A 72,089-nucleotide genomic window follows, 5' to 3' on the forward strand; every position below is an offset into this window, starting at 1 on the left:
GATATATTCCCAAAAAATGCAACACATTTTAGATTATATCCCCAATGTATTGTATTAATATATATATTGTAATTTTTAAAGGAATCAGAACTATCCAGGATCATCACGGGTTTTAAAGGGATAATGAAGTGTTTTATTAAATAAGTAAAATAGGTAATGTAAGTAAAAGTATATTTAATACACAATATCACGTATATATATATATAATGAATTCAATCCTTCAGGTTATGTAATTTACAAACGAAAATTTAATATTATATTCAATTTAAATTCAATTTACAATTACATTTATATTACAGATAACTAAAAAAATAGGGTTTTAAGTTAAGGAATGAAAATACGGTATTATCACGTATGCAATCTTTTCTGCCCTGCATAACGTGAGGTTAAACACACTTTATTGAATTTCATCCCTCTCTTTCTTTGTTCAACATTAACTTTACTTTTATAAATTCATACATTTAAAATTTAATTCTTTCAACTATATAAACTATTACTATATATAAAATATTACTCATCTAAAATTTTAACTTATAAATATCAAAAATATTAACCCGCAACTTCTTAACTTTCAATCATTCTTTGTATATGCTTAATCTCAACCTTATATTTATGCTTCATGTCTGAAAATAATTTCATTTTAACATTTTATTTTTACATCTTAATCAATATAAACTCCTTTCATTTTCCATCATTTTTAAATTCATATAATTTCCAATTCCTAAAAATAAATCAATTAATTTATAAATTTCTAATTTTTAATTCATCTAATTTAATTCTATTAATAGTTATTTAAATTAATACATTATTTCTCTTTTCAAAACATATTGCATTTAATTTCTCTTTTTTCCTCTCTTCTTTTTTTTCCCCTACCATCTATTCCAATTTTTTTCTACTTTTTTATTTTTAATTTTATACGTTACATATATAAATTTTTTTGAAACCTTTGTATTTAAATATTCTCTTTTTTTTTAATTTTCCATGATCGTAGATTTCTATATTTATATTACGCCAAATTCTTCCCAATTGTCTCATCCGTGGTTAAAACGGCACCAATATTATATATGTATATTGTTTAAAAACTCCAAACCAATATTTCATGTCTATAATTTTATTTCCGTATAATTCACAATAATATATATGATCTCACGTAATAACAAATCTTAAAACAAAGATGTCCATATCTGTCAATTACAAATCGAGAGATACAACAAATATAAAGCATATATTTATGAAATAAACATGTAAGATTAAAAAAATAAATAATAATTACTATAATTTTATGTATAAAATTTATTCGTGTAAATATGTATCCTTTATTTATATAAATAATATAAAATTTTATTTTTAAAAACATATAGATAACATATATTATAATTTAAAGATCGTAATATAATATCTGAATATTTTTCGCATAGAAATAGGTATAAGATCATTATAGTGACAATATAGAATTTGATCTTTGCCGATAATATTAAAAATGTTAGACACTAATTTAACAAAAATAACTTATCTCCATGCGACATGAACCTAATTAACGGAGTTTGAATTTTAAAAAAATCATAAAAAGTTATAATTATGTTTTTACAATACAACCCAATGGTGATAATAAAAACATTGATTGTTTGATTTACTAGTAATTCAAAATATTTAATTATTATTAGAGAAATACTCTAGAAAAATTTTAAGTTGAGACTAGAATATATTACGTCGGCCAAATAGATATTTCAATAGTTGATTATAACACCCCTCTCCCCTAATTTCAAGTTAGGGGAACCAAGTTATGTATATGTATAAGTTCTGCCACTCCCAAGGGAAGTAAAGAAATAATGCTACTAAAATTATTGGATAAATTAATGGCCCGTGCAGCCAAACATGTGAGCGGAGGGACCTTCCCAGTCTCCATAGTCTCAAACGGTATAATATTGCATATGCGAGTGATTTGACCAGTCTTTGCGCCATTCAATATTTGAGTATCCGATTTCGGTGATTGAGAGACACATTATGTGGTAATCGCCAATTAAGGCTAATAGGAGTGTCTAGGTGAACACCGAAGTTTACGATCATCATCTTTAATAAAGAGATAGTATATGGCGATTTACAGTAATCTATGGAATCTATTGAAAAATTTACAAATATAGGAGATAGTAAGCGATGAATAAAGGTAGCCCCCTTGTAGTCAGTCGTATGGAGATGGGCCGCAAGCGGGCGCCAAGCGGTTAATAGCCAGTCTACGAAAGAATGGAGGTGGTCTCGCCTAAAGGAGCTTGGTTCCGGTTCCGATCGAAGGGGAGTTAAAAAGTCCGCCAAATGGTGAACCAAGGTAGAGGAGTCGGGCGGCAGAAAAACGGGTAAACCACCTTGGAGAATAAAGGAGAGTGAGGAGCGGAATTCAGGTTCAACGCGAAGAAATGTTAGGTAGAGTAAGAAGAGGGATGAGGAAAGTATGGAATTAAAATTGATCCGGTGGCTAGGGCATACTGGCCCTTGAAAGGTAGGGATGTAGGATGTGTAAGGGGTGCGAGATGAAGATGCCATTAATGTACATAGGTATGAGTCAGTTCCTGTGAATGCTGACACCATGGATGAAATCACGAATCTAAATAGAATAGAAATTAAAGTCAGCAAAGTTTGAACTAATTCTAGAAGCTCGATATGTTGTGTGAGTAAGAGGGGAAAGGGGAGAATTGAGATAAAAATATCCCACTCTGTACTTGTTCTCATATTCTGACACCGCCTTGACCAAGGTAGTAATCAGCCAGCAAGTGTGGTCGTCAAAGAGAGAATGTGTGCCAATTATAGGTGAGTAATCTCTTAACAAACCCGTATTATTACTTGTGATATCCTTACTATAAGAATAATAATCATAACAGGTGGCTAAACAAGACTGTAAGGCATAAATACAGAGCGTTATGCATGGAGCAGGGTACTTTCCCAAGGCCAATAGTTTGAAAGCGCATCTGATCAGCCGATTTCGAGTGACTTCATGCCAGGGTCCGAGAATTCTTTCGGTCAAAAGCGCGGTTTGAAGGTGGGGTAAGATCATACTAACTCCATTTCCACATAACAAGCATATATTAAGACAGAATTAAAAACAAAAAAAATACTGATATAATAATTTTAACAAACTAATAAATGATAATAATTTTAAACAAAATAAAAAATAATAAAAATAATTTTACCTTTTTTTATGTCTTTTATATTACAGTGAAACGATACACATGTTTAAATATACTATAAAAGGGGGTAAACAAAATAAGATTTTATTTTTAATAGAATAAAGATTGAAATTAAATATGGACAAGCATTAAGAAGATTAATATAGTTGTAATCATTATAAAAAAAATGTGTTAAAATTTAATTCAAAATAAAAAATTAAAATACTTACATATTAGTAATTATTTTTAATTTTTCTTAAATAATAAAAAAAAATGTTTAATATAGAATCTTTATTATCCAATAGTAATACTAATTTTTCTAATTTAAATGAAAACTCCCAATTATTCGGCAAATTTATTGTGCAAAGATCTTAAATATCCCAAGAGAAAATTTATATTTCTTAGATGAGACTGGAATAAACTTGCATGTTGTACCAATCTACGCCTGGGCGCCATACAATGTCCGTCCAATAATAAATATCCTATCCTCTAAGGGTAAAAATGTAAGTATCCTTTGTACAATCGGAATTGGAGGGGTAATTCATTATAAAATAATAGACGGAGCTTATAATGGGCTATTATTCCGTGATTCTATGACGGAGCTTATTAGTATCCTACCACCAGATGCAATCATTGTAATGGATAATGCATCTATCCATAGAAGCCATCTTATCGATTCTTATAAAGGTAGGATTGAATACCTACCACCTTATTCACCTCAGTTAAATCCCATTGAAAATTTTTTTGGAGTTTTGAAAAATAAATTTAGAGCAATCAATCCCCGCCCTAATTCAAGAGATGAAATTGTTAGGAATATTATTCAACTCTTACACGGATTTATTCCTTATGATTTCACTAACTTCTACAATCACATGCAAAGCTATTTGGAGTTGGGTTATCGCGGGCAACTGATTAATTAGGTAATCTTTATAATCGATTTGTAATAGTAATTATAATATTAACTCTTTTAATTTAAAAAAAGGTACCAACTTCAAATTCGTGGAACAATGGAATATTTTGATAAATTATAATTATATTTTTTATGTATTAATTATTTTATCGAAATTATTATAAAAGTTTATAGTGTTATCATATTTTTATCGAAATAAATGGATATACAAAATAGATTACATTTAAGAAATTCTAAAATATTTTCAAATATTAAAAAGACTTTTTACAAAAAATGATTTAGAATTTTAAATGAAATTTAATCAAATATCTTACTTGAGCATTCTCAAAGAAAATAAAAAAAAAATTCCATTTTCATCACAAATTATATATATTTTTATAATGATTAATCAACTATTAATCTTCTTAATTAATTGCTTGTCCATATTTAATTTCAATCTTTATTCTATTAAAAATAAAATCTTATTTTGTTTACCCCCTTTTATAGTATATTTAAACATGTGTATCGTTTCACTGTATCTTCCACATTTTGAAAAGTAAATATATATTTATTAATAATCTCCTCAAAAATATAAAATATATATTTTTAATAATGATGAGTTGACCAAAAATATTACAATAATTACGCAAAACTAAATGTAATATGACAATGAATATGCAAAGTTCAAAAAATATTTAACAATAGTTTATGAGGAAATAAGAAATAATATTTGTTGAAATATTGAATCAGTATATTATGTAGAGAACATAGTTTATTAATATAAATAAATTTAAAAAAATATATTGGAGAAAAAGTGGATAAAGTCCATAAAATAATAATTGAGTAAAATTTTATAAAAATAGTTTTAGATTTTTAATTTTTTTGTGGAATTAACTATAATATTTATTTTAAAAGTTATTAACTTTTACCAATTGTTCTTTCAAATTTTTGTTTATAATTATTTGAAATATACTTTTGAAAGGTGGGGTACGGGGTTTATACTAGTTTAACTTCAAAGTGATATTTACGAGAACAGTTTTCTAAGGCCCCTTGCCACACCTATAGAGCAGGGTTCATAACGTTAAATATGCTTCGAGTAGAAAATCCGATATATTCATTATTTATTTATAAAAATACTAATATTTTAAATTTTTGTAGGTCCCCAAATTCTAAAATCTTGCTAGAATTTTTCCTACTAGAATTACTGACCTATTTTCTCGAGATATTAGTTAAATCTTTTAGTTTTATCTTAAGCCTAACACTAAATATTTGAACCCATCCAAAATCATCTGTTTTTAAAATTTAACCTGAAAAATTCGTCATGGTTCAATATAATGATCAATGTAAAATAGGGAAAATGGCTACACTTATATCTTGTTTTATTGTTGCTTTTATGTCATTAAAATTATTATGGGATTATTTCTTAATATATATGTATGCCAAGTACATATACAATAATGATATCGATAAACAAAGAAAAAATTTAAAATTCTGCAAAGGTAGTTGGGCTTTGATAACAGGTTCAACAGATGGAATTGGTAAAGCCTATTCTTTATGCCTTGCCCGATTAGGATTTAATATTATTTTAATTGGGAGATCTCAAGAAAAATTAATGGATACAAAAGAGATGTTGCAAAATGATGAAAGAGTAAAAAAAATAAGAGAAATTGACAATTTGAATACATGGGATAACAAAGAGTGGGTACAAACTGGCCTTTTAGATTTTAGTGTTGATGATTACAAAGTTGTTGATAAAGTTATTGGAAGCCTTATTCAAAATCATGTTACTGGTATTGTTGAAAAGAATTTAAAAGTTGTTGTCAATAATGCAGGAGTGTCATATGATTATCCTATATTTTTTATGGACTTACCTGGTAATTTTTTATACGACTATATTAATTTACTTACTACATTTTTTAAGGAGTACATTATTATTTTATAAACTAACCTATATCAGTATAAAAAAATGATGTGATTGCCATTAAATTAATCCAATGCCATATATTTTGTAGAAATTAACTATTTTTGTTTATTTGAAATATAGAAAATATTATATGTCAATAAATGTTTCTAAGCAATTTTAATTCTTCAATTATCAAATTTTTTATCAAAATATGGTTTAAATTTATAAAATGGTAATACACATTTAACACTTTTTTAGCTATTTTTTCAATATTTTATTTTTAATATTTTTCTAATGGCATTAGTTAAAAGGGTCATTACCTTAAATGAGGGGGGGGGGGTTCTAACTAAGGTGTTCACAAAAAGAATTAGAACTTTTTAAACATTTATATTTAAACTTCATGATCTTACTATAGATATACTAATTTTTTTTACACTAAAAATATGATGATAAATATTAGAGGTGCACAGGTCTACTTTTTTAAAATTCATACCTCTATCCACCCACTAACTCTCAAACTGACAAAAAAATCATGCTTATTCATGCCTGATGCTAATTTTTTTAACTGGACCTGCTAACTCATTAAAGACAAAAACATATAGAACCCTGCTTGAGCTTATCTGAATCCAAGGGGGGTTGGTTTTTGAAAAAATTTTTTTTTGTATTTTATTTAGACACCTTTTATAAATATATATAGAATGTGAAAACCTTGGTGACAATATCAGTGGTCCTGAATATAGTTTTTTTTACAAAATTTGAATTTTTTATTTGCATAAAACTACTGATTATAGATAAAAATTTGTTGCTAATTTACCAATAAAAGGATATTTTCACTTTTTATACAAAAATATTTTGAATTCTATTAAATGTACAAATTAAACTGAGGGGCTGTGTGGGAAAATGCTCTTAGATATATTAATAATCTATCAAATTTCCAATAATAAATATCTATCCTATATAATTTAATTTATTACTCATTTTTATTAATGAAATAGAAATATAGATATATTCAAATTCAGTCCATGATTTAAAATATATTTGAACAAAATATAGTTAGAGATATAAATAATTATAATTTAAACAAATAGATTAAAAGGAAGAGTAGTTTTAATTGTCTAATCTATATATAAAGTATATGTTGGCCTCGTAGCAGTTGAAGGACTGATCACACCTAAAATGAGTGCTTTATGCATCCACAATTTGTCAATTGAGGTGAGATATGCATAAGAATTTCCTAGAGGATGCAAATTAACAGACCCACCATTGATTTTCATATATACATGTTATATCCATTTGTTTTTTCATATATTAAATTTGCATTAATATTTGAGTATAGTTAATATTTGCAATTCTATAGAATTTAAAAAAAATCTAGCATCAATTTTATCCTGAGAAATTTTTTTTTTCAAAATTTTTATTTTATTTAATGCTTTTAAGATATATACACTAAATAATTAAAAATATATATATTAAAAAAAACAAATAAGCATATATTAAAAATGAATTTAAAAATTATATATGTATAAAAAAAACCGAGAAATAAATTATTTAAAAAAAGTAAATCACCCTAGAGAAGAGTGAATGCTTAAAAAATTGGACCTGCAGATGGAAATCTGCTGACAAAGGTAAAATCATTGGGTCCCCTGAAATCTGTCTCATTTTTTTCCTATCATTGGGTCCCCTGAAATCTGTCTCATTTTTTTCCTATGATTTTAATGAAATTGAGGGCATCACTTGTAAACATGCCTAGGGTATTGGTAGCGATTGGTATGAACACGGTGTTGGTAAGGCCAGCAATTTGTTTTTCTTTAGGATTTCAGCCTTTTCAATGGTAGAAAATGATTGGACTTTGCTGCAAAATCGACACAGGTATAGTCCCAAGCGAGCGGGAGACCATTAGTCCAGGTAATGAGGGATATACGGCGTTTTTGTTTGAGAGGCTCACTGGTTCGAAGGTGGATGGAATATTAACCGTTTTGAGGGCAGCTAAGAGAAAGTTGTTGATAGCTTTATGGCGCGGTTGTCGTCCATGGAAGAATTTGCAGTGCAAGGGATAGTAAGCTTTCGATTCAATGGGATGGCCACAGTCGATACAAATTGAGGGAACTACGGCATTACAGCCAAGGCGGAGGGCTATGGAAATGCGTAGCTATTCACCAGTAAAGAGGAGGCCAAGGTTGGAACTGGGGTTGGCTTCCAACCATTCGTTACCTGAGTTTTTTGCATATAATACTAAATTATTGGGGTTGTCGTCAAAGTGCCTGTTCGAAATTAGATAATCAACGGAATGGGCGATCAGTGGAGCATCCCAGTCTTTTTGAATGTTGGAGGCAGGACGACAAAGGGTGGATGGGCAGCTGTCCCAAAAAGTGAAGGCCTGAGAAAGATCAAAATCTAAAGGAGCGGATCTATTATCGATATTAGATTGAGCAGCCAGACGGGAAGAGATAAAGGCTGAGAGGGATAGTTGTATCGGAGATCGGATACCAATACCACCAGATTTGCTGGGAAGGGTGGCCTGAAGCCAGGATGAATTGGAAGATTTTAAGTTTAATATATTATCGAGAAGGCCCTTGATTTGGGTTTCATGGGAACGAGAAAGTCGCTACATTTGAAGATCGGAGAAGATCTCAGGGCATAGAGGATTTTAGGTATAATGAAAAATTTTTATTAAAAAAAATGATTGATGGGCGGAGAGGTAATTAAATAATGTGTTTAATTTAGATAAATTGCTAAGGGATTTGTTTAGAAAAGTTTCGATGGCCTTTTTACCCCATATAAGGTGATCCAAGATGTGTCATCACATCTCTATGACGTGGTATGTCAAGTCTGAAGGAATGGATGTAGGATTTAGGGAAAAAATCTCACATTTGAGGGAATTGAGTGATAGCCCTGTGATATGTGAGAGATTCTAGATTATGAGAGGAATGGACAGTGGAAAGGTTGCTCGAGATAATGCCAATCTAAATACCAGGAATTTAAGGTAAGGAAAGATTTATATTGAATTTCCTGGATTATCCTGTGGATCTCAATGCAAAAAAGGGCTGGGCCTAAAGCGTCTCCCTGTTGAATTTCCTCTTGAAATTTGATTATGTTGTTATTATATTAAAAGTGGGGCTTGAATAACTGTAGAGGATGTAAGAAGAGTATTCGAGATATTTATTGCAAAACAGGGGAACAAAGTGTTGACGTTTTATAGTGTTAAATGCATTGTTGAAATCGAGTTTTAGGACCACATCATCGGGGATACTGTTAGCTATAGCTATATGAGTTAGATGAGTCGAAATTTCAGCGCCTCAGGGAACACCGAGCCCTAATTAAAGTGGCGACAGGAATGAGGAAAGATATTCCTTGATTCGTGAAGCAATGATCTTAGAGATGGTTCTTCGAAAAGGCCCAACAGCGATTGGGCTCCTTTTTTGAGGGCTATTAGGCGAGCCCCAAAGAGAATAGGAATGATAGGTGATGGAAGGGGCCTGTTGAGAATTATATTTAATAACCTGGTAAGGTTCTGTAGTGGGGCTTTTATGGAATGTTGGGTTTTAAAATGTCTTGGATAAAGATAGCACGAATGCCATCAAAGCCTGCAGATGATTCTTTTTTAAAAGATCTAACTGCTTTAATTGTCTCATCGATGTTGATATCGGGAGGTAAACAAATTCTGAACCATATGTAGGGTGTTTTAGAAACAGAGCTTCTAGAGTGGACTCATTGTTGGGAGCTAGAGAGTCTTCGAAAGTCAAGGCGCGAAGGGCTGAATTTATGTTGAGACTATATTTTATTAGAAACTATTTTGGCCTTACGGGCCATGGCAGATTGATTGGGTTGGTAAGTATGGGGTGTAGAGGTTGGTATAGAATCGGGATTGAAGAGGGAGATTGATGTTTTAATATGTTTGGATAGGGAATTTTAAGGGTGAAATTAGTGAAACTTAGTAAGTTTTTCCAATTTGATAGATTTCCAGGATTGTTTACTGTTAATAGGATTAACTTGTTGAAGGATTCTGCGAAGGAATTACGAGCACCCCGTAGTATACGGGATATGGTGGAAAAGTTGGGTAGTGATAAAAAATCATTGGCCCATGATTGTATGTTGGGAGAAGTGTTGTTAAAAGTCACTTTGAAATATAATTAGTTTCAGTTATATTTCAAAAGTAACTAGTTACATAATAAGTTACTTTATACATCATTCATAAACGCATTATTTATTTACTGAACGTATATATTTAATATAAAAAAAATTAGGATATAATAATTATAATCAATTATTTGAATTAGATATCTGCAGGCCCAGCCCTAAGCTCGGCCCAGATACACAGGCCGGGACGTATTTTAATTTTTTTAAAATATACTTAGGCCGGGCCTGAAATTTTTTTTAAAAAAATATGGCCAGGCCATATATTTTAAAACCAAATATTTGAAATCGCCATTATTAGCTATAAAAAAATAAATATAATATATTTTTAAAAAATCCTAGCCATAGGTTTATTATTTGAATTTGGTTATAAAATTATGAAACCCAGCAATGTAACAATTTAAGAAAAGAAAATCTATTTGAACGGGAAATTATATTATTGTTACATATCCTTTGTGAACAAAATCAGACATTTAAACAAAATTTTAAATTAACAAATTTTTTAAAAAAATTTATTTTAAAATTAATCTATCACACCCTTGAATCGGACCCACCTGAAAATTTTATTATAATGGATAAAACTAGATTTATCCACCTAGGTTCACCCATTGGAGATGAAAGTGCTATTTTCATTTTAGAGATGAATTTCTTATCTTCAATAAAATGAAAAATATTTTAAAACATTTACCTGCTCAGCATCATTCCTAAAATTTTACATGCCTTTCGTTATCAACAATTTTCATGTCACTTGAAATATTATTAGACCTTGAGGTTCATTATAAAAATACTATCGAATCTATTTTAAATATCAAATTCTCTTCACCCTTCAGCAGGGATGTGAACCCTTCGACAAAAAAAAGGGTCCGGGTTCGGGTCCGGTAATAAATTTAAAAAGGACCCAGGTCCAGGGTTCGGGTCCGGGTTCAGAGGAAACATAAAAATAATGACTCAAAATAAGACTTTTTTTCATTCATTTTTTATTATACTTCAATATATACACATTTATAATTCGAAATGAGATAATTTATATTTTAAATATTTTATTCAATCGCACAATCATGATATCTTCTAAAATATCATCCTTCAGATTTCCACGTAAATTAGTCAACGATGAAAATCCACGTTCTACGCTTACCTAAAATAGATAGTCATTTTTATAATACATAAATTATTGTACTTGTGTTGCCGGTACAGCCATGACGATTCTAGAAAAGGTATATAATTCTGGATATATTGAAGAATTTTCCTCCCAGAATTTTAAAATGTTTGCATCTCTATTTGTTCTCATAACTTCCGAGAACTTTTCTATTAAAGATACAATTGATATTTTTTGCTCCTTTCTTTCAGATGATAATTTAATTTTTTTTCTCTATCTAATAGTAAAATTTCCAGATCATCACGTTATCATTATCATTGTTATCGATACAACCAGTAGATATTGTTGTAACCACCAATGTATTGTAAATAATAGAGTTTTGGGTATGCCATAAATCTTCAAGATGGTCTATAGCCATTTGTTTTTGCTCACTACTTAATAAAACCTGATATCGCGGGTCTAAATATATAGAAGCATATACAAAACTATTTTGTAAATATTGTTGTTCTCTTATTTTCGTATTTTCTAATACTTCATTTGAAAAAGAACTTGTTAATCTCCCCAACTCTAATCGACATCTTAACCATATGCCATAAAAATCTGATAAACATAATTGTTCTGCTTGCACTCTTAATGTTGTTATTTTTAAAGGAACCAGCACACTAGTAAGCTCTTTTATTTGATTCCAATCATCTTCTGACAAAATGATTTCACATGCTCCTATGATAAAATCATTACAGAAATCTTTCAAACTTAATAATCGCTCTAGCATCATACATATAGAGGACCAACGTGTTGTGCAATCTAAAATTGCCATTTACCTTTTCATGGATTTTAATATTCTAACAATTGTGGGGGTTCTTAAATATTTTACAACATCCCTTGCTTTATCAATTATAGTTTTAAAGTGACTATTTTTTAGGGAGATTCCACGAAAAAAATTAATAAAATTATAAAAATTTTATATTAAAATTAATAAAATTATAAATATTTGTATTATTTTTTAAAAATTATATTTTTACATTATTTAAAAAAAAAAAATTTTAAGTTAAAAATTTTTAGCACCCTGAACCCTTGGACCCTCCACTTTTTAAAAGGGTCCGGGTCCGGGTTCAGCCAAAATACGAGGGTCCAGGAGGGTTCAGGGTCCGGGTCCGGGTTCACATTCCTGCTCTTCAGTATGCAAGCTGCCCTTCCACCAAAGCTAGGTGGTATAGGTATCCATTCCATATCCTTAAACATTTCAGCCTTTTTATTAGGGCTGTGCCGATCTACATATTTTTCACCGATCTGATCCAATATTTTTCGATATGCTTCAAAACCGATCCGAAATAATTTTTTTATTTCTACAATTAATATAATAAAAATATATATATTTAATAATATATCCATTTTATGTTGGTATGAATTATATAATTGTAATATTTAATATATTAGATTTTTTTAATAAATATGAGAGCCTCCAGATTTTCTGGGAATAAGCTTCTACGAGACTCAGATGATTCCGCAAATAACGCATTTTGCAAAATTATCTATAGATGATTCCGCAAATAACGCATTTTGCAAAATTATCTATGTCTTTTGTAAAATATTTCCATAATTCAGATACCAAAATTAAAAAAATTCTTTTATTTAAAGTATAAATAAAAAAATTGGCGTTATTTAAAAAGATTCAAAATAAATAAATCCTTTCTATTTTTATAAAAAAAAACTTTTAAAATACTATAAACCTATTTTAAAAAAGAAATAAAATTTAAAAAAATTATTTAGAAAATATTATAATGTAAAATAAATATACAAAACATAAAATAAAATAACAAAAAAAAGAAAAGTAAAAAGATCGGATCAGTTTTTACAGGTATCAGCCCGATCCGATATTTTCGGAAAACGCTAAATATCGGTACCGATCCGATCCGATATTTAATATCGGCACAGCCCTACTTTTTATCCTCAGTTACTAAATTTCCATATACACTTGGAGACTTGGATACTATCGAATCCACATCATATGGCACTATAAACCTTTGGAGCAAAGATTCTCCAAGCCGCTCATATACAAATTTAAGACAAAGAGACTGGAATGTACCATTGATACAACATTGCCCTGAATACTTACACTTCTAAGCTGTTTAAAGAAAATCCCGAGTATTCAGAATGACAACAATACGACTCCTTTGCTGGATCAAATAATTCCAGCCTCAGCCTACGAATGGTTAGAAACTATACCTAGGCTTGTATACTAACCAACGAAGAACTTAGAATAGCTATAGGTCTTCGTTTTGTGAAATCGTAACGCCGACATCATGTGCCCATTGTGAAGCTCATATCGAGCCCCCCCCCCCCCCATACTGTTGTTTTTCAAAAGGCAAATTATCCAGGCACTATGCCATAAATTCGATCATCAATAGAATCTTGATATCCGTAAATTCCTTCTATATTGGAACCCTCTGGCGTCAGCCCTGATGGAATGACGTTAGTCCCTTGGAACCAAGGTATACCTCTCGCTTGTGATTATAAATGTGTAGATCGTTTTGCCAGATCTTTTTATTTCAACTCTATCACGAAAGCTGAATACAAAAACAAATAAATATAGCCACTTTAATAATCTTTTGTTAGTTCCGGTAGTCTCAGACACCTGTGGATCATTTGGATCCCAAACCCTAAAATTATTCAAAACAATAGGGCAAAGGTTAGTTTAATCACAGGTGATCCAAAAAAGTCTTCGATCTACGACAAAGAATATTAATCAAAATTTGCCGATCCAAATGTATATCTATACATAGGTCATTAAGCCCCGCCGACCAAACCTAAATACATTATTTTAATTTATTTCTCAAATTTTAATTATATATTTTTACATAGAAAATAGGTATAGTATTATAATTTTAAAAAATAGTTATATTATTTAAAAAAGCATATTAAAAATAAAATTAATTACTGGAATATATTATTTAGATTTATACATATATATTTTTAAAAGTAACTAGTTACTTTTGGCAGTTACATTTCAAAAAATAGAACTAGTTACAGTTACAAGTTACAATTTTTAAAATATAACTAGTTACAGGTAGTTACTTTAACAACACTAGTTGGGAGTTTGTTGGCTGGGAGGCGAGTCAGCAGCAACAATAGGAGAGGGAGAGCTTGCTAAATTTAATAGACTGAATGGAGGAGGATCTGTAGGCGTTATACATGGTAACCCTGAACCTCGGCATCTAAAGGATGGGGGACCGTGAATTTGAAACTTCCTAGCTTTGGTTATGTTTGTAGATTTATTGCATAAGGCATTTGGATTTTTATTTGCCAATCCTCTTATCAAAACGTAGGAAGATTTTTGAGTCATTAAAATGGGAAATAAAATTTGACATATTTAAAATTTGGAATGATAACTTATGCGGAGAGGTATATAAATTAGGAATTGAATAAAAAGTATAAAATGTTTTTTCCTTGTATTGTATTGTATGCGCTTTATTGAATCTCTCTTCTGAAATTATTTTCTCTTTCTCAGATTTGTCTTCCATAATGGAGGAGAAATCTATTCCTTAATAAAAAAAAATATTTTTTTAATCACATCATTTTATATTATTTATAATAATGCATGTATAAAAAAACATATTAAAATAAAATTAAAAAGTTATATTAAAAAATCATGGATTTAGTAATTGTGTTCCCAAAAAGTATACTCTTAATATTTTCCTTAAAATAGGCAAAATCTCTTTAGAACAAGTTATTTCTGAAACAGGTCTTTATAAATTAGCCCTAGCCACTAAACGTTTCTTTATCTCCGACTCCGTCACAAACCGATTTGTCGGAAATGTGGCCCGAAAATGTTACTCAGTTTTTATTCCAAAATCATCTTTATGATGGTGAAGATTAATTAAAATGGCGATTCTTACATTGTGATGCTGCTCCATCTGAAAAGTAGAAGAATTTATTTGGTAGGCTTTGTTTTTCTAGGGTGATTCCACGTCAAATCGACCAAAAAAACGAGATTTTCAGCCGACCATCTCAAAAATGAATGAAACTTTGCATGTTAGTTATTTATGTTGTAAATGTTAATAAAATCAAAATTTTAGAGTGCTAGCTCAACCAGATCCAAAGATATACGCCTTCAAAGTCGAAAATCGCGAAGTGCGTGATTTTGCGTGATTTCTTTGAATCGTGTTTTTTAAATAAATACTTAAGATAGAGTTACAATTTATATATAGTTCTATAGCCCTTAAAATTTTACGTTGGAAAATATTAAAAAAAAATTAAAAAATTTCAAGTGTTTCCTTATTTCCGGTAAAAATAAAAAATTAACATTGTTAGGAAGGGATTTTTTTATGGTGATAATATTCACTAGTTTATTACCTTTATATTAAACGATTTAATAAAAAATCTCGATAGCCATTTTTGTTTTTTTAATTTTATTTGAATTTTTATTATTTTTATAAATAAAAAAATGTAATATAGATGGCGTTATAGTAATATATTTTTATTATATATAATTTTTAATAAAAATATGAATAGTATTGTGATTAAAATTTAAAAATCAATTGAGTATAACCTAATGTCCTGGGGCGATATGTAAGCAGGCAGCTTATACAGATATTATTTTATTTGGACGCTATATTGTAAAATAAAAATATTTTAAAATTTTATACACAAACAATTATAAAAAAAAATACCTCTTGTTTTAATCTTATCCCATTTTGTTCTTATTAATAGAATTTCTTGAGATGATAATTTGTAGGTACGTCCTGTCACTGTAATAGGATCTACTATCGTTATTATTTGATTAATGGGTAACCATATCTTTTCCTCAATTGTGGGGTAAAAGAAGGATGGTGATGGTCCATGGGGATGTAAAAAAGATATATATATCTCCTCAGTAATTTCATTCTTTTTTAGCTGTGGCTAACCACCAAAAATCGTCATAAACACATGTTACGAATCCTTTAATATCGGCAAAAAACAAATTATCGGCAAAAGGCTAATTATCAGCATTTGAGATACTGTTAATTTGAAAATCCTCTGCACATGAATAATTTTTGATTTAAGCTTACTTAAACTCAAAGGAAATACAGCATGTATTTCCCGAGTTCCTGGAATGAGACGTGCTAAAGTGAATCTTTCTCGAAGTTTAATCTCTTGCAAATTGTATTGTTCTTTTGTTATATACGTAAAATTTGCTGATGGCATGTTTTGTTTTGCAAATTGATATAAATCAATTGGCGTTAAAATAGGGCCAGAACTGATGCGCTGAAGGCTTGAACGTGCTGCTAATCTTTTTAATGTACGGCAAGGCCATCACATGGACCTTTTCCATGGGATGTAGCTGAAAAATGCCATTCAGCTGCCACCAAAATCTGATTCATGCTAACACAGATTTATAAAAAAATTTCTGTTTTTATATTGCGCAGCTGATCCGTTGGAGCAGTAATATATTTTGCTTGGCTTTTTGTTGAATTATTGGTCAAAAACTTTATCATTTTAGTCTGGTATAAATGTACTGCAATAAAGTCATGTTGAAGTGAATCTAAATAAACTTACATTATGTAGATTTTTGAAATAGATTTGTGGCCCTCTCTAAAAAAAAGGATTGGTACAAAGCAACTTCATTATTACAATTTTTAATGCTAAATTAAAAAAAAAAATTTAAAGTTAAAAAAAATTATTATTTTAAACCTTATGTTTTTTTTCAATCATTGATTGATAATTAAATTTTCTATTTATCGATTAAAAAATGTAATAGAAAGAAAAGAATAAAAAAAATAAAATAAACTGATAAAATCTTTAATTTCAAATAATAACGATAGTAGATCCACAAAAATGAAAGGATATATCTAAATTATGGCTTTATGAATTTCTATTGATAAGCGCAAATATATAATAGTTTGAATATAAAATTTTAAAATATATTTATTTTACAATATAGCGTCAATAAAATAATATCTGTATGGACTGCCTGCTTACATATCGCCCCAGGACATCATTCTTGGTTATACTCGATTGATTTTTTTAATTTTAATCACAATACTATTCATATTTTCATTAAAAATTATATATTATAAAAATATTTGAATATAACGCCATCTATATTACATTTTTTTATTTATAAAAATAATAAAAATTTAAATAAAATTAAAAAAACAAAATGGCTATCGAGATTTTTTATTAAATCTTTTAATATAAATGTAATAAACATTCTTAGTGAATATTAACACCCAAAAAAAATCCCTTCCTAGCAATGTTAATTTTTTATTTTTACCGGAAATAAGAAAACACTTGAAATTTTGAATTTTTTTTTTTATATTTTACAACGTAAAATCTTAAGGGCTATAGAATGATATATAATTTGTAACTATCTTAAGTATTTTTTAAAAAAACACGATTTAAAGAAATCACGCACTTCGCGATTTTCGACTTTGAAGGCGTATATCTTTGGATCTGGTTGAGCTAGCACTCTAAAATTTTGATTTTCTTAACATTTACAACATAAATAACTAACATGCAAAGTTTCATTCATTTTTGAGATGGTCGGCCGAATCATTGGTCGATTTGTCATGGAATTAAGTAGTGGACTAATTATTTTTGAAATAAATCAACTGCAATTGTATTATATTAGGAATGAGATTACGTAACTTAAATGATTTAAGTTGTTAAGTGTTTTATAATAATTCACAAAAGGATGAATGGTAAATTGCAATTTATTCAATGAAATCCTTGTACTTCATCTTGAACCAAAAAGGCATAATTTTCAACAAAATCTGAACGATAATTCTCATTTATTTTAATAGAATTAGAAGGCCTTAAAAAGTTTTTGAGATATAAAATTTAAAAATTTTACAGGTGGAAAAATCACCATTTTTTACACATTTAAGGCTGTGTAATTCGGGAACCCGGCATGCCAGCGAACTTAAATAAACGATTTCCCTATTTTTTTTAAAATGAACCTTTTTTAATCGATTTGATATGGAATGACCCCGAAATTCGAAATATTTTGGTATAAAAAGTGAAAATATCATGCTATTGGTTAGTTAGTAACAAAATTTTAACCATAATCCGTAGTATCATATAGCGCTATCTATTTTATGCAAGTAAAACGTTCAATTTTTAATAAAATATTTACATTTCTGAAGAGCCGATAGCGTCGTCAAGGGTTTCACATTGTATATATATATTTATAAAAGGTGTCTTAATAAAAGACAAATATATTTTTTTGAAAACCAACTCTCTTTATTGTTTAAAAACACTAGTAAAGTCATAAATTTAAACCGAAAGTTAAAGACTCAAACGTTCGTTCGAAATTTTATAAATAAATTTTTTTTAAAAATACCATATATTTTTTAACACAATATATAAGCCATGTTTATAATTAATAGTTAAAGTGAATAAAAAAATCTTCTTTATATATTAAAAAAAATTCTTACTAATTATAAATTTAACTATATATACTTTATATATCATATAAAATTTAATCATTTATAAAATATATAAATTTATTATACTTCAAATTGTATTCAACTATTAAAATATAAAACCCTTAAAATAATATCGAAATTTCAAATGGTCTAAATTTTATATATAGTCAAGGCAGGCATGCAAGGCATGCAGCAATTAATTTAGCTATTAGCCGTTCTCTTACCAGGGCCCGAATACCAAACATCCTTGAGCATACAAATTTATCAGGCTTAACTTCCGTGCTTAGGTCTTTAGGGAAATCCTTAATTTGGGACTTCACATGCGTATTTTCTTTTCCAAAAAATTTAAATTCTAATCCGGTTGATATAGCCGAGAAAAAAAAAACAATGAAATATTCCAAATCCACAAATTATATTTTTATTTATCTCTTCCCTTGGACATATGCCAAGCGGAACTTTAAAATTCTTAAAAAATATAGGCGATAAGATAATAACCCTTACATCAGAACCAAAAGAATACTATTTTTTAAAACAAAATCTACAAATAACTATTTTAAAATAGTTCCCAAAAAACATCTTACCTTAGTTTTTATAAAATAATGTTTTATTTTATTTTTTTGATATGTTAATTTTAATATAATTTTATTTGATAGTAGTAATAAAAAAAAATAATTATTACATTAAAAATAATTTTAAAAGATATTAACTATTTTATATTTATGCATATAATATTAAATGATTTTTACTTTATATCTATTATAATATAATAATTTAATAGGCCTATGAAATACAACAATCCTGGGTGATTTGTCAAGGAATTACCCATTTCGGAAATTTAAAAAAATAAGTCAGAATTGTGGAATCTGATTTGAGTATACAGTAAATTTCGACTTTAAAAAAAACGTGGTGGTCTACTAGCTAATGTGGTAGACCTGACAATGGTCACGATCTAAGAATAAATTTTAAAAAAATTTTGCGCGAACAATATTTTTTTTCAAAGATCTGAGTCTGATCCAAAATTTTATTTTAGGGATAGGTCCTTTTTTCTAATGGACTGTTGATAAAGTACAATATTTCAGCGAAATTTAAAATTTTAAGCGTTGAAGAAAAAATTTTAGTTTAAAATCAAGATCTATCATTGAGTGCTTTGGAATATCTGTCCGATGACTTGCATCGGTCCTTGCAGGGCTCTATTATAAATCGAAATGAGGAACTCAGTGGCCCCTACACTCCCTGAGCCAAGGAAGTAGAATATTTCCATAAAATATACGACTATCTAAGGTTGTTAAACGGCTCGATTTCCCCCTTTTAAATTAAGACGTAAGCCAAAATGATATTAAGTTTTGAGATTTTGTTAATAAATAGATGTCCAAATCTTTCTGCCATTTATGAACAAAATCTCCAAGTTTGCGTAATATTTTTTGGCTAAAATATCGGATTAGACTTTTTTAAAATCGAGCCGTTTAACAACACTACCCCCCCCCCCCCCACCATCGAAAAATAGCAGTTAACTTTTTTTTGGCTCATCCTGAATTATATATTAAAAAAATAATAAGTAAAATAATTTTTATTGCATCAATCTTTAATATACAATAACTATGAAAATGCAAAACAATATAAACTTTAAAAAATATTTATATTGGAAGTTATGAAATTAAAAAATCAATTAATAATTTAGACAAATTAGGAGAAGATAAAGCGAAAGAAATTATACTTTCGCCGATTAATTCTATAAACAAATTTTGATCCATTGATAAAATGGTTATAAATTTTAGGAGATGGATCTTTCAGAGTATTCCGAAATTTTGTGTTAATTAGTTTTATTTTGCTCATGACTTTTTCGGCAGTGCATGAGGTTGTAGGAATAGTTAATGAATATTTATATAAAATTGATAGGGAAAGCAGAAAAATTGAAAGTAAACGATAAGGTAAGATAAAAGAATAGTTTTTCCATTATGAATCATAAGAAGTCTTTAGAATCATCATCAGAAGTATTAATATAAATATTTTAATAAAATAAATTTACAACCGGACCTTATTTTAAAAATATGTGCGGACCAGGTCGGGACTAAAAATTTTATTTTTAAATGCTCGGACTGGGCCGTATATTTTAAATCGCCATTATTATCTATAAAGTTTGAAAATAAATAAATAAAATAGAATATATTTAAAAGTTGTGTATCATGGAACAATATATCATATTCTTCACTTATCCAATTTCCTATTTACATTTTGGCGATCCTTAGAAAAAGATTTTAGTAAAATATTATTCAAATTAATTATTGACTAATCATTATTTATTCAATCAAATTAAAATTAACAAAGATACACTCAATATTTAAAATATAATACACTTTTTAAGGAAATATTTATATTAGGCCATTTCCAGACTGAACGTTTTTTCAAAGCGGTTTTTGTGTAATGTTACCAGCAATTTTTTTTATTTCCTAACAAAGGTTACTAACTTGTTCTATTAATATTTTTAATATAATATAATATTTAAAAATAACAATCCTGGAGCCACATTTCAAAGTTAATTTAATCGTTATTAAAATCAAACCAGTTTGTTTTCTATTTACGATTAAAAAAATAGGGATTGGATTGTTTTTTAAAAAAATATATTATATAAAAAAATTAATTCGACAATCTAGTTTTTTTTATAAAGCTGGTAACATTACCCTAAAACCGCTTTGAAAAAACGTTCTGTCTGAAAATGGCCTTAGATAAGTATCTATTAATTTATCTTTTTCTGTCCTAAATTCAGGCAATTACGTAGGGTGCCTGGGAGAAATAACTGATACTCATATGGAAGACTATAAATTACATGAAGAATAGGAAATAATGAAATTACCATTGACCATTCAAAACGAAAGTGGGATGATTCAAACTATATTCTTTACGACAAATGGGGAGATAAGATGATTTGAAAAGTTATTATATGATTTCATATTCGTTGAATGATCCGTAAAATGCCGAATTGGTATATTTTAATTGTTTTTAAAGACCAAGGCCGTTAAAAAACCTTACAAACCAGGATCGATTTTTTTTATAGAACTACAACCTACAGACATAAGAATTGGGACTGTAGAAGTTCGCTGCATCGAAATAATTCTTATCCATCTTGTAACTACCGAGTCCACCCTATTCATTTCCTTAATCAATGGCATTGGAAACGAGTTTCTGGAGGCCATTCCTTTAGTCAATCTGTAATTACAACTCTAAACAATGAACTTAGGCATGCCATACCCATCCCCACACATGTTCAGGTTGTAACTCACCCTTATACACAAAGGGAAGATATAGCCTACACTATCAATCATGCAATGGCCAATTCATCAGGCATAACCAATGTAACTATCATTCAACGAACCCTAAAATCAGCTCAAATACCTACAATACTAGAACTGGTCTTTTCTTCAGACAATAAACGCCCCGATGGGATTACTTAGATACGAAGAGGGGCCAATTATTTGTATGGGGCTATTCTTGTTCATTTGCTGGCTCCCTCCAACCAAGCCTCAAAATTCTGAACTAAATTAAACAAAAATAACTAAATATTCAGAAATTTCTGATGATCATAATTTCATATGAATCAACCACTCTTACCACTTTTGGTAAACTCGCCCTTCATTCTCAAAAATCTATAAATAGTTTTTTTTTAAAATCACACATAACAATGTCTTTAATAATATTTTTATTAATATATTTTGATTTATTATTAAATGAAAAAAAATTATCAAATGCTAAATATATTTTTGAAATTAAGTAGATGATATAATGAGGTCTAAATATACAACTAATGGCCAATAATTTTAAAAGTTTTATTATTATTTGTATTCAACCTACCATCTTTATGCCATTAGAACTAAAAATGCTTAATGAATAATGACAAACATTAAATTTTATTTATAAATTATTTTCAGAATTGGAGTTCGCGGTTAGTATAAAGTGCGTTATTTAAAAAATATTATTTGACAGCAACGTCATTGGGGAGAGGGCGAAGGATGCCCTATAAATTTTTTTTTTTGGCGCCTGAGCCCCAATTTTGTTCCCTAGCTTGGTCCGAAAATTTTAATTCATATATAAATTAAACGCATTTTTATGGAGATAAATAAAAACTGTGCTTTATTCTTATCACAGATAGATATTAATTATCATTTTCAGAGTTGTTAAGATACTTTTTAAATAGATCTAATCTAGATACAGATATAATTTTGAAAATGTATCTAGAGAATATACAATTTTTAATATACTCTTATATAAGATTTGCATAAACCTAAATTAGGATTCTATTCTGAAAATTCATGAAATAAGCTAAAAAATGTATTGACTCGATATCACATTTATCAAAATATAACGAAAATAATGATTTTTTGATTTTAATATAATAAATAATATAAGAAAATTATGATTAAATGATTTGATTATAAATATAATTATTAGATTTCAGTAATAAAATATTTTCAAAATTTTGGTCATTAAATCCTCGATTATCTATAAAGACATTTTTTAGCTACACTAAAAAGTTTCTACGGGTTGCTTGAAGGGATTGTGGTGTTATATTTTATGAATAATAAAATCCGACAATAATTTTGAAAAAATTATTTAAAATTTGTTGAGTATCAAATAAATCATTATTAACAATCGGATATTTAATTTTTTTTTTCACGCAATATAAGTTGAAGACCTTGATAATTCATCAACTAATCTTTGTATTAATTGTTTTTTTCATTAACAACGTTTGATGTTTTCTCTTAAAATTTAAAATTACAATTGTAAACATTTATTTAGCATATCCATACCCTTAAATGTTTTACAGTGTTGCAAGTTGAGGTAATGCTAACTAAAATTTTCGTATTTTTTTGGTAGACATGGCAAACATTTTACTATCAGAGATATGTTTTCTTTATTTTGAGATTTTATTTTAAAATATACTCTATAAATTGGCCATGGAAAAACAATGTCTGAACTTGTTGATGCTTCATTGATTATTACTTCTTCCTCTTCATCACTATTAATATTTCCAAAATAAATTTTTAAAATTAGTATAATAAAATAAAATTAACCAATTCCATTTAAAATAAAAATGGCAAGATTCCTTGAGATAAATTGTAATTTCAAAATTTATTTGGTTTATTGATAAACTCGGACATAATATTTAATTAATATTTATATATATTTTTTATTATAGTAGTCTTAATATTTTATAATATCAGAGACCTGCAGAGGTAGCATTTGCTCAAAATTTTTTTCGGCCCGGCTATTTTTTAAAAAAAAATTTTCAGGTCCGGCACTGATATAAAAATATATTATATTTATTTTTGATTTTCATAGCCAATAATGGCGATTTTAAATATTTGGTTTTAAAATATACGGTAGGCCCGGATATTTTTTTTTAAAAAAATTTTAGGCCCGGGCCGGGCTTAGGTTCGGGCCTGCAGGTCTTTGATATTATATTTAAATTATTGCTCATATGAAATAAAATTTTGCATTTAAGTTATTTTTATTTATAATATAAAAAAGCGTTAAATAAAAGTCAAAATGTATCTAAAAACTGATAGATATATCTCTAAAATAATATCTTCAAATTTTAAAAAAATTTATCTAGATACAGATACCATATTTTTATATCTAGATACTTTAACAACTCTAGTAATTTTATTTTGATAAAACAAGATGTCATGTTATTTTTTATATTTTTCAAGTCCGACTCGACCCGATTTTTGAAGAAAATGTAAACCCTGTCCTACATATTTATACATTTTTAGGCCCGAACTAGGCTTGCCCTCCCCTAAAACTTTACGGAGCCTCCGGAAATTTTTTTTAAGTATAAATTTTTTTTAAAAAAAATTACCTCATATTTTAAATTTTTAAATATTTTAAAACTCCTCAAGTTAAAAAAGCTAGCTACTTACTATATGATAAATAAAACTTTAGAAGCTTCAAATATTTATTATTTGTTTCCTAGCTCAAACAAGATATTTATTAATATGAATTTAAATTATTTATTGGTCGATTTTTTTTATGGAGATTCTGATTGTATATTTTATAGATATTAACAAACAGTTTTTTTATTAATATTTTAAATCGACTAATTTGATCATGCCAAAATAATTTATTTTCAATAGCCATCCAGAATAAGCAGTTTTTACACTACTAAAGAAAGTATGAAGGAAATGAAAGAGAGAAGGGAGTAAGGAAAAAAAAAGAAAGTATAATTAGAAAATAATATTTCTTATTTCATCTATTAATCCTCGTACAATAGCTAAAGAAAATAAATTACTAAACATATATTTTTTTACAGGTGAATACCAAATTAGTCAGAATATGGTGAATGTAAATGTAATGAGCACTCTTAACGTTACCATAGCCTGCTTAAAACGCATGAAGCTGCCTAGGCGTTCTCTCAATACTTCAAACACTGATTTGGAGGTCGACAAAGAACTTTTGAATTTCCAAAATTTTGAAAATTCCAAAGGTGGAACTATTATAAACGTCTCATCTTTTTCGGCTCTCAATTCTACGCCCTGTCTCACCGTCTATGCTGCTACTAAAGCTTTTATCAAACATTTCAGTGCTTGCCTCAACGCCGAGTTGAAGAATACAGCCGGTTTATATAGCATAAGAATTATATAACAATATTTTGACATAATTATATCACACGCATTGCCTTGGCAGGGCAAGGAAGTGCAACGCCCTCGAAATATTTTGTTTATTATTTTTTAATATATTTTTCTAAAATCTCCCGTATAATTTTTTTGATTAAATTTATTTGAAAAACACCTAATTTTTTTAAAATATGTTTTCTTAATAAACCTTTGATAGAAGAATGAGAAACACAAATTTTGTAAACGTCAATATTTAATGCATAATTTATGCAATATTGTTCAAACATCATGCATAATTTATGAAATATCATTCAAACCTAATATCTGAGTAGCTTCTAACTCACAAACCTGTCATTTTACTGATATCCAGATTTAAACAAATTAAGCACTAAAGATGGACATAGATTTCGGATTTGCTTTTCAAGTCATTTCACCTATTTAACATTTTTTGCTTAAACTTAAGTTTTCATTCATTTTTCAGTTTAAATAATAGTTTAGGTTTATTAAATATAAAATTTTGTAAGATGTAAAAAATTTTCTTATTTGATTTCTCACGGTTACGTTCTAGCAAGCTATTTTAGATGCATATTTTTAGCGAAAAATAGAAATTTTAAGGAAATAATCGATTTAAAAAAAAATTTAAACATTAAGTTTATTAATAAATAGTTTATAATTTTAGACGATAAACCTAGCGGTTGGATCGTCTATACAATAGTCTCCCTAGAAACTCGCTGATTTACTTTACCTTTCACCAACGCTTCAATGGCAGAAGCTTTTAATAAAATTTTACAGGTTTTAAAAATTATCGAATATTTTTAATGCATTTCTTAGATTTTTGCCCTTTTACAAAAATATTATTTTTAGCCGAGTTTAATCCTATTTTAAAACTTTTAAAAAATAGTTTGTACATTAAACTTCTAGGCCGCGTCCTAGCTCAATTTAATTTTTATTCTGAATTCAAAATGCAGTCTGGACACCAAAAGTATCAAAATTAAATTATAAAAAAACATAGCCTATAAATTGAATAATCAAAAAATTAAAATGAGCGTTGTAGACATTATTTTAAATCAAATTCGTTCACGTTCGTCGTTCATTTGCAAAAATCGACTACGTTCTCATTCAAAATTCATTTATAACAAAAAAAACGCTTTCTATTCTGAACGAGTTGATGTTCATTCACATCTATAAATATATATTTTTATAAAATGCATTTAATATTATATAAATTAATAGTGTCATAAATTGAGCCTTTGCTTCTGCGTAATTTTTTAATTTAAAAAAACGTAACGTCTCCCTTGTATTGTCGATTCAAAATTTTGAATAAGTTCTAAAAAAAAAGATTTATCTTTGGAAATTATATTATCGTCTTCCTTTTTATTTCCTTAATTTTTTAAATATTCTATTTTAAGATAAAAATAAGTTTTTTTTATATTTTATATACTATTACAAAATGAAGAATAAAATAGTATTGAAAAAACAAATTTACGTTTTTTTAAATGGTTGCTAACACCAAACGGTAATTTTCCCAATTTGCACGATGCTGGTTTTGCCGTAGTTATTGAATACGAAGTTTATTAAACAAATTTAAAATATTTAATGTGTTGGTCAACCGAGACCGTACTTCCAGGATTCGAAATAAAATTATCAACTGCATGCAGATCGATTTTAGAAACCAAATAGAATCGATTTATTTTTATCGGTCCGTCCAGTCCGAACCGATAAAAATTAATTGACTATATTTAGTTTCTAAAATTACTCTGCATACAGCCGACCATATTTTAAAAACCAATATGAACAGGTCCTGATTGATTTCTTATCTATCTTATCTTTCTTTTGAAATTTTTTCGCTTAAAATCCTCTTCTAGATTGTCTATTTGTTGTCAAAGAAATTTCAGAATTGTTATTTTCTTGATTCTAGATTTTTCTCTAGAATTAATATGATATATATATATATTGTGGAAGTCTTAGTGAAAATTCAAGTTTAAATACCAGAAAAATATAAATATCTACAAATTAATTATAATAGGAGTATAAAATAACAGTAGTCAAATCCTGGCCATGCCTATGATTATATCACAATCTGTATTTTTACATTTGGTTGGATGCATCATTTATAATACTATTAATATTATTTATTGGTTTAAATTATCTCAAGGCATTAAAGTTTATTTTTTAAATTTTAATATAAAAAAAGAAATTATTTAAAAAATGTTGTAAGATAGCAATACACAAAAATTTATAAAAAATGTGGCGGATACTTATCAATCAAAATTGAATGTTAATAATTTTTAAAACAAATCGGGTATAAATTAGAATTTTTGCAATTTACTAATATTATCTTTAACATTATTTTATAAACATAAATTTATGAGGTTACATGTTCTTCACAGACATTTTTAGCCGTTCTGTTCAGGTTCGTATATAAAATAATTTAGAAGTTCAAGTTCGCTAAAAAATAAAGGTTAATTCCGGTTTAAAGGTTCGGTTTGAATCCCTGTTTTAACCCTTCAAAACTCCGATGGGGTCTATAGGATCCCAAGCATGCTAGAATTGATTTAGATAAAAATGGTTAAATTCGATAAATTATTAGCCTTTGGTTGGAAATAAAAAAAATTCTGGAAAACATGCCTCAAAAATAGCCTTGAAAAAAAAACATACTTTCTGGAAATGGCCTTAGAAAATTTTGGCACAAGTTATAATTATCCCCAACATTTTTATCTAAGAATATATTAAAATAAATAAATATTTTATAAGGTTCAATCTTAGTTCTATCTTATATCAAAGTACGAAAACTAATTAATGAATACAAATGGAGATAAATTTATTTGAAATCGGGGTATATTAGACCCCACTGGAGCATTTACGTTATTTTTTCATCTGAGTATAAGAGTTAAACAATCATTAAGTAAAAAATATAGTTAAAGGATTGCTTATCTAGTTTCTTTACGCAGTTCTCATTATCTTAGGTACTAATATTTAACTGGTAAAACTCTCAAGCGACCTTTTTCTGGTTTTAATTTTAATAAAGAACAGACGCCTTTTTAAATTTTTTATAGATGAAATTTTTTTTATTATATAAAAAAAATAATGGCTTATGATTGATTATGTAAATAGGACCTTATAATAATTAAATCATTGGACCGAACTGAGATAGAATTTAATTTCAATACATATAAACGTATTAATGAATTTTTTAGGGTTTTTTGAGTGTTAAGTGGGTGATGGGAACTCATAGAAATAATATTATTGCCCTGACTTAATTTCGACCAAAAATGGATATAGAACTTTATAAAACAGGCAGCCATATATCTAATAAATATTTAATGCAAAATGCTTTGTTTTATACCACAATTAGTGATGCAAAATCGCTCCACTTAAGCCGATTTTTTAAAACGATTAACTCAATATTTTACCTAAGAAAATATTACTCAAGCTTGAAGATTTTGCCAATAGTTGGCACTAGGTTTGGACATCTATTAGAGAAATTTAAAACTTAAGCAATATTTAACTAGCTATTTAAAAATCGGCTCAAATGTAGCGATTTTGCATTACTAAACACAATGCCCTTCAATTAGCCTAGTATTTAATGCCGAATAATCAGTTGTCTATATTAATGTCATTAAGAAGGGTGTAGAAGTCGCCTAGTCGTTAAGCTAACTTCATAAATTTAATAAGGTTGGAGGTGAGTTAATAGTTTTAATATTAGGATTATTTCTGTTTAATAAAAAAAATGATTATGATTATATATTAAAAAATAATTAACATTATTTACATATTATGGCTGGAGGAGATAATTGAATACCTTATGGGTTATTTGCCAAAGTTTTGCCAATCTCTAAAATAAAATATAGCATTTTTTATTCTATTCCCTCACCCTCCTCTCCCGATTAAACGGGCCGACGCCCGTATATAATTTCATGGGAAAAACTCAGGCATCTTTTTTTTCCACGCAGTTATCTTATTTTAACATAGTTATAATTAAACTCACTAAGCTTGAGGATATTAGGAAAACAATAATATATAATAACTCATTCGATTATAGAATAGAACGAAGGGATATTAATGTGTAACAAACAAAATAATACTAATAATCCAAAGTTATTGATCGAAATTAGTTAAAAATTATACGATAAAGCTTTATAAAATATGATAATATTCATTACTATCTTTTTTGGTAATTTTAAGTGTACATATATATTAATAATTTATGAAGATCATAAAGAAGGGGCCAAATATCTCCTAAAAAAGAAGGGCTATTATTTCGGCTTTTGATTATTATTGAGGGATAGTGCGCACAAATTGGCGTTTCAAACGCTGCGTTGCAAGCGCAAATAATGCATTTCAAATGGCCTCGTGCAAATAGGTTTGCTCTTTCATTACTTTTTTTATTCTTAGCTTTGTAATATTATATAAAATGTAATATAAATAACCTACTTATATCCTAAAAAGGAATATTTAGAAATTAAAAAAATAAGGCAGACGATTGTATAATTTTCAAAAACTAATCCTTTTTTAGGACTTGTTTAAAATTTTGAATCGACGATATTAATAAAATAACAACCTCAATTTAAACAAGAGGTGCGTTACAAATTACGGCAAAACTTAAAAGCTCAATTTATGTGCACTATGATCTCCACTTAATTTTTTTTCAGAGAATAATTTATGCCCCAATTTAAAAGTCAATTTACAATAAATTCAAAAGCCTGATTTAAAAATGAAGCCTCATTAATTATTATTATAAAAACGAAAATCTTAGAATTTATTTTTAGCCATTTTTTGGATTATAATAGGTGAGGAAAGCTATAAAAAAAATATGAATACTCAAATGAAATAGAAATAAAATACTATTAAACAAAACTAGATTTATATTTACTATATAGATCGTACGTGTCTTTTGAAAGATTTTTAATTTAACCGAGACAACATTTAAGTTTGTCTTATGAAGGAAGTATATGTTTTTCTTATCAATATAAACTAAAAAACTATTGATAAAATTTTTTATTGAAAACATCTAAATCTTATCTTTATGTTCAGGGTATCGAACCGATTGGCATAACTGTTGAATTCCATGCCAGATTTTAGATTAAAATGTAAAAACGGATTAGTTCCATTTCGGTTCTAACAAATTTATATTGGTTTATTTCAGTTCGAAATTTTATTAAAATTTTACAAAATTCAATTTGTAAACTTTGACAGTGGCTATGAATTGATTAAGGCTTGAAAATGTTGATCTTCATCTATCTTATAAGCAATTAAGAATATCAATTGGTTTTTTCACTAATTGCAATATGTTTCACCGTTCATTTGTTCTCCTTGCAACATCAGAGGAAGGAAATGGACATTATCCATTACACTACTGATTTTCATACTACAGATGGTATGAAGCCAGATTATTTAACCTTAATTCCAAGGGGTAATCCATCTTGCTTAGAATTTATAGTTTAAAAGCTAAAACTCAAACTCTTTCGGTGGCTAAAACAAACTAATATTCAGAGTAAATGACATTGAATTCATTCCTGTCATTACATCAACTCTAGGAAAGAAGATTTAACCCAACTCACAGGAGATGCTAATTAATATTTACTTTCTACATATAGAAATTTGCCGTTCAAATTCATTGATTCATCGCTCTATTTTGACACACTGTTTATGTTGTAAAATGGTATGATTTTAGTGAGAGAATTTTCTTCGAACATTATATAATATTAAATTTAAATATTTATTTCTGTTTTTGTTAGCGTCAATGTGTTATTTTCGGCAATGTGCACATTGCCTGATTTTTTTCGTCAATGTGTTATAGTTGTAGGCAGGGTTGAATTTGTTATTTCGGCAATGTACATTGCCTGGTTAAATCAGGTAATGTGTTTGTTATTTTTGTAATATTATATTATTAATAATTTTTTAAGATTAATATTTTAACTTAATAAATTTATAACATTTTTTTAGATATAATATATTGTTTTTTAAATATGATATTTTTTTTATAATGATTTATTTTATATTTATTATTTACGACTTTTTTCCTGATACATCTTTTGATCGCTAATTTTTAATATTTTTTAAGATTATATTTTATTTATGTATTTTATTCTGATATATCTTTTGACCGCTAATTTTTTATGTAAAAATATATATTGTAAATTTTAAATTAAAATTTCAGTGAAGATGTACTTTAGAAAAGTGAAAATTGTCATAATCTTTATTTTTGAATATTTTAAAATTATTTTTGAACTTTTTTGTTTGTAAACATGTTAAATTAAAATTTCACTGAAGTATAACATATAAAAGTGACAATTGTCAAAATCGTTATTATTGAACTTTTTTGAATTTTTTTAAAGCAAATATGTAAAAATGTATATTGTAGACATGTTAATTAGTGAAGATTTTTTATTTTTTTAAAGCAAATAGGTAAAAATATATTGTAAACTTGTTAAATTAAAATTTTAGTGAAGATGTTACTATAGAAAAGTGAAAATTGCCATAATCGTTATTTTTTAATTTTTATGAATTTTTTCAAAGCAAATAGGTAAAATTAGTGCTGTAAACATTAATAAAAAAAATCGTTCAACGTTCATAGACAAAAATTGAACGTGTTCACTTTCAAAAAAAATAAACGCGTTCACATTCATGAACACGTACACGTTCGTATTTTATGATAATTTTTTTTTTTAATTTAAGTTACCTTCTAAAATAGGCGGTTTCGATTTTTTGCCACTCAATCTTTATCCTTATCATCATTCATATTCTCTAGATTATCAAACAATTCTATGATTTCTGGCTTCATATGCCCTACCGATCGTTTATTAGATGACGCAATTGACAAATGGAAGGCAAATATACCCATTAGCACTGTCTTAACATCAATCATCCATCACACACAAATATTTTTCCACACCTTTAATCTCGAAATATCAAACAGATATATCAGTCAATCCACCTTAAAATTGCATTCAACTCCTTCAATTATATGACAGACTTGGTGGTCATAAATGGTTAGAATCACTCCCTAGTCGTAACCTTGGTAATCTCTTATCAGATGAACAACTGAGAGTAACCATTCATTTAGTCTAGGTTGTGACATCGTAAAGCCTCATGCTTGCATCAATGTCTTAATTGTATATTTAGTCAAATGCGACATCAACGCCACACAGCAGTAAACCATGTAATAAATAGAAGCCTAACAGTTGCCCATATTCCGAACAATCTTGAACGTACAAATCTATCTCAAGTAGATGGCTTAAGACCTGATGGTATGACAACCATACCTCGGGCCTTCGGTAAATCACTTATATGGGATTACACATGTGTCTCGTCATTCCCCTCAAACATAAATATCAATCTAATAATACAGGCAGAAATTAAAAAGACCAACAAATATAAAATTTTAAAAACTTCATATTCACTTCAGTAGTGACCTCTACGAACGGGCATTTTTCGCCATCAACATTTAAGTTTTTAAAAATTCTGGGAAATATTTACAAATGAACCCAGAGAATTTCTTTATATTCGCCAAAAGATTCAAATTGAAATTTTTAGACACAATTATGCTTCCTATTTGGGGACTCAATTATAGAATTTTATTTTTAATTATATAATTATAAATTCAGAAATTATAATTTATAACTATGATTATGTAAAATTAGAACATTAAATAAGAATAAAATTGTTGTTAATTTTAAATAAATGTCATATATTTTAACACAATATATTGATGAATTTCGGAGCTTAGAGATGACACTCCGGTAACCGACAGGCCTGGACAGCCGGGTGCTAAGGATACCTGTCCAATAAACAAAATGAAGGAAACAAATGGAAATATGAATATGAAAGCTAGGGCGTTCCCTCCAAGCGACGCGCAGAGTGTAGACCTCCATCCTGTGAAAAGTAAAGTAAAGGTCAAAGCAAAGAAGACAAGATTAGCAAGTTTGAATATTGGGACGCTTAAAGGTAAGACGAGAGAATTGGCATCAATGTTGAACAAGAGAAAAGTTGATACAGCGTGCATACAAGAGACGAAATGGAAAGGACAGAAGACTTTGATGATTGGAGATGGGTATAAATTGTACTATAATGGAATTGTTAGCAATAGGAACGGTGTCGGCATCATCCTCAGTCAAGATCTAACCTCCTCAATAGTAGAAATCAACAGGATCTCTGATAGACTAATGAAGATACAACTCTGCATTGGTCAATCAATACTACAAATTTTTTCAGTATATGCTCCTCAAACGGGTTGCAAGGAAGAAGAGAAAGATGACTTTAGAGCTATCCTTGATGAAGCTGTAAAGGAAATCCCTAAGGATTACCTAGTCATAATTAGGGATGTAAGACAGGGGAAATTTCCCGGAAAATATGGGAAACTTCGAAATTTCCCCTATAGTTTCCCCAATTTTTATAATACCTTTTTTTTGCTTAAATCAACATGATTTTTATAATATTAACGTTTTCACAATTTTAAAAATGGTCTTATGATAAAATAAATACGATTTTTATTATATTTTATATAAACATTTTTTTTTCACGGTTCATATCATAAGTTATAATTGTGTTTTGTTTTCGAATATATATTAATTTCCTTATCACCAAAGATGGGAATTTCAAAAATCAACACCATAATAACTGACAATGCAAGCAATATTAAAAAAGCTAGGACCCTTGTAAAAATGAAACATCCAACTATTGAATACATTTACTTCTAAAGGACATAGCAAATAAAATATTATCTCTAGATTTTAGTCACAAAAGCTAAAAATATCATCATATATGTAAAATCTAACAATATTCTTTTATCAACCAAAAGAAAACAAGAAATAATAAAAATTGTTTTCCTAAAGTTGTCTAGCCTAACTCGTTGGGCAGGTATAGTTTTGATGAACAATAGCTTGTTAAAAAAATAAAGATATTCTACAGGAAATTTCTTGATATATTTACTGATCGAGCTAAGATACTTATTCTTCTCGATCGATGGGGGTTTAAATGATCTAATGCCAGTATACAATTTTATAAAAGTCATATTTGCACAAATACAAATAGTAAGGAGATCAATTTATCAGATGTCCCTCAAGCATTTATTCATATCAGGAGAAGACATTTAGGGATTATAAAACAATATCAAATCTATTGTTACAGAGTGAGATTTCAGAAATTAAGCAGTTTATTAAAAGGCGAAAAATTTTTTTTTACCGGGACATACATTATGCTGCTCATATATTTGACCGAATTATTTGAAAGACAATGAAGTTGCAAAGGAGTTTGATATCATTAACCGATTTTCTGGATATCTAGATTTAGATATTGCGAGAGTAATAGGAAACCTATCCAAATATCGTGCAAGGGAAGATTTTTTTAATATGGCAAGTCTAAGGCGCATCATTTTCAGATCCAGTGACTTGGGTGGAAAATTTAAATACTTTTTATTTTAGTAAACAATAACCTAACTCTTTTTCTAATCTTAAAAATATGGTACTCATTTGGAAATATTCATTCGAAACCTAGAAATAGAATAAAAAATGATAAGGTCTGAAAATTAATTTTTATAAGAGTCAATCTCCATTTTATGGGAAAAGAAATTTCTGCAAATGATAAATTGCTGGATTCTAGAATTTCAAGCTCTGATCTGGAATCATTTTCTTCTTCAAACGAAGATAACTAAAAAATAAATCAAAATTTCATATTTGTTTAAATATTGTTTATAATCTATGTATTTCAAATGAAACATGTAAAGAATTCACAAATTAATAGAAATTAAATTATATTTGTTTAATTATAATGTTTATAATTTATATATTTTCAATAAAAAATGAAAAAAAAATCAATACTGACCTACAAAGTAAAAAAAGATAGTTTCCCGTTTTTTCCCCAAATTTCCCGGGAAATTTCCCCGAAATATAGTTTCCCAGGAAATTTACATCCCTAGTCATAATTGGTGGTGACTTAAATGCGCATGTGGGGAAAGCAAGAGATAGCTACAAAAGGCATCATGGTGGTTTTGGATATGGAGAAAGAAATGATGAAGGAGAGCATGTACTGAAATTTGCGCAAGCCTTCGACCTTGCCTTAACCAACATCTACTATAGGCGTAATATTTACTTATTATTTTCAAATTTTTAGTGGCGTAATATTTATCTACCATTTTCAAATTTCTAGTCAAATAATAATTATTTCTGAAACTTCTTGTCCAACAGGGAAAAAGAAATTGCAAGTCCAACGAGTTAGAGTATCTGCCATCAAGCAGTAACAGCTTAAGGAGTTAGAAGAGCCAATTATTTGCTATTACTGAAATATCACAATGGTCTGAAATTAATATTTCCCCAGAAGCAAGAAAATTATTGGATACAATGCTTATTCCAAATTTTATTTCTCATTAGAATGTATTATTTAATTATACAATTATTTTAGGTATTACTTTTCAAAAACATGACATTGACTTGATTAAGAAAATGAGAATAGCGGAGAGCATTTTATCAGAACTCAAGGAAATTAGGGCTAATGTTGATGAAGAATTTCATATTTTATATTTTATTGTTGATTCAAAAGCAGAGCTATACGTGTTTAATATTTGTCTCTCTCGACTTGTTGCAAGGCAAGCTCATCGTTAAAACATTTATATAGGATCAGTAGAAGAGTATATCTTAAATCAGATACATTTATAACCCAAATAAATGAATTTTTAATTCATCATGCAGCACTTACTAATCTGCAAATAACTTCCACAAAAGCCTTCCCAACCTTTTTCAGATGGTGATAGAAAAAAAAATATTTGTTAGATTTTTATTATGTATATGTTAAAGTATCTTATGATGCCTTACTAGCTGAATAACTATGTTTAATGGTTAATATAGTCCCAAAAAATGTTGTGGATGCTCTGCATTATTTCAAACACATTTTAGATTAAATTCCCAATGTATTAAAAGGGTTTATAAACTCTTCCCATTAGTAAACTAATGAGAGAACATTCTCTTTTTTAAGAAGAATAACAGAGGCCTGGAGAAGTACATTTGCAGGGCACGGCCCGGATTTTTTTTAAAGATTTTTACGGACTGGCCTAGGTTTTTTTAAAAAAATTTCAGGCCCGGCCCGGCTTTTTAAAAAAAAATATTTAGGCCCGACTCGGCTTTTTTTTAAAAAATTTTAGGCCCGGCCCGGATTTTTTTAAAATAAATTATATTTATTTTTAATTTTTATAGCTAATAATAACGATTTCAAATATAGGCTGTTTTAAAAAATACAGCCCGGATTGGGTGTTTTTTTAAAATAATTCAGACCAGGCTTGGTTGTTTTTTTAAAAAAATTTTAGGCCCGGCCCGGGTATATTTAAAAAAATTAAAATAATGTCCGGCCTGGGGGCCGGGCCTGCAGATCTCTGAAAAACATACCAAGAAGTACAACATCTGAAAGTAGATTGAAAGATTTGGATCTTTTGAATATTCATAGGCATTTGACGACAAGCAAGGATGAGATAATTGAAAAATTAGCTCAATCACAACGAAGATTGGATTTTACATTGTAAATTTATAACATACAAAATGCAATTATTCCTAAGAAACTTTTTGTGTAAAGGCTCAAAAAATTCAAATTTCTATTTTGGGTCATTTAAGTGATTCTTTACATATAATTTTTTTATAATTCACATTAATTTAAATTGTGTTATAGAAATAGTTATTAGTCCTAATAAATTTATGCTTGATATTTTTAAAAAACAATAATATTTCTTAAAAATTTTTATTATCCCCCCCCCCCCCCAGACCAAATTCCTGTGTACGCGCCTGGTTTGGACATCTATTAGCGAAATCTCAAGGGCTTAGGCAATATTTTTCTGGCTAAAATATTGAGTTAGCCGTTTTAAAAAATCGGCTCAAAACGAGCCGTTTAACATCACTAATTATGACAATTGTCACTTATCTAGATTACATCTTCACTAAAGTTTTAATTAAACATGTTAGAAATATTTATTTTTGTCCATTTACGTCAAAAAAATTCAAAAAACTTTAAAAATAACTATTATGACAATTGTCACTTATCTAGGGTACATCTTCACTAAAGTTTTAATTAAACATGTTGGAAATATTTATTTTTACCCATTTACTTCAAAAAAATTTTAAAAATAACTATTATGGCAATTGTCACTTATCTAGGGTACATCTTCACTAAAGTTTTAATTAAACATGTTAGAAATATTTATTTTTGTCCATTTACGTCAAAAAAACTTTAAAAATAACTATTATGACAATTGTCACTTAACTAGGGTACATCTTCACTAAAGTTTTAATTAAACATGTTAGAAATATTTATTTTTGTCCATTTACGACAAAAAAATTCAAAAAGCTTTAAAAATAACTATTATGACAATTGTCACTTATCTAGGGTACATCTTCACTAAAGTTTTAATTAAACATGTTAGAAATATTTATTTTTACCCATTTATGTCAAAAAAAATTTAAAAATAACGATAATGATAATTGTCACTTATTTAGGGTACATCTTCACTAAATTTTTAATTAAACATGTTTGCTACTTATTTTTGTCACTTAGTATTAAAAAAATTAAATACGTTTAAAAATACCGATATAATTATCATATTTCCAAAGAACATCTTCATTTAAATTATAATCTCATTTATAATATATTACACTCTTATGACAAAAAATGTTAAAAAAATGAACATGACATCTATCACATTAAAATATTAACCTTAAAACGATCGTATAAAATAACATAAAAAATATTTAAATTATTTAGAAAAAACTACCTCATTTAACAGCCTTAAAAATTAGATAATTTTATAAAAATGATAAAAATAAATTAAAGATTTCACCTAAAAGATTGTTTATTTATAATAAAATTCAAGTTAAAATTCAATCAAAAATTATTTTCATAAATATTTTGAAAATCACTTAATGTTATTGTAGTCATTTTTTTATTAAAAAACATATCATAATATAAATTTCATTTCATATAAATAAAAAATATTAAATCAAATCATATGTTTTTTTGTTGATAATAAAATATTATAAAAAAGTTATTTTACTAAAATAACACGAATTTGAGATTTTTATTATATTTAAAATAAATTGTGGCTCAAAATTAGACTCTAGCCAACTCCTGAGCCGGCTTGAGCTTGAGCCAAATTTTCAGCTCCGACCTCGAGGTTGAAGCCAAAATTTTTAGCTCCGACCTCGAGGTTTAAGCCAAAATTTCAGCTCCGACCTCGAGGTTTAAGCCAAAATTTCAGCTCCGACCTCGAGGTTTAAGCCAAAATTTTAGCTCCGACTAAGCCAAAATTTTCGGCTCCGACCTCTAGGTTTGAACCAATTTTTCGCCTCAAAAACTGGCTGAGTTTACGGCTAAGCCGGCTTGGCTCAGCCGTTTAACAACACTAAGCACAACAGGTACTTCAGCAGGCTTCACAATAGCCGAAGGAGTTCATCAAAGGTCGGCTCTCAGCCCACTTCCCTTCATTACAGTAATAGATGTATTAACACAGTCTATACCTCGAACAGTCCCGTGGAATATGATATTTGCAGATGATATTGTGTTATTTGCCGAATCCAAGGATGAAATGAAAGAAAGATTAGTGAGTTGGATAAATATTCTAGAAAAGCATGGACTAAAAGTAAATAGAGAAAAGACGGAGTATATGGTGATAGGAGAAGATGAAACAGAAAGTATTGATATAAATGAATGGTAGATATCGGCAATTGAAAGCTGCAAATATTTGGGCTCCTCTTTACAAACAAACGGCACAATAGAAAAAGAGATAAAGAGTAAAATTAATCAAGGGTGGTTTAAGTGGCGATCTTTATCTCGAGTGCTATTTGACAAAAGAATCCCACACAAATTAAAGGGAAAAATTTACATTCCATAGTACAACCAACTATTCTATATAGTTGGGAAACATGGCCAACCAAAGAATCAGACGAGAGAAGTCTACTAACTATGGAGATGAGAATGCTGAAGATGATTGGGGTAACAAGAAAGGATAAAGTGCGCAGTACAAGAATACTAGGAAGTTTAAAGGTAGTGCCCATTAAGACTAAGTTATAGGTAAACAGACTTAGGTGGTATGAGCACTCAATGAGAAGGCCTTTGAACTATATAGGAAATAAGGTTGAGAGTTTGGAAGTGATGGGCAAACGTAAAAGAGGAAGGCCAAAACTTCAATGGGGCCATAAAGGAGCCAATATGAAGATGTATAAATTAGATAGAAGAGATAGTATGAATAACATAAAGTGGAGAGAGATATTGAAGGAGCTTACCACCAGAAAAGGTGATAGCTAAAGAGGAAAAAAATAAAATTTCCAATATGAAAATAACTTGAAATTTTCCTTAAATGGCATAAAAGCATGAATTTAGTTCCGGGAATGAGTTTGACCTTTTGAACAAGATATTTTTTCAATTCATCATCTTTTACATATGTATGAGTAATTAATTCCAGTCATATTTTCTTTATAAAAATTAAATGAGTAAGTTGTTTAATATCTGATTCTCATATGGACGTTGAAGTTAGCTCTTTCTGCTAACCTTTTGGTAATGTTTGCTATGGGCTGTTAGGAAAAGAATGTCATTCTGCTTTAATTCTAAAATCTAGTTCAAGATGGCTTAGAGTATGAAATTAATTAATATCTCTTCAGGAAAAAAAAATTTTCATAAATTTTTATTTAACCCTTCACTACAAAGGTGGGGTAAATACGACCCCATAACTTTTATATTCTTTGTAATACAAAACCTAGTAGATATTCCGACCTGGTTTTTTCAGTAGTTTAATATTTTGTAACAAATTATACAACTTCCAAATTTCATGATTATTGATTTGATAGTTTTTGAGATATATGAAATTTGTTGAGCTTGGGGTAAAATATACCCCACCTATGTAAACACGTAATATTTTTTTATTATGTTTATGTATGTCAGGTTAAAAAATATAATTATTTCTATTTTTTGATTGATATATATGACTTTAAATTTGAAATTTTATATAATTATTTTTTCGGTGGAGTAAAAAATCATAAATACTCCATTTAGTCAAGCCATCTTTACCTAAATTTATCATATAAATTATATAATACTAGAATATTAAACTATAAAAATAATTATTATTTTCTTTTCCCAATTTAAATTATTCTAGTGTGAAAGTAATTCATTTATATATATTTTATATAACAATTACATAGGTGAAATAGATTGTGAATCAAGTGATGATGATTATTTATTAGATAGCAATCACAATTCAGAAACTGAGGAAGATGATACAGAGAGTGATAAAGAGGGAAAAGAAAATAACAATTATTTTTATAGTTTAATATTCTAGTATTATATAATTTATATTATAAATTTAGGTAAAGATGGCTTGACTAAATGGAGTAAGGCATGTTTTCCCCAAAAAAGAACCAGATCTCATAACATTATTTCTAGCTTGCCAGGTGTAAAATCAAATGCAAAACAAGCAACTTCACCATTAGAATGCTATAAATTATTTATTACTCTAAATATTACAAATCTAATAATAAAATGCACAAATCAAAAAATAGAAGATCATAATTCAAAAATCCCCTCTTCTTCTAATGTCAAAATTGATGCAATTGAATTAAATGCATTGATAGGTTTATTATTGATTGCAGGTATACATAAATCTAATCATTAGAATTTAAGAGATCTATGGAGTAATGATGGATTTGAAGTGAATGTATTCAGGTATACTATGAATATCAACCGATTCCAATTCTTATTGAAAATGCTAAGATTTGATGATATGTATACAAGGGAGATAAGGAAAGCACAAGATAAAGCTACACATATCAGAGATATCTTTAATAATTTTAATGAAATTAATAAATGCTATAGTGTTGGGCAATACGTTTCAATTGATGAAATGCTTCCAGCTTTTAGAGGGAAATTTACCTTCAAGCAATACATGCCAAATAAGCCATCAAAATATGGCTTAAAAATTTATGCTCTCGTGGATTCAAGAACATTTTATACTTTGGAAATGGAATTATATGCTGGCAAGCCTGAAGGACCATATAAATTGAGCAATAAGCCTTTTGATGTGGTTGAAAGATTAATTCAGCCCATTTCTAAGAGTAATAAGATTGTCACCACAGATAACTGGTTTACCAGTTATGAACTTGCTAAACATTTATTAAATTCCCATTCATTAACAATAGTAGGAACTTTAAGAAAAAATAAAAAGCATATTCCAACATCATTTAATTTTAAAAAGAAAGGTATTTATTTTAGTTTATTTGCCTTCCAAGATAATATGACATTAGTATCGTACTTACCAAAAAAGTATAAGCATGTTATTATGCTTTCTACCCTTTACTATGATAACAATATTGATACATCAACTGGGAATTTTAAAAAACCAGAAATTGTCACATTTTACAATCTCACCAAGGCTGGTGTTGATGTTGTGGATCAGTTATGTTCAAATTATTCAATATCCAGAATAACAAATAGATGGCTTTTGTTCAAATTGTTCAAAATTTATATGCAAAGATCATATGTATGTAACATGTCGTGAATGTTTTTTTAAAAAAATGCACGAACTTTAATATCAAATATTTTTTTTAATATCTGATGTTTTATTATAAAATTTTAATTATTACTATAAAATATTGAATTAATAAAATATATAATCAAATTTGCTTCCTTTCATTTATTTTAGGTCATATCATATGATTAAGGAATGTTCCAAAAAAAATTTTTTTTTTGAGCTGCTTTAGGGAAAATACCATACTTTATTTAGAAATAAATGGAAATCTAGAAATTTTGTATTTATTATCTCTAATTGTTTTACAATAAGTGTGTAAAATTTTAGGTCATAAATTTTATTATTTGCTGAGATATAGCTATTTAAAATTTGTGGTAAAATAGACCCCACCTGTGTAACCGCGGGAGTTTTTTCCACCTATATAGTGAAGGGTTAAGAAAACCAATCAATCATTGGTTTAAAAAAAATTGATCTTAAATCTGCAAATTTATCTCACTTTTATATCAATATGAGTTTCTATAAAATTAGAATATAATTCCTTCCGATAGCATAAAATGAGTATTTTTTTCAATTGGTTCTCTCTTTTAACTTTTATTGATATAAAACGGTTTTTACAAAGCAACATAACGACTCTTTTAATCGGAATTATGAAATTTTCCAATAATATCTATAGTATAGTTTCAAAAAACACTAGCAGCCTTTATAACATTTGGATTGAATAAAACACCCCTTCCTTGATCAATTTTTTATCCTTGCCATGGATGTAGTTGTAGAAAATTCTTTCTGTATTTTTTCATTTCGAGAATATATTGTTTCCAAATTATTTTCTAATTGCTTAATGATTTCACATTCATCGTTAATATTAAAGTTATCTTCTGAAAAAATTTTCAAAACATATTTCTTAATTTTTCACTTCAGATAATGCAAATTCTATCTTTAATGATTTATCAACCAAACAGGTACATATTTTAGGGTTTTCACTACGTATATTTTTATCCAAATTGTGCGAATTTTAGGAGCGAAGTAAATATTAACAATAGCCCCCCCCCCCTCCCACCTTATTTAATATTTTATTTAAAAACATAAAATAATAAAATATATAAAAGATTTTGGCTGAAATATATTACAATTAAGGATTTATCAAATATTTTACTAATTTTTACAATTGATTAATGATTATAATGCCATATCTCCTAAATTTGAGCTCGGCCCTACTTGAAATTATGCACATTTATTAATAATTTTATATCTATATATATAAAATTTGGGAAAGAAATGCCGATTTGATTTTATGATCATTTTCGGTTTTCGACATTTCCATTTTTTAAAACAATATTGGGTTCCATTGCTATATAAAAAAAATTTAAATTACTCTTCTGGCTCAATTATATCCAAAGATATCCAAAATCAATGGGAGAGTATTTTGCCCAAAATGCCCCACTTTTTCGAATTTGTGAGACCCATATCTGAACCTCTGTGTTGAAGGCTAAAAAATTTTTTCCTTAGTTATAATACATACAAACTAGTAAAAATTTTTGAAAAATCTGAAGGGATCGGATTGAAACCCATATTGATTTTTCATGGAAACCATATATAAAATCATACTTATTGCCATATGAAATTATATTTATCACATATATAAAATTAAACATATTTCACATATCAACCTCCCCCAGGGTAGGGAGTATGAAACAAGATATGTGAAATTGAAGAGAGGTTTGATAGAGGTATGATTGTGATTTAGATTTCCTTTTTTTGTTAATTTTGATTTCCCTTTTTTTGGCTAATTTTCATTTGGCAGAGGATATGAAAGATTAGGGGCTATATCATCATTAAAAGTATAGAAGTGCCTATGGCATATATAAAATAAGAAACACTATATATGTACATTTATACTCGTTGCATGTATAAAAATTTTAAGTATAATGTTAAAAAATTGCAATGAAAGTAAATGATTTATAATTATTTTAATTGTATGCTAATAAATTATATAATAAAACGAATGTTTACTAAGTTATTAGTAAAATAAATTAATAAAATAACATAGATTAATTATACATTAATATAAATTTAGCGCTAACATTATAATAATATGCAACAAAATGGCCAAAGTCTATACTATGCATATAGGATGTTCAATTACGGCGTTTCGGATATTGAAAAAATAAAGCTGAGATAATTGTATTACTATGTTATCCAGTCCTCCCCTGCATAGACCCAATGAAAGATCTTTTTATTATCCCTCATTTAATACTCATATTAAGATATAAAACAAAGGTTTTAAAAATCCTGACCTCTATCAACTCGAGGATCAAGAGAGAGACTCAAATTTAAATCATTCAAGATTTTTTATTAGTGTTAATTTGATACCCATATTGAACTATTATTTTTATTTAAAAAACAAGCCTGACCCCTTAAGGCCAACACATGACAAACAAATTATAATGTATTGTAAATAAATATTTATTATAAAATCAGACACCGATCATATTGTAAATAATAGATAAAGTTAAATATAAGAATTAATAATATATAATTTTTACGTTAATAAATCTCTCATTAACTTTGAACCTTTGCTCAAATAAACAAGAATATATTCTAGTTCAATCTGCGCTAATAGTTCTCGTTCAACTGTCATCATAAATGTTTCTAATTTTTCTTGGCCTATATTAGCTCTCAGCCTATATTTTATAATTTTTAATTTACTAAATGTTCTCCCGCAATTAACCTGCGTAAATGACAAAGTTAAAATGTATTTATATGCCAAAAATAAATTGGTATATGCACTTGTGTGCATATTGTATCTTTTAAGAATTTCATACACGCATATTAAACACTTGTAACACTTTTTATCACATTCTGAGTTATTGGCCTGGATTGAAAAGATTACGAGGAGTTGTGTTCCATGTAATTCGTGTGCCGCTATGCCCCGGAAGGAAATAGGCAGTTATTGGCCGAGACCTGAAAAGCCGTGGGAGCGTATTCACGTGGATTTCTTTGACTTAAACAAAAAGTCGTATTTTTTAGTTGTTGATGCATATTCTAAGTGGATTGAATATGAAGAAGTTCATGAATTAACCACTAGAATTGTTATCAAATTGTTACAAAGGTTATGGGCTAGATTTGGGATTCCAAAGACAACTTTTTAAGTATTAACACAAAAAGAATAATCCTTTGATTCCTGAATATGTTATCCGAATTATACAAAAGAAAATGCTATAATATTTCGATTACTCGATCTTTTAAAAATGAAGTTCTCAAAAATTGAAGTTCTCAAAAGACAAATGAAATTTTTAAACAATTTATTATATCACTTTTTCATAAATCACGAGGATAAAAAAATTAAAATTTTTCTTTACTTTTAAATTTTAAAAATTTTTAATAATGAATAATTCAAAAAAAAAATATTATTATAATAATTATTATTTTTTTTACATTAAATAATAATAATTTTTTTTCTCCAATCAGATGTCTACAATCCATCTGATTGACATTTGAGGCTTATATATATATATTTTTTACATATTAGAACATGTCACCCCTTTATGGGTCAACGACATTCCTCACCATTAAATATAATATTTAATATATATTAATTATTATGTTGTTATAATAAGAGAATTTTTTTTCTTTAGAATGTATTCATAAGGAAAAATACGGATATCCAGTTGTCCCTTTTTACTCCATATTTATATACTCTTGAACTTGATTACTAGTTGTACCGATAATCATCATGCGATTACAAGCTTGACTTGAATAACGATAGTCAGCATTTAATCGTTGGCTTGACTTGAATAACAATAGTCAGCATTTAATCGTTGGCTTGATCTAAATAACGCTGGCCCTCCATAACATCAATTGAAACGACCGAAAATTTTTCCAGAATTGTCTTCTCACTTTTTTGAATCCCATTGGTTCAATCACAAGGTCAAAGTTTATAGTCTTAGTTCAACCATAAGGTCAAAGTTTATAGTCTTTTTATTGTCTAACACAATTTGAATCTTTTTTCTTTATAACCATAGCAACATCAAAGTAAATCGTCCGTGAAACAAAAAAATATAACTTTCTTTTTCCACTGACCATCCATCACAAAAATTTACATTTTTTAATTAACTTTTTCTCTTCTTTCCTTGAAAAAAAAAACAACTGCTCGGTATATAACATACTCACAAACGATTCCCTCGTAACACCATTTAATTACTTATATTATACTCCTATCACTCTACAATGAGGATACTCGAGTATATAAAATAATCAATAAATTAATAAAATACTTTCCTCCGATGGACTTTATTACCATTTAACCGAAAGCATAAATTACCAAAACACCCCCAGTTGTTCAGTATTCAACTAATTCATTAATTTATATAATTTTGTTTGTACTCCACTAATTTTATCAATTACGTGATTAATTAAATAATCAAAGGAATCTCTTCCTTCAAGGGAAAACAAAAAAAATTGTCTTTGCCCTTCAATACCCCGAGACTCAATTATAATCCCGTATAGTTATAGGATGTTGGGTTCTCCCTCCGAAATATAAAAATCCCTTTATTTTCCGGGCTTTTCAAAGTTTCAATTAAGCATCCTTTAATGGATTCCATTAACACTTAATTACAAATAAGCCTACCCCTATCTTTATGATAGTATCTTACTCCCAATACTACGCAAGTATCGTTATCAGAGTATCCCAAAAGAATCAATATTTTCATTATTCATATATAACATATTATGCTACAATAAATTTTCATTATTCATCTTTAACATATTAAGCTATATGATTCCAATAATCTAAGATTCTGGAAAAATAATAAGATAAGATTAATGTTTAAGCATTTCCATATTATCTTTATCCTTTCTTACTTTCTCCTAACCTTACATGATCATTATGTCTGATTACCGTAATTCCATTTATTAGCAAAATTTCATTTAATTTGGAACCAAGGTTTTCTACTATACAACCTTTTTCCTATTTCTTCCCTTTGTTTTCAAACACACGGGCCCATATAATTCTCCTACAGGATATTTTATTACAATCTTATCAACCGAAAGTACACCAGCTCCATCTTTGGATTTTAAGAAATCCAACGGCATTCTGGTCCTTCTTCCCAGAAATACCTCAACCGGAGTAATTCCCTCTCGGTTTCTGGAATTATTATAATATAAATGGGCCATCCACATCATTACTTTCTTGTTTGGCCTTTTTAATCCAATTTTTCACGATAGCTACCATTCTCTCCGCCTCTCCATTGGAACTGGGATGATATGGTGGAGCTAATACGTGTTTAATTTCCAATGCATTACAAAAATCTCTGAAACTTTCACTTACAAAGGCCGGACCTCCATCAGACACTATTGTCTTTGGAATCCCAAATCTAGCCCATAACCTTTGTAACAATTTGATAACAATTCTAGTGGTTAATCCATGAACTTCTTCATATTCAATCCACTTAGAATATGCATCAACAACTAAAAAATACGACTTCTTGTTTAAGTCAAAGAAATCCACGTGAATACGCTCCCACGGCTTTTCAGGTCTCGGCCAATAACTGCCTATTTCCTTCCGGGGCATAGCGGCACACGAATTACATGGAACACAACTCCTCGTAATCTTTTCAATATCATCGCTCATTCCAGGCCACCATACATACTCACGAGCCCAAGATTTCATTTTATCTCGACCCTGATGTCCTGCATGCAACAATCGTAATATTCTACTTTATAATTTCAACGGAATTACGGCTCTATTACCCCGCATTAAACAATCATCCACTATGGACAATTCCTTTTCAATCTTTTTATAAACTTTACTACTATTTTTACACGGCTCTTGTCCCGTCAAAAATAATTTTACTCGACCCAATTCCTTATCCCTTAAGGTATTACTTTTAAGATCCTCTTAATTCGTAGGACCACTCTTTAACATATGTGATAAAGAACATATTAATACCCTGTCTTCATTCACCATTATACTTTTGTTACCGTCAAGATCCCCTTCACTGGATTCTAACCTAGATAAAATATCAGGCATACAATTTTTCTTGCCCCTGCGATATCTGATTTCCACATTAAAACTTCCCACCAGTAACAACCAACGTTGCAACCGGGGAGACAGCATTAACTCTTTATTATCTTTTTTAAATAAATGAATTAACGGCTTATGATCCGTGTAAATTATAAATCTTTTACCGATCAAATATTCACGACATTTGGTTAATCCAAAGATAACCGCTAGGGCTTCTTGTTCAATAACCGAATATCTAGTTTCCACTTCCCTGAAAACTCTCTAAAAAAATATGATGGGTCTTTCCACACCGTCCATTAAATGTAACAATGCACCTCCAACCCCCTTGTTGGATGCATCTGCCAATATGTTCTCTAAATCATTGTTAAAACATACCAAAATCGGTTCCTCACCAATCTTTCCTTTTAAAATATCAAAAGCATTTTTCTGTTCAATTTTCCACACAAAATGAACGCCTTTTTTTAATAAACCATACAATGGAGATGCCACTTTTGCAAAATCCTCCACAAAACGATGATAATAATTTACCATACCCAAAAATGATTGCAACTCCGCTTTATTGTTTGGCGGATTCATATTCGTTATATTTTTTAAATTTTTCCAGAGGTTTCACCTCCTATCCATTTATCCGATGTCCTAAGTAGATAACTTCCGTTACCCCAAGAACACTCTTTTCCTTGCTGGCCCTCAGACCCTTATCACGAATCCGCTTGAAAACCTCTTCCAAACGTTGATTATGTTGCTCTGGTGTTATACTAGTCACCAACACATCATCCATATAATAATAAACTCCTTCCAGGCCCTGGAAAACTGATGCCATAGTGCGCTGAAATATCGGCGCTGACACACTTAATCAAAACGGTAGCCTACAAAAGGCAAATAATCCTTTCGGAGTCGTTATAGTAAATAATTTATGAATTTCTTCTTTCAAAGGCAATTGCAAATAAGCCGAAGAAAAATCAACTTTGGGAAAATACTTGGCACCTTTTAAACTGGCCAAAATCTCCTCAATCCTAGGCAATGGATATTTTACCTTCACTACCCATCTATTTAAGGTTACACGGAAATCAGCACATAACCTTAACTTTCCATTCGATTTTCTAACAGGTACCAATGGTGTGGCCCACTCACTATATTCCACAAGAATAATGATGCCATCTCTAACCCATTGATCCAATTCTTCATCGATTTCCCTTTTCCACTCAAAAGGAACTCTTCTGCAAGCCAAAAAGATGGGTGAAAAACCCTCTTTAAGCTTAACGTCTACTTGATAATCATTTAAACGTCCTAATTTTTCTTCAAAAATTATACCATATTTTCTAACCAAAATAGGTATAGCCAGATCGATCTTCTTTAATCCATCGATTTCCATTTCCATAAATTGATCCCTATCAATTTTACCATTTATTTCTGTATGATCAGAACTGATCACTACTTTTTCGGGAGTTTCAATAAAATTATTATTAACGACAATCCTGTTTCCATCGTTCAATAATTTAGATATCCCTTCTTTCTGAAGTTCATTTCGGATATTATCCGCCATTAATTTTCTTTTAACATTATCACTAGCCAATTCGCTATCAATAATAAATAAATTCCAATTATTATTATAGGGTCCAATTGTGGTAATCCAATCCCACCTCATAATAGTTTCCACGGCTTTTCCTACTATCCATAAATTTAAACTTATGATAGTATCATTAAAAACCACATACCATTGAGTTTTACCCAAAACCTCAATTTCAGAACCATCGAACTGTTTTAAACACATATTTTCCTTAATAATCACGCCATTAGGCCAATATTTATAAAAATTTTCACAAGACATTATCGAAATGCTCGCACCAGTGTCAAATAGCATATCAATATACCTGCAGTCAATTCTCAAGTTAACCCTAGGACATTGACCCAGTCTATTTATTCCATCAGTCCTTAAAATTTCACAAGTTTTAAGGGGCTGATCGTTCCCTCTGAAATATGCATTTCATTAGAATTTAAATTTCCTCCTAAATTCAACTCGGAATTTCGAGGCTTTTTACTAATATAACTATATTTTTAAATAATATCCCGAGGATATTTTTCCCATTTAAAATTATCAACATTTTTTCTATTTGTATATTTCACAATGCTCCCAGGAAATTTTTCCCATTTAAAAGCATTATTTTTCATTATATTCACATTAAAACTATAATCAAACGTTTTAACTTTATCTTCATGATAACAAACATTTTCATTAAAACCATTAAAATTATGAGAATCCCATCTCTTTTTATTATTATAATATACTTTCCTAAAATTTTTATTTCCCTGTATTTTAACTGCTATATGATTACATTTGCTATCATATAGTCAGTGTAAATCACAATTTATAGCTATATGTCCCGTCCCTTTACATTTAAAACATATACGAGACCCATCCAAATTCAATTTCAACGAATCAACTTTATTTACATCTAGGCCTGAAATCTTCCTTACATTGGAATTTTCTCCACTAGATCTTTGCAATGGAAAACCCATTCTAAAATTCTGTTCCTTTACAATACAGGTTTTAGAATAATGACCCTTGTAACCGCACCGATTACAAATTATGTCAGCAATAATCTTTGGAAAACTCTTTCCATTCGAAATAATTCTATCACCGAATTGCTTCTTATCCCCTTGATTATTCATACTAATCAACCTGGATATATCACTATAAATATCTTTAATAGATTCTTTTATATCTTTTAATTCCTGGAGGATAACCACTAATCTCTCCACAAATTCCAAACGATCATCGTTATTATCTTTCATCGTTTCAACCATTCCTGGTTTGCCGTTCTTGATTTCATTTAAAATTCCATTTAAACTACTTTCCAAGTCCGAAATTCTCTTAAAACAATTAGCAGACACCAGAGCCTTTTTCCAGTTACCATATACCTTGGTCGCAACCAAAGTACATTTTCCACATAACAATTTCAAAAGTATATATATTAAATATAGAATTATTAATCCTAATGCAACTAAGTGATGACCTATATCCAATTCATTAAGGTTCTGATACAAGATTTTATAACCCATATCCTTAAAGATGGCAATTTTATTAATAAAAGTGGCTCAGAATACTTATCGAAATACACAACCATCGCATATTACGAAATTTAAAATTACGTTATTACAAAAAGTTATATTATATTATACAAACTATTTTGTTAGGCTGTGTCCAAAGTATCAAGAAAATTTAATCGCACAATTTGCGCAAATCTAGCGAAAAAAAAAATATAAGCCATTTTTAATGGAAAATTAAAATTTTGGCCTAAATAATTTAAACAACAAAAACGTTATTATTGCGTTGTGTCCTAAGGTAACATATAATATGTAAAATAAAAAGGAGTTTTTTTTTTTACCTTATAATAATGAATACCCTTGAATTTCCAGGTTCGAATCCTGGTCACGGCAACACTTTTTAAGTAAACACAAAAAGAATAATCCTTTGATTCCTGAATATGTTATCCGAATTATACAAAAGAAAATGCTATAATATTGCGATTACTCGATGTTTTCTTTTAAAAATGAAGTTCTCAAAAATTGAAGTTCTCAAAATACAAATGAAGTTTTTAAACAATTTTATTATATCACTTTTTCATAAATCACGAGGAGAAAAAAAAATCATAATTTTTCTTTACTTTTAAATTTCAAAAATTTTTAATAATAAATAATTCAAAAAAAATATATCTTCAAAAAAATATATTATTATAATAATTATTATTTTTTTTACATTAAATAATAATAATTTTTTTTCTCCAATCAGATGTCTACAATCCATCTGATTGACATTTGAGGCTTATATATATATATATTTTATACATATTAGAACAATTATCATATTGTAATATTCCATCTTCATTTGACTCCTCACTTGTACATACTATATCATCGTCCGTCTCATTTAATTCATAATTAAATCTTTAAATACACTGGCAACAGACGCGTACGCAGCGGGGGGGGGGCAGAGGGACAAATCCCCCCCCCCCCAAAGCCAAAAAATGCAGATGCCGGATTATATTTTTCAAAAATATTATTGTTAATATTAATTTATATTTGTTAATATTTATTCTTATCTCATATATACATATATATATATTTAATTACATTTATTTATCACATTCATCTACTAAGTTATTTTATCAATCAATTTCGATTTCAAGTTTTCCTTGGCGTAATTTACCTATTATTTTCAAATTTTAGTGGCGTAATATTTATCTAAATTTCTAATAAAATAATAATTATCTCTGAAACTCCTTGTCCAACAGGGAGAAAAAAATTGCAAGCTTGTCCAACGAGATCGAGTCTCCGCCACAGTAACAGCTATTTTGGAGTTAGAAGAGCTGATTATTAATGCTATTACTGAAATATCACAATGGCTTGAAAGAAATATTTCCTCAGAAGCAAGAAAATTATTGGATTCAATACTTATTCAAAATTTTTTTTCTCATTAGAATGTATTATTTAATTATACAACTATTTTATGTAATACTTTTCAAAAACATAACATTGACTTGATTAAGAAGATGAGAATAGCGGAGAGCATTTTATTAGAACTCAAGGAAATAGAGCTAGTGCTGTTGAAGAATTTTATATTTTATATGTTATTGTTGAGTCAAAAGCAGAGCTATACGTGTTAAATATTTGTCCCCCTCGACTTGCAGCAAGCAAGCTCATCATCAAAACATTAATATAGGATCAGTAGAAGAGTATTATAAAACAAATGTCCCCTCTCCCAACCTTTTTCATATGGTGATAGAAAAAAAATATAAATATTTGTTATATTTTTATCATGAAGATGTTAAAATATCTTATGATGCCTTATTAGCTGAATAACTATGATTAAAAGATTAACTATGGTTGATACAGTCCCAAAAAATGCTATGGATGCTTTTATTTCAAACACATTTTAGATTATACTCCCAATTATTAAAATGGTTATATATATATTAGCAGCTCCTTAGTAAACTAATGAGAGAACCTTCACTTTTTTAAGAAGAATAACAGAGCCTTGCAGAGGTACCATTTGCAGGACCAGGCCCAGATTTTTTTTAAAAATTTTTTCCGGCCCGAGTTTTTTTTAAAAAAATTTTCAGGCCCGGCCCGGCTGGCCCAGCCCGAATTTTTTAAAATAAATTATATTTATTTTTGATATTTATAGCTAATAATGGCGATTTCAAATATTTGGTTTTAAAATATACAACTCGGCTCGGATATTTTTTCTTAAAAAATTTTCAGGCCCAGCCCGGGTGTTAAAAAAAATTACGAGCCCGGCCCGGGTATATTTAAAAAAATTAAAATACGGTCCGGCTCGGGGGCCATGCCTGCAATTCTGTGAAAAACATACCTATGAAATACAACATCTGAAAGTAGATTGAATGATTTGGATCTTTTGAATATTCATAGACATTTAACGCCAAGCAAGGATTGATAATTGAAAAATTAGCTCAAAACATACAAAATACAATTATTCCTAAGAAACTTTGTGTATTAATTTTTATTTACAACATTTAAATTTTTTATACTTTATATATTTTAAAAGCTCAAAAAATTCAAATTTCAATTTTGGGTCATTTAAGTGATTCATATCGTGGGTTATATTCACTTTATATTTTAAGATTCACATTTAAATGCCGGTTTATATATATAATTTTTTTAATTCACATTAGTTTAAAATTGTGTATTAGAAAAGTTATTAATCCTAATAAATTTATGCTTAGTATTTTTAATTAAAAATATTATTTCTTAAAAAAATTTATTATCCCCCCCCCCCAGACCAAATTCCTGCGTACGCGCCTGACTGGCAAATGAACACAATTCGTTACGTAATTTACACTCAATATATTTGTCAATTGTGCCAGTTTTTCTAAGGCCTTTTCAGAAATACCTTTACTATTTATTCATCAAACATTGATGCAAATATTGCACATTCAAAATAAGCTCTCTATTCATAGAAAATCGTTCCGACAAGCTGTTTATAATTTTATCAATTATAGGACGAAATACTTCGACCCTATAAAGGTCAATCGATTTTTTAGGACATTCATCTAGGTCTTCGTCACATTTTATTCTCTTCGCTCGTCCTATTCGATTTTTTGGCAGAGCAGTCTGTACCCAGATATTCTTCGGGAGCTTTAAATATGAAAGTGTTTCATTTAAATTAGAAGCCATTTTTATTGCTTTATTTTAAATCGATGTAATAGTTATCTCTGATACAGAAGACTTAGCATTTTCTATCATTTTCCATGCTGACAAAATATCTAAATTTTTAGTTTGAAGTTATAATAACAATGGCCCCATTATTTTAAAAATTTCCAGATATATTATAGCTGTACTTAGAGTCTTAAATTTACATAAATTATCGATCAATGACTTCGCTACTGATGAAGTTTTGGCCTCAAATGATTTATTATCTATTATAAATTCAAGTGCACTTACCGTTTTTGGGAGCAAGTTCTCTTTACCATATATCCATCTAAGGGCTTTTCACGTGCCCACCACATATTTTTTGCAGCTTTCTCAACTAATTCTGGCAGATAAATTATCCTGTTTCACCCAAGCATCCATTCTTTTATATGATTCACCAAAGAAAGTTGCTTGTCTGTTTAATAATCCAAATTAATTTTTGTTTTCAATATTAACGCACAAATCACTTATACAGAGATTTAATTGTTACTGTAACAAATATACAAACTACCTGGAGCCTCTTGTCTAATAAGAGCTTGCAACCCAACAAATCCACCCCGCATATTTGCACCACCATCAAATGATTCTCCAATTATATTTCTCATTTGAATTTCATGTTTTAAAAGACATTCACCTAAGATATCAAAAATTTATTTTCCAGAAGAGTTTGTTTGTAAGTGCGAAACGCCTTTCTATTATTTTGCCATTACATATGTATCTTAGGCAAATGGTTGTTGATCATAAATGCTAATATCTTCTTTTTTATTAAATCCTGATTTGATCAAGAACAACATCAATAACTTTGTTTACAGTTGTTTTTGATTATAAGGTTTTTAGAGAACCTCTTCCCTTCGATTTTGATTTGTCAGAGAATTTGAGCTTTTCTTTTCTAGGTGTGTTCTTTAAAATAGCTTTCTCTAAATGATCTCTGAGTATTTGATCATTCTTTGATATAATACGAATCATTTTCAGGAAATTTCCATGAATCAAATTCAAATTTTTAAAATGGCTAAGTGTTTCAGTAGCATATGCTCTGTAGGGTAAGTTTTGTTTGCCTAAAAACCTTTATTATCTCGAATATTTGTTTTATTATGTGGACATTGTTATAAATTTGTCAATTATTTTCATTTAATATTTTATCACATTGAATTACCAAATGACTTGTTTTTTGACGCTGTGAGGTAGGCCTCGACTGCAACTCTTGAATTTTAATTATTGAATGCATATGTCGAAAATTTGTTGAGCTTGTTATGAAAGTGTTTTCGCACAGGCAGATAGATCAGGACACAACTTTGACTTTATTTCATATTAGTTTTATTGTAATCCATTTTCTAAGTATTTCTTATTACTATTCGTCAATATAATTTATCATATTTACTATTTATTGGTTGTATAGGATGTTGCATTAAAAACTTAAGTTTTTGAGGTTTAGTAGCTGTTAATTGCCACTTAAAATTTTCATGTATATGCATATCCAATTCTAAAGGAGATACTGTAGGATCCCCTAAATAGATTTGTGGCATATCTGGGAAGGAGCTATTTAAAAGTGAAATTGTTACAGATGAATGTGACGTTAATATTTCTATACATGGTGAAATTGTTTCCGATATCAATAATCCACTTTGTGAAATATCTGAAGGCATTATTGATGTAGTTGCTTCTGACAAGTATGAGGATAATAAAGATGGAATTGCTGTAATTGTAGATAATGTATTTTCAGGGTATGTGAATGATTTATCTGCTGTAATAGTGGATAATATAGTTTTATGTGGGTGTGTGTGGCAATGTTTGAATTGATGCAATAATAAATGAAGACGTTGCAGACAATGTAGTTGTTCAGGTAAATGTGAATGGGAGGCAGTGGTTGATATTCCTAAAATAATAGTTTTTTTTACATGAAGTAATAGTATTAGAAATACTTGATATTGATTAATATAAGAAAGATAATTTAAGTTGTTTTGGATCAGTATCAGCTACTTTGAGACCAGCAGATTTTTTTCTCTTAATTTTTCAGCTCCACCTTTAAATTTCCTTTGGCATTTTTATGCATGATATTTAAAAATATCAATTTAACTAAAAATAATATATTGTGTACACTACCCATGATAAATATAAACAAGATGAGTGTAAAATTAAATTTAATATAATTTTTTTAAAGAATTGTATTTTAATATAAGATAAAGTCATCATTTTAGTCCTTTCATATGATGTTGCATTAATTACTATTATTAATTTATAACTTAAGGCTAAAAAAAATATCTCAAGATGTGAACTGGAAATTCAAATAAAATTACTTATTTTTATAAAAATCTGATGAACCAGCCAGTAATAAACATTACTGTCTATAGGTTATGAAATATAAATAAGTTGTTTACTTTTGACTTTTTACATACATCTCAATTCAATGATCATATAAATAAGTTTAAAAATAGCTATATAAAGTTGATTATTATATTTGGTTTGTACGATAAATTTTACTGAAAATTTTTCCAAATGATAAGTAAATTGTTGGAATCATTTTAACAATCTATCGTTAAGCTTAGTTAGTAATAAAATAACATAAATTAACAATCAATTAATTAATATTAAAAAGAAACATTAGAAAATTAAATTGATCAAAAATTAATTTTATTATAATTATTATACCTGGGTTTTATTTAATTTCAATGAATTAAGAACAAGAATTACAATCACAAATGTTGGCTCTATTATTTCTATAATAAATCAATGTATGAAAATATAATATAATAAATTAATCAAAACTTAGCTTTCACTCTACTCAAACGGAAGCGTTTTCACGTCATTTGAAAAAAAAGCAAATAGCAATGATGTAAAGCGTTAGCGATGTTATTGATATTTTATGCATTAAAATTATAAATAAAGAGAAAATAATATGAACATAATATTTTTATTTATAATCGGCCTCTTTTTTGATATTTTCCTCTGATCGGCTCAAAAATCGACATTTTCTCGCGGCCTCGTGGGCAAAATGCTCACCTGGTCTTATAGCAGTTCGCCCCTGATTACGGTTCCTAAAATATTGAGAGAAGAGTTCTGCATTTTGGTTCTTACTCTTAGATTTAATGATTTCAAAGGCTCCGGTTCCAAACTCTGTTAAAGTAAATAAAAATATTTACAAATAAACTCTAGAATGAATCACAACATTTTGAACAATTTATGTAAATTACCTGCATTTTTATTAGAATCTGTTCCAGAACAGGTTCATGGAAATTTCAAATGGGCCCTGATTTCGGTGCCTATATATTTTAACTATGGATTATAAGTTCTGATTCCGGTTCCTATTTCCCGGTTCGGAGGTTTTGGTTCCAAACTCTGGTTTTTCTATTTTTTATGATATTTAATATTTTTTCCTGAGAAATTAAATTTTTCTTTAAAGAAAATCATATTTTTAAAACAAATATTTCCTTTTACTTGATTTTTTTAAAAAAAATTGGAGAAAATTAGTCTAAATTTGTAGCTTTCAGTATTTTAATTTCTGACTGAGCAATAAAGAAAAAAAATTCTTAGCGAAAAACTGTATAAATATAACCGTTTAATATAAATTTAATTTATATATAATTTTTTATTAGGAGTTATTGTCCAAACAGTGATGCCATACTTCGTCGTTACCAAGATGACCAAACTTAAAAGAGTATTTTTTTTAAAAAAGAAAAAATGTAGAATTACATAAAATATTAGTATTTGTGAGAAAAAGTCTCAAGACCCTTCCCCAGAATTTTTATTTTTAAACCCGGCCTAGATTTAAAAAAAAATATTTCTAAGCTCGGTTCGGATTTATGATATTTGATTGTTTTATAACAATTTTACAAATTGTTTCTAGGATGTAGAACGGTTCAGTTCCATATCGGTAGATTTCATTTTATTTTGTAAAAATAAAATTTAATAATAAAAACTATTTTAATTACTTATTACTAACTTAAGCTGATTTGAAAAAAGATAATAAAGACTCAAAAAACAGAAAATTTTTAAGAAGAAAAAAAAATTATATTAAAATATAAATTTTTTTAGCTTGAAAGGAAAGATGGGGAGAAATCAGAATAAAATTTAATTAATGTAGTCTTTGACTAAGTTAGAACCCTTACCTTGGGTCCTCGGACTCACATTAATCTGGTAAAGATCATTAAATAAAAACTAAACAAAAATTAAACTAGTTGAATCTCTTTATTTTAATAAGAAATAATAATATTAAAATTATGATAATATAATTTTATAAAGTGGTTTAAACCTGTTCAAAGATATGGTTCACTTCGGTCCTTTCTATTTGAGATTTTTTTATATTGGTCAAGGTTCGGAAAATTATTAAGAGTCATTTTGGCTTTACGGCTCTGTTTGACACTGGTTGTTTTAAAGGCAAATTAAAATTATAAGCAGCAAATGATTAAATGATCCTTTATATGATTTTCTAACTAGTTAACGGTTCAATGCTGGTTTTATAAAAATAACTTTTAGACCCGGGCCGGATTTTTAAAAATATTAATTTAAGGGTTGAGTTTCGGACTGGCAGGTCTTTGATATAATACTGTCTATATATTCAATCATACTTGGCTACCCATGGTTTAATTCGTGATAACTTTGGGGGATTTACCTTACAGTAATAACATGAATCTGAAAAATAAGAAAAGTTTTAAATCGAAATTTTTTTATTTTACGGTTTCTAACTAGCTCTCCTAATTCTAAAAATTCCTTACTTTCTTATATTATATTTTTATTAGGTAACTTTATTACATCCCAGTCCAGAAGTTTACGTCCAAAATAGCTTGAAAATGGTGGGACTGCAAACCGTTACATTCGGGTATTGGCCTCACTCTCTTATGGCTCTCCTCAATAAAACGGCTTATTATTTATCCCCTTGGATTGCGGAAAAGATTATTTTATCTGTCTTCACTTCTAATTTGCGGAAGCGAGAACAAAGGGGTCTAAGGCAAAAAAAATGAATGAGTCATTACATTTGAAAATGGATTTGTAAATTATATCTTACTAACAATTTAAAAATAAGATACTAATTTGTTTATTAGATATTATATTCTTTTAACAATCTTTTATAAAAAAAATTATAATACCTTATCTTATTATTATTTCTTAATTAAGTCGATTAAATAGATTTTTATTTTACTACTTTGGAAGCTTCAAATTTAAAAATTTATGTATTAAAAAATTGGCATTACTCAACTTGTTCTAAAAATGTTTTATAACGCACTTTTAAATTACTGCATTTAATTTTATAGAATATTTTATATTTGGATTGGATATAGACTGTAGATTATCAAAAAATTGTGTGAGATTCTTTAGAATATGTTTTGATAATTGATTATACGTTGTTATTTCTTCAATCTCTTACTATAATGTTCCAAGTCCACCTTTAGTAAATAATTTTGCGAGAACGACATGGCTTACCATTGTCTCCCAAATTTAAAAAAAATTATGTATAAAATACGTATTCGTATTGGGAAAAAATAATTATATATATTTTATATTTTTGTAACATTAAAGCAAATTTTACATTTATTATTATAGCTCGCTACATTTCAAAAACATTAGTGTCTTTTTCCATATTTTTAAGATTTTTTTCTTGTTTGATTGATTACCTCACATTTGTTGAATAAGAATAAATCATTCCAATTATTGATTTTTTTACTTTCGGAATTTCAAATTCAAATAATATTAATATCGATAATATACCTTTTCGAATAATTATTTTGCATACATTTTTTTAAAAATATTTAATTCTCTTTATTTATAAATAGCATGATATATAAATCTATATTATAATTACATTTTAGAGAAATTTTTTTTAAAAAAAAATAATTAAAAGAATATTAAAATATCATTTAAAAAAGAATAAATAAATTTTAAAACATGGGGGGTGGGATCAAAAATAGGACTCTTAATAGTTGCCTCGAAATACAGCAATTTGGATTGATTGTAACATTTTAAAAGAGGATCCATGCTCGCCATTAATTTGAGAAATTTTTTTAACCTAAAATCTTAAAAAATGATAGCCTAAGGGGACTAGGGACCCATTGGTAGAAATAACTATTGGGATAAAGTGAAAATCAGAAAAGTCGTGATGCTTTCTAATTTTTGACCTTTCCGCTACAATAATCGGATCAATGTTTGGGTTAGAAGAAAATTGGGAGACACAAGTGAAATCCCAAAGGTGTTTTCCTCTAAACCAAGGAATGCTTGTGAGCCCATCTGGTCTTTTTCCATTAGATAGGGATGGACGGGTCCCAGAAGATTATGGTAGTTAGCCAACCTAATTTATTCGAGGTTATAGAGTTAATAGCCTCATATCGACTGAACCGGAAACAGCGTAGACCATGTCTGACCTTAGAGTCGGACTCTTTCCTGCACCCTTTGCATATATGGGGTAGACATAGGTCAAAGCCAAGTCTATATCTTTTGGTCACCCTTAGCTCCTCGGCGGATAGCAAAATACCGAGATGGCACTAGGGATAGCTTCAAGCCTTCCATGGCCTGAGTTTTGGCCCAAGTATTTAAGGATTGGAAAAAATAAATTTTTTTATAATGAATTTATTTTAGAACTGTCGATGTTATTCAAAAAAAGGAACTTTATTGCTTCCATTATATATTTTTTAAAATAAGGCCATTACGATGATTTTTGAAACAATATTTTATTTTAAAAAAGTACTGAAATCGTTACTATGTAAAATAATTGAATTTTTCCTATTCCATCAATGGATATATATTTTACACGAATCCTAAAATTCAAATAAATAAATAGTCTGATAGAATTTTATAAGGTAATTTTTTTTAACGACTTTGATGATTGTTTTTATAAGTTTTTTAAAATTGTTTATATCTCGTAACCGCTTTTGCTGTAGTGAACACCTGTTCATCAATAGATGATGCTTAGGATGTTAGGAGTGAATTATATTTTATTAATATAGTTTTAATGTTTGGAAATTGTTTCGACTTCTTTTTAAAGATGTATATCTTTTCTCAAGGAAATTTTGCATTGGAGTCGTCACATATTATTATCATAAAAAATTTTTCTTAATTTAGAAATGAGTCTTGGCACTCATTTCTTCCATAAATGTCTAATTTTTATCACTAGCTTTTCTCAAAAACGAATCTAATGTTTCATTTATTCATTTTGCCTGGGTAATTCATATAATATTATCTTCACTAACATTACTTTCTAATATAATTGAAGATACCACTAATAAAAGTTGCAGCCATAAAAATTAAACAATAATAAAGCTAAAATGATTAATTACAATATAATAATGATAAAATATAAAGTAAAAAGTAACGCATTACTTTAATACGTTACTTAATAGTAACGGCGGGCGTTTCCTGATTTTTTGGGAAAAATTAAGGCCTTTAGTAATGACGTTAATGTTGTAACGCGTCACTATATATAACCACTAATTTATTTTTACATGTAAGATTATTATATAATATTTTATATTCAAAGGTAACTAGTGGCTGAATTAATTAGTTGAGCCTATGTTAAACATTAACTTAAAGCGACAATGAATGGCAGGAGTGGCACAGAGGTTAAGATCTGAAGCGCTGCAAGTTTTCAGGTTCGAGCCCATGGAGAAAAAATTCAGTTAATTATTTTTTTGCTGAAACGAATTTGATATTAGTCGTAAAGTTTTCCATGTAAAATTAAACTGATAACTTTATAGTTTCAATGGCATAACAAAATTTTTAATAGAAGTTGTCCAATATTTCAAAAAATATTTATTTCATAACTTTATTTTAATAATTTTATCAAATGTTTATTGATGTATATTTCATATATATATATATAATATATTTTATATATATTTAAACTATTATTCTTAAATGATTGATAGATGTCAATTATTATAAATATATATTTAGTTAGTAATAATATTGATTTTTGTTGATATTTTTATATATTTTTTTTCTATTTCAAAATTCAAATTTATCTTACAATTTACTTTAAAATTTATATTATGTCAATTTTCAAAAATCTAACAATCTACTCCTACAACATTCCTGGCCTACTTTCAAAAACAACTATACTTAGGAAACTCCTTGATCAATATGATATTAACATTATTTTAACACAAGAATCTCTTATTACCAATAATATTTAAAAAAAAAAGAGAAAACAAAAAAAATAAAATAAATAAATTACAAAAACTAATTCTTCTTCCTCTTTACTCCTTAATCATCCCCCCCCCTTTTTTCTAATACATATTCCTATCTTATCTTTTTTAATAAATAAACATTATTTACAATGTGGATCCTGGCTTATCCACGAGTGGTACCCGTCATCCCACTCAAATTAAACGGGACCCTGTCAGTAGGGTAAATTACTGTCAACTTTGTGGATCCTGGCTTATCCACGAGTGGTACCCGTCATCCCACTCAAATTAAACGGGACCCAGACAGTAGGGTAAATTTTCTGCCAAACGGTGAATGCAAATTCACTGCACTGGAGACGCCCTCTATGGGGTGGTGGAGTGCCCACTTAATTGTGGGATGTCTCCCCAGTGTATAATATGATATGATATGATATGATATTTTTATATGAAATATTTTCTAGGACCGGGTTCCTCAAAATTATAGTGGATTCTGGATATTTAAAAGTAAGAAAATTTTTTTTATTTGATTTTTAAATTACACAACGCAATAGTAGGATTTTTGGATTAAAATTAGAAAAATATAGATAAAAATTTAAATTTTGGATAATTAATGAAATTATGGCTTTTTCTTTTGTTACTGTTCATCGTAAGCCTGATTTTGATAAAATGCAGAATTATAAGGATCATTTTAATAAAATATTTAATTCAAAGTTTAATAAAGTGGATGTAACTAATAATATCATTACTGCAGTAATTTTTTTGTGTTTTATGTAACTTTGATTACAATGAAACATGCAATTAAGAAAATAAAAAGAAGATCTATTAAAAATAAAGAAAATGATATAAAAAATACTAATGCTGAAAATTTAATTTCTGAAATTTTGGTGAAATCTCCAGATGTTTCTGAGGATATCCAAAATAGCTTACATTTAATTTTGTTAGAAATAAAAAAAATAAATGATAAAAAGAATATTATGCCGGAGGAAAAATCCGAGGAAATATTAGATACTGGTGAAGTATTTAATTTACCTCAGAATAATAATATATCAGAGGATATCAATAAAAAATTAAATTCAATAGTGATTGAATTTAAAAAAAAAATTTCAGAGGTTTTAATTGAGAAACCTGTTGAAATTGTAAAAAATTATAATAAAGATAATACTTTGAGACAAAGTACTGAGGAATCTATAATTTTAAGTGAAATTAGAGAAATGAAAGAAAATATGAAAAATTTGTCCAAAGATGTGTCCAACTTAAAAATTAAAAATAATAATATAATTGAAAGTTGTGAACTCTGTGGAAGAAGAGGACATATCGGTAAAAATTGTTATTCAAGAGACCGAAAAATAAATGAGAATGGTAATGCAAAACCAAGTGAAAAAAATGACATAGTGTGTCATAGATGTGGTTTTGTAGGACATATAAAAAGAAATTGCATGGTGAAAGAAGCCAATTTTAAAAGTGGATTTCCGCAAAGAACATCGGTAGTGTTACAACCGGTGGTTAGAAATATACAAAATCCTATTATTAAAAATGTGGATAAAATTGAAAATTATAATACAGATCATGATAGAATGTGTTTCCGATGTGAAGAAATGGGACACATTGCTATCAATTGTATTCAAAGTGTGAGTGGATTACAGTGACTATATGATTTGAAAGAGAATCATATAAAAATAGATAAATTAATTTTTGAAAATATTAAATTTTGTGATATATATAATTTTATTAAAAATTTTGTGGATATATATATTAAAATAGATAATCATCATGGGAATGAGGATTATACATTGAAATTTAACTTGAATAAAAAGAGTTGTAATGTTGGAAATTTTTATTGTCATTTTGGTGAAATAAAAAATTTTAAATTAAACAATAATCTGAATAAAAAGGATTATTGCAATCAAATGAGTGATATATATCCAGGGGAAATTTTAAATAAAAACAAAAATGAAATTCAGAGACTTTTAAATTCTGTGATGAATTTAGGTATGAATATTAATTATATTGACAATGAGATTAAAATAAATGTTATTCAACTCATTAAAATGCCTAAAAATTTAATAACTGAGGGAGAAAAAGAACAGAGTTCATGTCCTCATATTAATTTAAAATTTGGTGGACAAATGGTTGAAATGTTATTTGATACTGGGGCAAGTATTTCAATAATGTCTAGTGAAAATTTTTATAAATATTGGCCGAATGGTATTGTTGAGAGACAAAATATGTGTATAAAACAATTTGATGGATCTGAAATCAAAGTTTTGGGTAGAACTCAGTGGGATGTTATTTTCCATGAGATTCCTATAATTTTAGATTTATGGATAGTGAATAAAAATGTTGAATTATTTTTGGGTAGAAGAACCAGATTACCTTTAGATTTTCTTAAATCAAAAGAGATCGATAATTTAGAATCTTATGGAAAAAGCAATATAAAATTTCCTGTAGGTCAAATTATTTGGGGAAGAATTTTTGACCATAAAAAAAAATGGGAAAAAGGTATTATTTTGGATAATATTGGGAATAAATTGTGTAATATAAAGTTTGATGATGGTACTGTGGGAGTACGTCATAATGATTTTATTAAGGTATATGATTAAAAAAAAATAATAATAAATTTGTCCATAAAGACCGGAAACAAAGTTCCTATAAATCTTTAGAACAAACTTACTTTGTACTTAAACAATTTAGAGTTAAATTTATACAATTAAGTATAAATGAGAAATATAAATTAGATAATTAAAAATATATGTATAGCAAAAAGGTGAATAAACTGAGAAGAAATTAATATAAAATAAAATACTTATCATTTTAGAGAAAAGTGAATAAAAAAAAAATTTTTTTGAACATGCAGATTTATGGGAAATCTACGCTAGGTATATATTTACATTTTATAAAAAATTTATAATACTCTTATAATTTAGATATAGTGATTCTAAATTCTTAATTATTGGGAGAATAATAGTAGATAATGGAAACTTTATAATATAAATTTCGAGGAAAATATGAGTTTTTTTTAAATTAACATGTGTTATGAATTGATTGTAAAAAAAAAAATTGTTTTTAATGATAAGTTAGAGAATGTTTAATATTGAAAGAAAAGTAAAAAGAAACAAAATGTCTTATATGGAAATAAAAGTAAAAAGAAACAAAATATTTAGTTTGTGAAATAAAAACATGAGTGGTGTTTTCATGAAAAGTTTTTTTTTCTCTTTGTATAATTCACATAAGGGAAAAATATAAATAATGTGTATTATAGAAAATGGAGAAATTAATGTTATATATGAATTATATAGGGGTATTAAAAATGTTAAAAAAATGTTAATTAATTAGTGATTTTTTTTTTCATTTAAGCAAATTAAAAAGTAACATATAAAAAAAATATAAATAAATAACATGAGTGTTGTTTATAATTGTTTTTATTTAAAAATTACAGAAGGGTAATTTACAAATTATAAATATTTAAAAAGGAAAAAATTCAGTAATTATAATTTAAAAATTTAAATTTTTTTTTTAAAAAAAAAATATTTATTTAAAAGTAAAAAAATATATATATTGAAATATATATATCGTGATGAATTACAAAATTGAAACAGCCGATCAAATTATTTATGTGAAAATAGTTAAAAAGAAGAAATTATTCATTAAAAAGGATAAAGCGGATATTTATAAGAGATGTTTTAGGTACCAGTCCTATGGACACTTCATAAAAAATTGTAGTATTCCTGTACATATTCTACAAGGTCACGATAGGGAGGAACCTCTTAGTGAAATAGAGGAGACTCCTGGGACTAGTAGCTTATGGGAAAAAAATTATAAGATAAAGCCGGAGGATGCTTATTGTAATTATAACAAGATTAATGAGATGGAATCTCGTCAAAGACAATATGGGAATAGACCATGGCCACAGCATAATTATGATGGAAAGTTTAAAGGAGCAAATGATATACAAGTTAAGACAGTGGTAGGAACAAATTCACCTATGGAAAATAAATATAAATATTATGGAAAAATACCCAATACAAGCCGGAATTCCATCAAAGTAGGATCAACTATAGCTAAAGTGATTAACCAAATTGAGGTGCAAAAGAGATTCAATCCTATGGATACTGAGGAAGATGAAATGTTGAAGGAAGAAAAAGAAAACTTATAAATGTAAAAAATTTAATTTCACACGTTTTTTTTTATTACCCCGTCTTGGTTTTTTTAGGGCGGTCGTGATGTATATTTTATATATATATATATAATATATTTTATATATATTTAAACTATTATTCTTAAATGATTGATAGATGTCAATTATTATAAATATATATTTAGTTAGTAATAATATTGATTTTTGTTGATATTGATTTTTATATGATAATCGGCGCGGAAGGTTTAGTAATAACAAAAAAAGAAACGAATGTTTTTGTATTCATTATTAAAATTATGACAAGATTGTTGGAATTAATAAAATTAGGAGAATATTTTATAAAAATTATAAGATTGATAAATCATTTGTTATAATTATGAAATAAAGTAGACTAAATAGCAAAAATATATTATATAATCGGAGGAATTAAATATATATATATATAATTAAATACTATTAGAGAGTTATTTTAGAGTCATATAAATTTATAATAAAATTAGAGTTATTTTATTTATTAAATTCAAAAAAAAACTAGAAGGATTTAACAAAAAAATGTAAATATATTTAATATTGAGTTTTTAAAATTCTAGATTTGGATACACCAATTAATTATGTGATTTATTTCTAAATCAAGGAATTAAATTACAAATAATAAATAAATTTTAAAATCACGCAAAAGATATAAATCGCAAAGGGTAAAAAATTGATATTAATTATATATAAAAAAATTATTTCCTTTTCCATATAGAAATCTATGAAATAATGCAAATAAAAATAAAATGTATTGGGTAAAAAGATTAGAATTATAACAAAAAGTGATTATAATTATATATTTAAAATTTCTATAAATTAAATTTATTTTGAGATTAATTTTTATCTGGCCTACCCATTTTATAATAAATTTTTATAGTTGGGAATGAGATCTAGGTAAAGCATTGGCGTACTCAGCGAGGGGGGGGGCAAATCCCCCCCCCTCCCCAAAGCCAAAAAATGCAGATGCCGGATTATATTTTTCAAATATATAATTGTTAATATTAATTTATATTTGTTAATATTTATTCCTATATATATATTTAATTACATTTATTTATCACATTCATCTACTAAGTTATTTTATCAATTAATTTCGATTTCAAGTTTTCCTTGGCGTAATTTACCTATTATTTTCAAATTTTAGTGGCGTAATATTTATCTAAATATCTAGTCAATTAATAATTATCTCTGAAACTCCTTGTCCAGCAGGGGAAAAGAAATTGCAAGCTTGTCCAACGAGATCGAGTGTCCGCCATCAAGCAGTAACATCTTTTATGGAGTTAGAAGAGCCGATTATTAATGCTATTACTGAAATATCACAATGGCTTGAAAAAAATATTACCTCAGAAGCAAGAAAATTATTGTATTCAACACTTATTCCAAATTTATTTTCTCATTAGAATGTATTATTTAATTATACAACTATTTTATGTAATACTTTTCAAAAACATAACATTCACTTGATTAAGAAGATGAGAATAGCGGAGCATTTTATTATAACTCAGGAAATTAGAGCTAATGTTGATGAATTTTATATGTTATTGTTGAGTCAAAAGCAGAGCTATACGTTTTTAATATTTGTCCCCCTCGACTTACAGCAAGCAAGCTCATCGTCAAAACATTAATATAGGATCAGTAGAAGAGTATTATAAAACAAATATCCCCTCTCCCAACCTTTTTCATATGGTGATAGAAAAAAAAAATATTTGTTAGATTTTTATCATGAAGATGTTAAAATTCTTATGATGCCTTATTAGCTGAATAACTATGATTAAAAGATTAACTATGGTTGATACAGTCCCAAAAAATGCTATGGATACTTTGCATTATTTCAAACACATTTTAGATTATACTCCCAATGTATTAAAATGGTTATATATATATTAGCAGCTCTTTAGTAAACTAATGAGAGAACATTCTCTTTTTTAAGAAGAATAACAGAGCTTTGCAGAGGTACCATTTGCAAGACACGTCCCGGATTTTTTTTAAGAAAATTTTCCGGCCCGGCTTTTTTAAAAATAAAATTTTCAGGCCCGGCCCGAATTTTTTTAAAATAAATTATATTTATTTTTGATTTTTATAGCTAATAATGTCGATTTCAAATATTCGGTTTTAAAATATACAGCTCGGCCCGGATATTTTTTCTAAAAAAATTTTCAGGCCCAGCCCGGTTTTTTTTTAAAATAAATTACGGACCCGGCCCGGGTATATTTAAAAAAATTAAAATACGGTCCAGCTCGGGGGCCGGGCCTGCAAGTCAGTGAAAAACATACCTATGAAATACAACATCTGAAAGTAGATTGAATGATTTGGATCTTTTGAATATTCATAGGCATTTAACGCCAAGCAAGAATAGATAATTAAAAAATTAGCAAACATACAAAATACAATTATTCCTAAGAAACTTTTTGTGTATTAATTTATATTTCCAACATTTAAATTTTTTATACTTTATATATTTTAAAAGCTCAAAAAATTCAAATTTCAATTTTGAGTCATTTAAGTGATTCATATCGTGGGTTATATTCACTTTATATTTTATAGTTCACATTTATTTTATAGTTTTTCAATGCCGGTTTATATATATAATTTTTTTAATTCACATTAGTTTAAAATTGTGTATTAGAAAAGTTATTAGTCCTAATAAATTTATGCTTAGTATTTTTAATTAACAATAATATTTCTTAAAAAATTTTAATATCCCCCCCCCCCCCCCCAGACAAAATTCCTGCGTACGCGCCTGAGGTAAAGGATCTATCTGTCTGGGCATTAAAAAAGTTATATCTTTTCTTAAAAATTTAATATCAACAAAAATTATATATTCTTAAAAATTCTAATTTTAAAACTTCAATAAACTTTATTTTATTTATTCTAAAAAAAAATTTCTTATCTTTGAGAAATTTACCAAGTTCTTAACACTACTAAAATTATCTTAATCTTTTAAGATATAAATTTTCCAAAAGTCAAAACACAAAATTTATTATCAAATTAATCATCATAAAAAAATATTTTCAAAAGTAATAATATATAAAAAAAATTATATGTCAAAATTAATAATAATCTGGTATATGAAAATTTTATCTTTTTATCATTATTTTTTTATATTTCTTTTTTTAACCAATCAACATTAATTGTTGATTGACATTTTTTTACAAAAACATTTTAATAATTTTTTTTTAAATTGATAGATATAAGATATTTATTTTCAATTATTTTTTATATCTTTCATATTTTTTTTTATTTTTTTTTATTATTTATATATTATAATATAAGATATAATAATTTAAATTTTCATTATAATAAATTTTAATATATTTAAAAATGTTTGAAAAATATATAATAATACTATTTAAAAAAAAGAACGGAGATGGTGTGACGCAGGGAAACAAAAATGAAAAAGGAACGTAAGCGTTGTCTATGATAGCTCTTTGGCTAGAAGGCTACCATTGAAACTGATATAATTAGCTTTGTGAATAGCTATGGATAATCGTTGACGAAGAAAAAAACCCTCTCGAGGTTCTTCTGATAGTTTGCTGATTTGTGATCCTAAGTTTTTGAAAAATGCTAAGGCGAGTTTGCCGAAGGTGCCAAGAGTGGTTGATATGATTGGGATGAAGCAATGATCGTTTATTATTTCTGTGTATTTAGAAATTTTAAGTTGTTCCTTCTGGTCAAGAATGTTGATGGCGTGGTTGGATGGGGCCAAGGGGTCAATACAGGAATAGTCTCATACCAAAAGTTGGCCTCTCCTCCATGGGATTTGAGAGAAAACAATTATACAATAAATAGTATAAAACTAGGACAGATATCATAAAAAATTTTCGATGAGAATGATAGGTTTAGGGAACTCGGAGATGTTACGTATTGCCTCTAATTTCATATACACAGTCAAAACTGGATAATTGCGAAGCTTTAGGACTGGACAAATATATTTTTTCGCAATTATATGATTAAGTATAATAAGCCAATTTTGTATTATTATTAATAATTTTATTTACATATATTCTAAGCATTAAAGCTATCAAATTTGGCATCATTAATGTACACATTAAAAAAAATTCTATATGATTAAATATATATTTTCCAAATTTTTATCTAATCTGGATATTATCTTATGTTTTTTTTAAAATTATTTATATAAATGTGATAAGAGATAAGCTAAAATACGCAAATCAATTCATATAAGAATTTCTTTCCAAAATTTACAAAGTTATTAATTTTAGAGAAATATTTAATAAATATATTGTTTGTATTACATCTATACATTTTGTCAGAGTTGGGCAGGTCCTCCGAAAAAAGAATATAGATACAGATTCTTTGTTAAAAAATGAATCTTAGATACCGATACTAGAATCTTTTTCAAAATATCGAAAAGATACTAGTATCTGTATCTTTTGCCTAATTAGAATATCTTAAATACAAGATACTTTTAAATTATCATTATCAATTAATAGTTTATAAATTACAGTTTTTATTATTTATTTGTGAAGAACATAACATACGCACATAATATGAATGAATATTTACAATAATTAATAAAATATTTAATGATGAGTTAATTATAATAATCAAACATTTTAATATTAGTAATAAATAGTCCATTCTTAGCATAGGAGACTAGTATTTTTAATGGGAGTTGAAATATTAATTTGCAAAATAGTATTTAAAATTAAAATAGATTCATTATTTTATAAGATAATCAAAATTTTCAAATAATTTATCATTAGATTGCCTGACCTACTTAAAATTGTGCAAAACTAAATTATCTTTCAATTGGAGCTGAATTATATTTATAAAAAATTTCCTTAATGGAAGATTTAAGCATTTATAATGTATTTTAACTTTCTTTAATATAATTTAAAACCTCCAGTTCAATGTTATTTGTATTATTGAACTCAGAAAAAATTTGTTTCGCTAAGAAAAAACTAATCATCATTTTCTTTGTTAGATGTTAAATCTATCGGTGTTATAGTTTGAACTTGTATATACTCTAATTCTACATTTAGGGCTTCTTTTATTAATATATTTTGAAAGTATTTGCTTTTATCATCACTCAATCCATTAAAATATAGATGTGATATTGATGTCAAAAAAGCCATTATATTCAAATCATAGGAAAATATTTTCTTAAATCTATTGCCCATGCCACCTTAGGCAGCTTTTAATAAAGGTAGCAATATTGTAAACTTGAATATTTAAGATAACCTATGCCCCTTTTAACCACACATAATTAATGGTTACATGTCAATACCGCGAAAATTTTAGCGAGAAATGTATTATCGCGAATGCATTACAGCGAATTTCGATTACCGCGAAAAGATATAGCGAATGCATCATAGCGAAAACAGTATCGCGATTGCATTATCGCAAAAAATTATCGAGAATGTATGACCGCGAATGCATTATCGCGAATTGCATGATTACGAAAACAGAATCGCGAATATTGCGTGCGAATACCGCGAATGTATTATAGTGAATATGATACAGCGAAAATATTTAAGCGAATGCATTAGCGCTAATATAATACCGCGAAAGTGTTATCGCGAATGTATTATAGCGAAAGCATTATCGCGAATGCATTGCAGCAAAAGCTTTATCGCGAATGTATTACCTCGAAAGCATTATCGAGAATGCATTCTAGCGAATGAATTATCTCGAATGCATTATCTTAAATGAATTACTTCAGTTGCAATATCGAGAATGGAGTTTGATGAAAATTACAATTTTATATTTATCAGCCTTTAGACAGACTTGGTTGAACCTGGAAATTATTATTTTTGAAAATAGGGCTAAGGCTATTAATTTTTTTAACTCAAAATATATTTAAAAAATCTAAGCAATAAATAGATTTTTTAGGATAAGGGTAAAGAAATTATTTTTATATTATTTTTTGTT

The 72,089-nt window shown here is 27.8% G+C and overlaps 1 protein-coding gene across 1 annotated transcript; it reads left to right on the forward strand.

The window, feature by feature from the left end:
- The first annotated feature begins 5,355 nt into the window (after positions 1–5,355).
- On the forward strand, positions 5,356–59,502 carry LOC135926015 (very-long-chain 3-oxoacyl-CoA reductase-like). Its single transcript, XM_065461654.1, has 4 exons — positions 5,356–5,921; positions 24,891–25,196; positions 57,509–57,570; positions 58,652–59,502. Exons 1-4 carry the CDS (start codon positions 5,369–5,371, stop codon positions 58,871–58,873), a joined length of 1,143 nt encoding a protein of 380 aa, XP_065317726.1. The 5' UTR covers positions 5,356–5,368; the 3' UTR covers positions 58,874–59,502.
- The last annotated feature ends 12,587 nt before the right edge of the window (positions 59,503–72,089 follow it).

Source organism: Gordionus sp. m RMFG-2023, chromosome 3 (assembly GCF_954871325.1).
Source record: "Gordionus sp. m RMFG-2023 chromosome 3, tfGorSpeb1-WG-v2, whole genome shotgun sequence".
Classification (NCBI taxonomy): domain Eukaryota; kingdom Metazoa; phylum Nematomorpha; class Gordioida; order Chordodea; family Parachordodidae; genus Gordionus; species Gordionus sp. m RMFG-2023.

Bases quoted from the DNA above. Each gene is read 5' to 3' on its own strand.
- LOC135926015 (XM_065461654.1), top strand. From the start codon at position 5,369: ATGGTTCAATATAATGATCAATGTAAAATAGGGAAAATGGCTACACTT. The intron at 5,922-24,890 runs GTAATTTTTTAT...ATTTTTTTACAG, and splicing joins ATTTTTTATGGACTTACCTG to GTGAATACCAAATTAGTCAG. The intron at 57,571-58,651 runs GTATTTTTTTTA...TATTTTTATTAG, and splicing joins AGATGACCAAACTTAAAAGA to GTAACTTTATTACATCCCAG.